The sequence below is a fragment of the Lynx canadensis genome, chromosome E1, assembly GCF_007474595.2.
Source record: "Lynx canadensis isolate LIC74 chromosome E1, mLynCan4.pri.v2, whole genome shotgun sequence".
NCBI lineage: Eukaryota > Metazoa > Chordata > Mammalia > Carnivora > Felidae > Lynx > Lynx canadensis.
Genome location: NC_044316.2, coordinates 4,444,851 through 4,515,914, shown reverse-complemented (window position 1 = coordinate 4,515,914; position 71,064 = coordinate 4,444,851). Strand labels below are relative to the sequence as shown.

General features: G+C 48.8%; 1 protein-coding gene across 1 annotated transcript; it reads left to right on the top strand.

The window, feature by feature from the left end:
- The first annotated feature begins 15,884 nt into the window (after positions 1-15,884).
- LOC115500653 (myosin-13) lies at positions 15,885-69,673 on the top strand. Its single transcript, XM_030295222.1, has 39 exons — positions 15,885-16,088; positions 17,670-17,813; positions 17,901-18,057; positions 20,140-20,167; positions 20,255-20,366; positions 21,522-21,614; positions 23,837-23,900; positions 23,992-24,090; positions 24,200-24,303; positions 27,643-27,781; positions 30,357-30,475; positions 31,700-31,849; positions 31,966-32,136; positions 33,579-33,888; positions 37,434-37,507; positions 37,603-37,690; positions 42,154-42,271; positions 43,347-43,470; positions 44,751-44,887; positions 45,603-45,858; positions 48,129-48,371; positions 50,855-51,031; positions 51,620-51,765; positions 51,854-51,944; positions 53,449-53,838; positions 56,586-56,712; positions 56,792-56,910; positions 58,346-58,542; positions 58,927-59,110; positions 59,492-59,657; positions 60,549-60,673; positions 61,687-61,995; positions 62,081-62,284; positions 63,630-63,755; positions 64,039-64,209; positions 67,113-67,217; positions 67,306-67,401; positions 69,058-69,192; positions 69,596-69,673. The coding sequence occupies exons 1-39, from the start codon at positions 15,885-15,887 to the stop codon at positions 69,608-69,610; spliced, it is 5,817 nt and encodes a 1,938-aa protein (XP_030151082.1). The 3' UTR covers positions 69,611-69,673.
- The last annotated feature ends 1,391 nt before the right edge of the window (positions 69,674-71,064 follow it).

The following is a 71,064-nucleotide window of genomic DNA, read 5'->3' as shown; positions in this document are numbered from 1 at the left end:
TAATTAAAAAAAAAATTTTTAATGTGTATTTACTTTTGACAGAGAGAGACAGAGACAGAGCACAAGCAGGGAGTGGGGGGCAGAGAGAGACAGAGACACAGAATCCGAAGCAGGCTCCAGGATCTGAGTTATCAGCACAGAGCCTGATGTGGGGCTCAAACTCACGAACCATGAGATCATGATCTGAGCCAAAGTCGGACACTCAACTGACTGAGCCACCCAGGTGCCCCCCAACAGTAGTAATTAAAAGTAATCGGTCATACTGTTCCTAGTTCTAATGGGGCTTTAAGCAACCAAAGTAACCAAACCACAACTAACAGACAAAAATGACACACAAATGACAGGAGACCCTACTGCTGGCAGGGTATCAGTCCGGATTATGAGGCCAAGCAGGGAAGTCTCCAGTTTACAGAGCAGACCTGGCCAGTAGGATTTCTTCTTTGAACACAGTGTTCCCAGACCATCCGCACAATCTCTCCATGTTGTTTCAGAGAGGGTTGCCTGGTTTGTGTGTAATTCTGAGAAGCGTGTATAATTCTGAGAGCATTAGTGTCTTACAGGATCTTGCAAAGCCAAAAGCAGCTGCCTTGAGCAAAAACACAAACCAGACTTGGAGTCAAAGATGTTTGTTCTAGTGCCCCTCTGCCACTTACTAGCTGTGTGACTAGCCGCTCAACCTTGCCAGGCCTCAGTTTTCCCACGTGTAAAGCTGATCGATCTATATCCTCATTGAGATTTAAGGAGAATCTATTTAAATGATTCTTTTGATAATCCCCTATCAACTGTGCTTTGCAAAATTCCTATGTATGAATGCCAGCAGTGAAGAAGGGTATGTGTTGCATTTGAACAAGTTCTGAATTAGGTCTCTTGGGTTTGAAAGTAGAACAGGAAGGGAGTCTGTTTCCACCTGTAGCATTAATTAGGTAATTTGTCTGGAACCTCAATTTCTGATTCTGTACGGTCAGAATCAGATTAGATAATATTCCAGTGCCCCCCCCCCCAACTCTGGTTCTGGGATCTAATATTCTCACCCAAATCTTTAATTAGGCAATGCAAATATGAATTAGTGTCACTCAGTAATGTACCTGTCCTGTGACTTTCACCCAGAAATTTCTGTCCCTGGCTAGGGAACTTCCTGCTGCTTGCTGAAATTTCAACTGTTACATAAGCTCTTACATGGCCGTGAGGGGTAAGGTATGATCCCGCTACCAGCACAATTAATTGCCCTTTCTTCTCAAGTAGCCCTCTGAGGAATGACCTTGGTCACACTTATTTCCTAGTCCTCTCTATTTGGCCCTGCTACTGCTTCTCTCTTTCTTGCACCATTCCAAATCTATGCTTCCTCTGAATGCATCTTGCATACTGATTGGTGGAGAGATTTGCTCCTAGGAAAATCAGGAAAACATTTCCCTCCTCCTTGACACCTGCTCACTCCTTAATCCTTAGCCATCAAAGCTTCCACCCCCACCATCCTGCTGACATTAATGTCAAGATCACCTCCCTGACCAATGCAATGCCCTTTTCGGTCTTCTTTTTCTCTGGCTTCTCTATAGTGGTCTCCATTAGACCCTCTCTCTTGAAAATATCACCGCCCTTGACTTGTTCTGACTCTTATAATAAAGTTCCCTTTGCTTTCGAGTTCACAAAACGATTTTGTCACAAGAATGGAGAAAGCCCTTGTTCACAGATCTCCTCTCAGGTCTGGGAGAGATCGGATGATGGTGTGGTTGTGTGAGCTATGGACTATGGCAGGCAGTAGCAGTGGGATAAAGATGAGACCCCCAAAAGGGCATATGAGTGTAAAAATAGGCGGTCACCCCACTTACTAAAGCCAAAAGTAGTCTTCTTTACCTGAGGACTTTTATTTTGTTGAGTAATCAGCTGAATAGGAATGGCAGAGCTGAAGGGCTCCCATAACAGAGCTGAGTACCAGTAAGAGTTGGGGGAGACACTCCGGGGAGGAAAGGAAATAAACCACCAGCATCCTTGTGAAGGAAAATGGAGTTTGTAGACCTGACATTTCTGATGCACACTTTGAATACTTAACTCTAGGGAGTGTAATATAACCCTCTTCCACGTCTCCCCCCCACAAAATCTTTAATAAAGTCCATGTTGCTCTCTTGGGTTTTTGGTGCTGACGGATTATTTGCTGTGGTCTATATCAAGGATGACGCAGATGGAAACATAGTGTTTGGCATGAGCTAGAAACAGGCTGCGTGCAGAGACACCCAGATCAAGATGGAAATGACGGTATTTTGTTTGATCCCCCACACCGTCCACATTGCTTGGGCAGAAACAGAATTATCCATATGCTTTTGCAGCTGAAGGGAAAACAGCACAGTTGGTAAAAGGGGTGATGTGACTTGCCACAGTCACTAACTGGCAGAAGTAAAATGCAAACCCATTGGTTCCCTTTGGCTCCAACGAAACCTCACTCAGGTATTTGCCCACCCGCAGAATGACCTTTCCTCCCCACTCTGCGTTCCCTCCTCTCACCTCCTAAACATGCAGCCTTCTTCTGAGAGAGCTTAACCTCCTTAATGAGTTCAAGTGTTGCCCCATACAGGTGACAGCTCCCCTCCCCCCAAAAAGTCCCCTTCCCCATAGACCTACGGTCTTCAGCCTTGACTTCTTTAAACTTTGAACACTCGTCCCTCCGTCCTGTCATCTCAAATTCAATATGTTGAAAATCTAAACTCATCTTTCTCTCCTATACTCCCTTGGGGCTGGGGTCATGCCCCTAGATTCCCAGGCTGAAATGAGGGCTAGATGAAAGGCGGTCAAACCTGGAAGCCATCTAAGTCCCATGGATGCTACCTTCAGGGTATCCCTTGGGTTTTCTCTTTCTATTTTATTTATTTATTTATTTATTTATTTATTTATTTATTTATTTTTAATGTTTATTTACTTTTCAGAGAGAGAGAGACAGAGACAGAGCATGAGCAGGGAAGGGGCAGAAAGAGACAGAGACACAGAATCTGAAGCAGGCTCCAGGCTCTGAGCTGTCAGCACGGAGCCCGATGCGTGGCTCAAACTCACAAACCGTGAGATCATGACCAGAGCCGAGGTCAGACGCTCAATCAAGTGAGCCTCCCAGGCGCCCCTCTCTCTCCCTTTAAATCTCATTCTATCTCACTTAATCAAGGCCCTCCTTATTTCACACCATGATTATTTTTGTATTCAACACAAGTAGATTTTAATGTACTGATACAATGCGGGGTTAGGACTCAAAACAATAAGCCTATGGCCCATAGAGTTCTTTTCATCTCCAAGGTTTAAACATTTTCTTTTCTCGCTATACCTAAATGGTACAGTGAGGCGGAAAAAAGCTTGATCCACATTAATCTTCTTCTTCTTGGATCTGCAGGATGGACTCAGAGACAGTAGGGCACGACCATTGTGAAGGCCAGCCTTCCAGGGCTGTGGAGAGTTTTCACACAGATCTGAGTTTGTAGGGCCATCCAGGGGATAATGCTAACTCTCTTACTGCCTGCCCGCAGGCTCTGGGTCTGTGTAATCATCTCAGCGAGTTTTGCAGCAAGGTTTTTTAAATAGTTGCTAAATGGTTCTGGGGTCCCCTGGGTTCTCCCCTCTCCATTATATCCTACCATCAGTTCTAGAAGCATCATCAAGTATCTTTACATATATATGTTCACTGTGCTGCTCAGAACATCAAAAGATCCCCCAGTGATCTCAGAACAATGTCCCAACTCCTTCACTGGGCCTTGGAAGCTCGTGGCTCAGTCGGTTAAGTGTCCGACTTCAACTCAGGTCATGATTTCATGGTTTGCGGGTTCAAGCCCCACGTCGGGCTCTGTGCTGACAGCTCAGAGCCTGGAGCCTGCTTCAGATTCTGTGTCTCCCTCTCTCTCTGCCCCTCCCCCACTCATGCTCTGTCTCTCTGTCTCTCAGAAATAAATAAATGTTTAAAAAATTAAACAACTAATAATAATATGAATATGAACAACATAAACCCCTCAGGCTGGTAGAGAAAATCAAACATAATATACGAAACTGCAAGATGAACTAGAAACTACTACAAAAAGTTCATTATTATCTCTGCAGCAACCCCACCCCCCCGCCGCCGCCGACTTCCTTCCAGATCTCTCTCTCCTCCAAAGCAGTATCACTATCACCAGTAACAATTCTGATGAGATTTTGCATATACAACATGCTTTAGGGGGTTCAAATGCCTTGTGCATACATCTAATCCGTGGCCCATCCCACTCATTCAGACGCTTAGCTGAACCTTGGAAAAGTGGCTTCTCCTTTCCCGTCCAGGGGCCCTGTCCCCACGTCTTTTTTTTTTTTTTTTTTTTTTTTTTTTTTTTTTTTTCAACGTTTATTTATTTTTGGGACAGAGCGAGACAGAGCATGAACGGGGGAGGGGCAGAGAGAGAGGGAGACACAGAATCGGAAACAGGCTCCAGGCTCCGAGCCATCAGCCCAGAGCCTGACGCGGGGCTCGAACTCACGGACCGCGAGATCGTGACCTGGCTGAAGTCGGACGCTTAACCGACTGCGCCACCCAGGCGCCCCCCCACGTCTTTTATCAGCTCTTTTGAGGCAATGACCCCATTTTGCATCCCCACTCCCCACTGCAAGCACAGAACCTCGTGCCGAACAGGCACCCAAAACTGACATGCTTGTGGAAGCAAAAGCTTACAGGCACAGGTTCTCGAGTCAGAGAAGGTTTGAATCTTGTTCCCACCACTTACTCTTCACATGGCCTGGGGCAGTTCCCTTCCACTGCCAGCGGCCCGATTTCCTTGCCTGTAAAAAGGTCACTAGAAAGATATTAGTGCTCCCCTCACAGAAGGAACTATCACAAAGCTTCAGTGAACCTATATGGACAAAGCCTGGCATGCGGTGAGTTCTTAATAAGGGTAAACTACGACTATTAAGTGAAACTGAGCCTGATTCCATTGTCTTTCCTACCACTCCACAGATTCCCCATGAATCCCCTGGATTCATTTATTCGCTGGAACGTCTACTCAACATCTGCTACACGCAGAAGGCTGTCCCTTGAATAAAAGCAGCTGCGTTTATGGCTGATGGCTCTCTGTGGCTTTCTCCTGGGCCAAATGCTGCTAAGGAACAGAGACAACCTCCATGTGGATTACAGCCTTCTGGTTCCCTTCTTGTTTTCTGGAACAGGGAGTAGGATGGGATTGCACCATCAGATCCACAGGTACGAAAGTTACTCCTGTTTACTGAAAAAGATGGCTCCGATCCCTTAATGTGCTAATATCTTCAGTGAATCTCTGATGGCTGGCAACAGTGTTTGCCATTCTTCCAGTTCGCCACTGGGCCATTTATTTTGCAGCTTCCCTCAGAAGCAGTATTCTGCCAAATCTACTTTGGAAAACACCACGTGGAAGTCTTATTCCTGTCTGTTCCTCCTCTACTCACAGTGTCATCTTGTTCCTGTTGCTCCTCTATGCACACGTCAACTTTCCTGTGGCAATGCCCCACCTGTACCAGACTACCCACTGGAGGACTGAATGAGACTCTTGAGTCACCATTGATCATATATGACTTAAACAAGTCATTCTGTGTTGCCATCAATGGCTCTAATTTTCTACACATTCAAATAGCACTTATGTTCTAGGAAGGGAGGGAGGGAGGGAGGGAGGGAGGGAGGAAGGAAGGAAGGAAGGAAGGAAGGAAGGAAGGAAGGAAGCCCAAGCAACCATAAGAGCTGTCACAAAGACCATGTATTGTCATCAGAACTCCAGAATTTCATGTGGAACTTACTGACTCTGAACTTCAGCACGATTCGAACTTTGTAATCTGCTTCCTGGTCTATACCAGATTAGAAAAAACAAACTCAGGCAGGTAGAGGCAAGCATACTAACCACAAAAAGAAATCACACCTGGGATGCCTGGGTGGCTCAGTCGGTTGAGCGCCCGACTTCGGCTCAGGTCATGAACTTGTGGTTCATGAGTCCGTGCCCCACATCAGGCTCTGTGCTGACAGCTCAGAGCCTGGAGCCTGCTTTGGATTCGGATTCTGTGTCTCCCTCTTTCTCTGCCCCTCTCCCGTTTGTACTCTCTCTGTCTCTGTCTCTGTCTCTCTCAGAAATAAACATTAAAAAAAAATTTTTTTTAAGGAAATCACACCTAAGAGGCTGGCCATGAAGTTGAAGGTGTAAAAACTAAAAAGCAAGGGGTGCCTGGGTGGCTCAGTCAGTTAAGCATCCAACCTGGGCTCAGGTCATGATCTCACAGTTTGTGAGTTCGAGCCCCACATCGGGCTCTGTGCAGACAGCTTAGAGCCTGGAGCCTGCTTCAGATTCTGTGTCTCCCTTTCTCTCTGCTCCTCCCCCGCTCATGCTCTGTCTCTCACTCCTTCAAAAATAAGTAAAAACATATTTAAAAAATTAAAAAAAAAAAAAAACTAAAAAACAAACACAAAAATTCTTCACAATCTAGGAACAATTAGCACAGGGAAAAACCCACTCTGAAAAACTAATTACTCTGATGACTGCTTTCCATCATCCTCCCAGATGCCTGGGTGAGCAAGAAAAAGTTAGATCCTCTTCCAGGTACGGATTAAATAACACAAGATAATACGAAGTTTTAGAAAGCTTTCCTTCATCACTGGATTTTTTTTAACAATAAATAAATAAATAAATAAATAAATAAATAACACTGGATGTGTTAAATGGTTGATCTTAAATTTTCCAGAAACTTCTGAGAAGAGGCACGCACCATTCCATATCAATGCTAGCTAGCTGAGATGGACTTACCGTCCGTGCTATTGATCGCCCATTGCTTGACAATTCATCCTGTGGTTCTGCCCTTCACTGACCTTCTTAGCACACCCTGCCCCAGTGCACTCAGCCCCTAGGACTCTCTAAGTCTCAAAGATCTGTGTCCAACGTCAAAATCCCTACGCAGCTGACTTGGCATTATGCAGCCTCCGCTGGTCATTTATCCAAGTAATTTAACAAGAGTGAGAGATCAGGGCTACGACGCATTTACATCTCACAAGTAAATGGTGATCCCCCAAATATAGCCAAGTTGGAGTGCTGGGCTGGCAGATTTGGGAGTATAAAGAGAGCTGGGGGGCCACACTCTCGAAACTGCTTCGCCGCAGCATCTCAAGGTAAGTGCTCACAAGTGCCCACTTGTTTGCTCCGTGTAGCTGTGATTAAACCTCATCAGGTTACAGGTCAAGGAGGTACGGCCACACGGTAGTCATTATTGAAGACCTACTAAGCGTAAGGTCTGGTGTTAAGGGTAAGACAGGTGACAATACGGGAAGGTAGATAATTACCTTTCAAAAAGCTCTTACAAGGAGAAAAAAGACAAGACTGTAAGCAATTAGGAGACCAAAAGATGTGTAACCTGCAAAATAAAACTGAATATGACGCATCATTCTGCCTCTCCTAATTGTTTAGGTATGTGTTACACCACACGGTTAGCAAATAAACATGTTAATTTGTGATATCTCTTCTGTGATTGCCGTGAACTATTATTTGAAATTTTTATGGTTATTTAAAAATTGTTTCCCATGTCAGGATTTCTGGGAGATGATTGCAGGAAGAAGCTCTCCCAAGCATTCTATCCATCCTAGGATGCCCCGTGGGCATGATTAGCTGGTGTCCAAGACTGGTCTTGCACAGCGTGCCTTGTGGACGGTGGGCTGGGTCACATCTGACACTGCATCCGTCAGAGGGGCCCCAGGCTTGGGAGACTCTGATTCCAGGCCATCGTCTCCACCTGAGTACCTCCTGTCATGCATTCACAGGGCTAAGAGAAATCCTGGAGATTATTCTGGTCCATCTGTCTCGTTTAGCAGAAGGAAACCAAAGTTCAAAGAAATTACAAGAGCTTCTTGATGGAACCAGTGTTAGAAAACAGATTCTGCCTCCACGTCTTACTTGTTTTAAACTAAGGACTCAGAATATAATATGTAATCACTGAATTTTTTTCCTGAAAATTTTGGTAAGAATTTCAGGGGATATAGCTGGAGATGATCAGAGACTCAAAAGAGAAAGAGATGGAAAGGGCAACAAAAATAAGAAGCCAAGTGTTGAAAGGTCTCTTCCTGCCCAAATGGTATTTCATGACAGGTCCCCTGGTTCCATAGAAGTACTGTGGAATAAATGGGAAGTTTGCTTAAATTAAATTGATGTCAAAAATGTTCAGACTCTCACGGCTCCTAGAGATCATCACGTAGGTTATAAACTCCTAGACTGGAGATGCTTTAGTCCTAGATGAATTTTCAGCTGCCCTCCCTAACCTTCATCCTCTCTAGAAGAATGTAGACTATTCAAGGGAGTGTTTTTCCTACACGCCTGAAAGAGGCTTTGCCTACAATTCACACCTTTCTCTTATTTCCAAATGAATTAACTACTGGCTTTAAGCATCCAGGTTAAATTTGGATCATTTCCTCTCCCTCCTTTCTTTTTTTTTTCCTGACCGCTCACAGCCCCCTACTCTCAGCCAGAAGCATCATCTCCCTAAGGCCCCATAGCATTTCATCAGGCTCTTTCAGAATTTATGTTACTTTTCCTTGGTTGACGATTTATTTGATCGTTTCTCTTTAACTCTTACTAAATTTTGCATTCACGTAGGGCAGAGACCATCTTTATTCTTCTTTGTACCTCATCCTAAAGAACTGACATGGTACTTTGCACACACAGAAGATACTTTTTAAAAAGATATAAACCGTATGTTGTAATTAACCAATTATTTAAAGAATAATCATTTAACCAAAGGGGGGGAGTGCCAAATTTAATTCCATCCCACATCTGCTGTGTACCTTTTTAAAAGCAGAACTTGCAGCAAACACAGTTTCTATATTTATTTAAACTGTTATATAAACATATATATTATATATTTATTTATTTATTTATTTAGAGTTCACTTTTTCTTTGTTTGTGTTTGGTTTTGGTTTCTGAAATGACCCCCAAGAAGACACATTGCTCCTGAAGGACACCGACCATCACTTTGGAAACCAAGAAGGTAAGAGTCAATTTCAACCAGATTTGAAATTAGCAAACTTTGTTTTACCTATTTTCATTCCGACTGCGCTCATAAGGAGCTGAAATTGAGGAAACTGAAACCAATTACTTAAGTATTCCTAAAGGCAGATTTCAAAATATGCAGGTTTTACCAAATGAAGAATAGTTCCCCAAATTTGCTCATTACCCTAATAGGCATAAAATACAGTGCAGAATTTTGACACACAAGCTCCAGGTCAATATAGTTAGTTGGCCCAGAAGGTAACGTTCAACGTTCATACTGTCATGATTCAGTCTTCACACACAGGCTAACCTTGCTGTTCCTTGAGCAGTCTACATCATTGAATCCACCCAACTATGCCTTTCCTCCGAGAGAACAGAGATCAATTCAAACCTATACTAATAAAAAGCCCTTTCCTTCCCACCTCCCTGCAAGATTTGCATTTACTAGAGACAATTCCAGATGACTTAGGACCAAGGACACCAAAGTGTAATTGAGTCATGACCCCACCATTGCCGACAAGATATGGTGGCTGAGGAACTCCCAGCCTGAAGGGGGATGAAAGAAATTCAAGAGCGACATCAGGTGCCCTGACGGTGAACAGATAAAGGGGGGTGGGGCACTCAGAAGGTGGCAATGGAGATTAAGTGGACCGGGGTGGCTGTCTCAGAAGACCCCCAAGGACAGGAACAGAGTTGGGGGATGAAGAGACAGGGCTGCATAGGCGTATAAGCCCAGATCCAGTTTTTGAAACAGAGAAGATGCTAATTAAGGGACTTGGGGAGGGCAGCGTCCAGGAGCACCATGAGTCACGCCTAGAGAGTTGGATCAGACCTAACAAGGCAAAGCTGATCAGCCAAGAATGAATGGTTTTATCCTTGGGTCGCAGAGCACAGTTGCATAACTATGACGAGAAGATCTGACTTAGCAACCGCACGCACGCAGAGGATTGAGGGGGTTTTGCTTGACAGTGAGCGGTGAGTCAGCAGGGGGACAGGGCTGCCAAAAGGCAGTCGCCACCTCGGGCGTTGCACCTGGGTCAAGAGAGGGGAGGGCACAAGGTGATGGAGGACGACATGTGGTTTGGATGTCATACTTTGAGAGATTAACAGCAGTGGGTTCGCCATGACAGTAGAGGAGAGTCAGAAGCACATCACGGAGGAAGCAGGTGAAGGTGGGACGGAGGCCATTCAGCATGGAGAAGAGAAAGCTAAGAAGAACCAGAGAAGCCACCACATGGGTTCAGAGTTGTCTTGTGGGCAGAAGGCTCGCACTCCCCCTGTTGTTACCAAGAGCCGGGATGCGGGTGGGTCGTCCAGCAGTTACAACAAGCCAGATTTTAGTCTCCAGCACGAAGAATCTTGAGCCCGTGAAAACTGTCCAAAACAAAGAGAGCTGTCCCTGACGGTGTTCAAGGAGGAGGGATAACTAACCCCTTTCCCAGAATGTTGCTGACACGACTCGTGCCTCATCCTGGTAGTAAAATTAGGAGATCCTGGGTTCCGAGTCACGGTTAGAGTAGTGGCTAAAAGGAAAGAATCTGCACTTTAAAACTGATCGTGACTTGAAACCCACAGGAAAGTCTTGTTTCCCTGAGATGCCTAAAAATAGTTTGTCCGTGGGCTATTGTGGTTGTCCCCATCTTCAGGCTCTATTCTTACCCACCGTCACACATTCTGTGATATATCCATTTAACACCAGTACTGTTAAGTCCCTTAATGATTTTATTTACATGGATTCCCTTTTTTTCTTCGATTTTTTTTTAATGTTTATTTATCTTTGAGAGAGAGAGCACGGGGGAGGGACAGAGAGACAGGATCCGAAGCAGGCTCTGCGCTAACACCAGAGACCCCACCGCAGGATTCGAATTCGTGAACCCTGAGATCATGACCTGAGCCGAAGTCAGATGCTTAACCCACTGAGCCACCCAGGCACCCCTTCTTCGATTCGTTTTTTTAGTCACCCTACCCTGGATGCTTGCTATGAAAGTGTGGACCACCAGCTGAGACATTTGTTAGCTCTTCAGAATTTCGATCCCACCCCAGACCTGCTGCATCAACACACGCATTTCAGCAACACACCCAGGTGGATTCATCCGCACGCCAACGTGTGAGAAAAACACTGCCTTATATCACATCACCAGCATCAACGGGAACAGCACACTCTCTAAATGGGAGGCACATATCAATCACCCTGTTTGACCCATTTTAATTTTCTTCACATTTTTCACAAAATATTATCTCTGAACATGAGAAGCATCTTACAATCAGTGAAATGAGGACTGTAGTGAGGTGCGGTTTTTTTTTTTCTGAAACATGAAATAATTTACCTCGCAATTGATGACAGTTAGGTTTTGATACGATAATAGATTTAACGAACACATGATTATTACAATTAAGAAATATTTGCCTAAGGTCATTTTGTGCAGGACCGATGGGACCATGCCATGGTTTTGGAAAGAGTGGTTTCAGGAAAGCAAAATAATGACCCAAGCTAGTAGTTCCCAAACATCGCTGGGTTTGAGGCCCTTGGGAAGAATTCAGGTTCCCCAGCCTCAGCCACAGAGATTCTGTTGCCAATGATTGACGTAGATCATTTTCCAACACTGGGTATCATGCTGAATGCTAACCCATGCTAAATCATGTAAGGTCATACACCTGTAACCTGACAAGATTCCCTCATTGTGCCAACAACTCTCAAGTGTAACCTGCAGATCTTCAGAGATTCGTAAGAACTTTTGAACTAATGATACAGTTGAGCTTTCTTTTTTTTTAATGCTTATTTATTTTTTGAGAGAGAGAGAGAGACAGAGCATGAGTGGGGGAGGGGCAGAGAGAGAGGGAGACACAGAATCCGAAGCAGGCTCCAGGCTCCGAGACATCAGCACAGAGCCCGATGCGGGGCTCGAACCTACAAACTGTAAGATCGTGACCTGAGCCGAAGTCAGACGCTTAACCGACTGAGCCACCCAGGTGGTCCTATATTTGAGCTTTCAAGCAAAAGTTAGAATTTTTGAATACTTGCATCTGCTACCACTAACTTGACAACTTCCTAATACTTGAAGAATTTTCTAATGAAGTCAGTGCAGACATTGATAATTGTGATTGTTTCATATCCTGTATCGAAACATGTTAACATTTGGAAGTTTCGTATAACTCAGGGAACCAGTATTTTCCAAGGGACTCACGTATGATGTTCACAGGTGGGAAAAGATCCATTCAAAGTTCAAATACAGGGGGCGCCTGGGTGGCTCAGTCAGCTAAGCGTCCAACTTAGCTCAGGTCATGGTCTCGCAGTTCATGGGTTTGAGCCCCACATTGTACAAAATATTCCTGGATACAGTTTCAGGTTTTATTCCACATTGCAATTAGCCTTTAAGGAACTACCACTTGTCATGTTTTGGTACAATATCTAAGAAGAATATTCACAATTATTTGAAAAGACAATGAAAATACTCTCTCCTTTTCCAAACTACGTAACTGTAGAAGGCCAGATTTTCTGTATTTACTTTAACCAAAATAAAACAAATAAGCAAGGCACGCCTGGGTAGCTCAGTCAGTTAAGCATCCGACCTCGGCTCAGGTCATGATTTCACGGTCATGGGTTCGAGCCCCGCATTGGGCTCTGTGCTGACAGCTCAGAGCCTTGAGCCTGCTTCGGATTCCGTGTCTCCTTCTCTCTCTGCTCCTAACCCACTCATGCTCTGTCTTGCTCTGTCTTTCAAAAATAAATAAATGTGAAAAAAAATTAACAACAAAAATAAACCTTCCAGTAACAGACTGAGTACAGAAGCAGGCATGAAAATCCAGCTGTCTTTTATTCAGCAGACATTAAAGAAAGTTGCAAAAATAAGAAACAATGCTACTCTTCACACTAATTCATTTTTGTTCTGGAAAATATAGTCATTTGCATAAAAATGTATTATTTACGCTAACAGGTAATGGATTTGATAGTAATTTTATTTTACTTATTTTTTAAGTTTATTTATTTTGGGGAGGGGAGGGGCAGAGAGAAAAGGAGAAAGAAGTCTAAGTAAGTGCCACACTGCCAGCACAGAGCCCAACATGGGACTCAAACCCACAAAGCGTGAAATCGTGACCTGAGCAGAGATTGAGAGTTGGATGCTTAGCCGACTGAGCCCCCTAGGTGTCCCTAATAGTAATTTTAAACGAATTAATGAATATTTTTAAATGCTCTCCACTTTAACTTCTAATGTCTAGTCTCTCCTCTGAAAAGCTAACCACCATGGTTCAGCGGAGGCACTGACCAAAGTAGATTTATGATGCAGCCTAGCCAAATAAGGCCCGGAGGGAAGCAAATGCTTCTCTGCCTGTAGGAATAAAACCCCGCAGTGGCACCAGAAGGAATAATAAAACAACTGTTACCCATGAAGAGCAATTTCATAACGGGTGAGCTGGGGGAGACTGACTTCCAAGAGAGAACCATAAACAGTTCAATCCTCCTACTTTTAATAGGAAACGTAAAAGGCCTTATTAGAAAAAGAGATGAACTTCTCTTAAGAGAGCTATGGGGATACACGTGTGTAACTTCACTCTATAATCAGTTACAGGAGAACAAGTAGGAGGGAAACAGGAGGGAAAGGGAAGGTGGGTAACTGGGGGAAAAGAAGTGGAGGGGCCCCAGGGTGGGAGGGGGGCGGTCAGAATCCAAAGGGGCGGGACAAGCAGGTGCAGAGGCAGAAAAGGAGTCTGAGAGTCACAGCATCTGCAGGGGCCTTAGAAATAAGCTAGACTTGCGACCTCATTTTAAGTGGAAATAGAGGGGCGCCTGGGTGGCTCAGTTGGTTGAGTGTCGACTTCGGCTCAGGTCATGATCTCACAGTTTGTGAGTTCGAGCCCCGCGTTGAGCTCTGTGCTGACAGCTAGGCTGGAGCCTGCTTCAAATTCTGTGTGTCTCTCTCTGCCCCTCCCCTGTTTGTGGCCTCTCTCTCTCTCTCAAAAATAAATAAACATTTTTTAAAAATTAAGTGAAAACAGAGGCCCAGTGAAGCTAAGTGGTTTGACCAAGTGCGGCACTGGGACGTTAAAGCCAGGTTTTCTGGCTTCTAAGCAGGGAAAATACATAGAAGGATCGATGAAGGGGGGGATGGTTTGGGGAGGGAGGGAGGGGGAGAGAGGGAGAGGCAGAGGCACGTGTACACATACTCACACACACACACCAGCCAGTGAGTTGTAAGGCAGGTGTTAATCTAATTAAACACCGCCTGTCACACCCTGACACTGTTACACACAAGTGAAATTTGGAGGACACTGCACGATGGCCAATACCTCTCAAGTCTGCTATGCCTAGAAATCACCTGGAGATCTCATTAAAATGCAGCTTCTGGGGGCACCAGGGCGGCTCAGTCAATTCAAGCCTCTGACTTCGGCTCAGGTCATGATCTCACCATTTGTGGGTTCGAGCCCCACATCGGGCTCTGTGCTGACAGCTCGGAGCCTGGAGCCTGCTTCGGATCCTCTGTCTCCCTCTCTCTCTGCCCCTCTCCCACTCACACCCTGTCTCTCTCTCTCTTAAAAATAAATAAACATTGGGGCGCCTGGGTGGCGCAGTTGGTTACGCGTCCGACTTCAGCCAGGTCACGATCTCGCGGTCCGTGAGTTCGAGCCCCGCGTCGGGCTCTGGGCTGATGGCTCAGAGCCTGGAGCCTGTTTCCGATTCTGTGTCTCCCTCTCTCTCTGCCCCTCCCCCGTTCATGCTCTGTCTCTCTCTGTCCCAAAAATAAATAAACGTTGAAAAATAAATAAATAAATAAATAAATAAACAAACATTAAAAAAATTTTTTTTTCAACGTTTTTTATTTATTTTTGGGACAGAGAGAGACAGAGCATGAACGGGGGAGGGGCAGAGAGAGAGGGAGACACAGAATCGGAAACAGGCTCCAGGCTCTGAGCCATCAGCCCAGAGCCCGACGCGGGGCTCGAACTCACGGACCGCGAGATCGTGACCTGGCTGAAGTCGGACGCGTAACCAACTGCGCCACCCAGGCGCCCCTAAAAAAATTTTTTTAATGCAGCTTCTGATTCTGTATCCGGCGTGGGTTCTGCATTTCCAGCACATCCCTGGATGGTGCAATTATAACAGGTTCAAGGACCACATTTATAAGAAGGTTTGAGGCCAGCAGTTCTCAGATGTGGTCCCTAGACCAGCAGCAGCAGCATCACCTCGGAACTTGCTAGAAATGCAAATTCTCAGGCCCTCCCCCAGACCTACTGAATCAAAACTCCAGGGTTGGGGCCCAGCCCTCTGTGTTTTAACAAGCCCTCCAGGTAAACTCTGGTGCACATTAAAATGTAGAACCACTGTATTTGGCCATAATGCTTCCCATCAGCTTGCTGCCTAGAATGTTCTAAGCGAGTGTGGCAAGAGTATTTATGTTCAAGTCATTACTTTCCATTGGGCTGTCTGAAATTTCTACTAGGAACTATCAACATCCCAATCACTGTTTTCAGACACCCTTAAGATTTGGGAATCTTAAGAGGATCTTAAGATTTGAGATCACAGGGCTCAAACAAGGTATGTCATTAAGGAAGTGCTTCCCAAGTCCTCTTTTGTTGGGCTCACCTTTGTTGGGCTCACTCTGGTTGGTTCAGACTTCCTTCCGAGCGTGGAGCTGAACTAAGAGATATCCCCCCAAATCAGCACCCAGGGATGAAAACCACCCCTCAACCATTTTTCTTAGGAGGCAGTCTCTCCCTTAGCTCATTGCTCCTTGCCCACTCTAAGCCCCTAGACATAGTCCTGGATTCATCCTGACCTAAATTAATCCCAGGAGCTTTTGATCCGACCCCCTGGATGGGTAGAAATAATAGGGTGGGACCCTTCAGATTCAGGAGTCACCAGGCTCCAGACTCAGCCATCTCCCTGGTCTTCCCAGTCCCCCTGCAGTCATGAGTTCTGATGCCGAGATGGCCATTTTTGGAGAGGCAGCTCCCTACCTGCGGAAGCCAGAGAAGGAGAGAATCGAGGCACAAAACCGCCCCTTTGATTCTAAGAAAGCCTGCTTTGCAGTAGATGATAAGGAAATGTACGTGAAAGGTATGATCCAGAGCAGGGAAAATGACAAAGTCACGGTCAAGACGCTGGATGACCGGGTAAGTGTTGATCTCAGATGTCCTTGAAAATGTGGGCATTCTCATGTACCTTTGGCGTGGAATATTGGAAATCATGTGCTAGTCCGTAGCAACGTGAAGACAGAACACAACTAACGTTGATCTATTCTGTAGTGAAGTGACATTTGCAAACGCCTTCATTCCTGTTTCTTTCGTTTTTCTGGGACTTGGGCTTTGAGAGTTTTTGTGATGTTTGCTTTGGAGAAAGGAGAAGGTTAGGGTGGCAGAGGTTGGACCATTTAAGGGAAAGATCGATGCTGGTTGCTGCTGGGTGGGCCAGGCAAATGTCATTCCCTAGGATGCAGAGTGACTTATAGAGAAAACACTAGAGGCAATTCCTAGCTTAATGTAGAGAATTACAGGGCACCATTCAATTCAATATTCACTGGACGCCCACCACGCCTGGCATCCATCACTTTGCAGACAGAAGCAAATCTCACAACCTGCCTTCCCAACATTTACCATCTTGTGTAGGAATCAAGATGTGACTGGCAGGTATGAGTCTCAGTTCACAAACTCAGGCATACAAGGCAGATCTTTATTTTATTTGTTGTTTGTTTATTGAACTTAACCTCTGATTTCAGCCTCTGTGCACTGAGCTGGAAATAAATTTTCTTCAGTCATTCTTGGGGGCCCCTCCCATAGTTGTGCCTCATTTTCGGAATCTTACACGGTCACACGCTGAGGATCTCACTGCTTCCCTGAATGATCTGAAAAGAAACAAGTCCCAATGTCTGAAGGTTCAGGATCCACAGAATTTTCCATCTCCCCTTATGCTATCTTGGGTATCTTACTCTAGTGCAGAGCAGCGGGGCAAATGAGTCTCCTTTCCTCAAGAGATTTGGCCCGTACCAACAAATCGCTGCCTTTTTGCCTTCTGAAGGGAAACCCACAGAAGGGAAATTAAGTAATAGTCTCAGAAATATACAGTTTGACCACGGACCAATACCTCTGCCCGGACCAAGCCCAAATGCTGTAAATGCAAAGAATGATGGAACCCCGGAAAAGATAGGGAGACAGGAAATAGGTCACAGGGGAGGTGTCGCCTGAGCTGAACTTTGAGGGGTTCTGAACATAATTTCGGTGAAGGTACTCGAGACAAAGGAACCCATGTGAGCAGAGGTATTGAGGTGGAAATGCACAGAAGACACTGGAATACTTCTTTCCAGCCTCTCGACCTTTGTCTCATATCAGCACTCACAGCAAATGGGTCGAACAGAGGCGGCCCGCCCTGCCCTGGCCTTGGCCATCCCGAGTCCCGCTTGGACCCCAAGGGCTAAAGGGCTCTATCGCCGTGCGTACCTGTGGCTCATTCCCCGCACACAGGATGGCATGCTGACAGGGGGCACCAGACCAGACCCGGTTATGCAGTTTGACCGGGATTAGGTTAATCAAGGATAGTTCTTTGTGGATCATCTCTGGGAACGGAGATGATCCATAAAGCTGCTCATGGTAATGGGGTGATCACACTGCAGTGTCTCACGACTTCCTCCGCACCAGGTAGAGTGGGGTACAGAGCATTGGCTCTCCTACTCATCATGTGCTTTTCCTCTCAATCCCCAGACACTCACCCTGAACAGTGACCAGGTGTTCCCCATGAACCCTCCCAAGTTTGACAAGATCGAGGACATGGCCATGATGACGCATCTGCACGAGCCCGCCGTGCTGTACAACCTCAAAGAGCGTTACACAGCCTGGATGATCTACGTGAGTGCCCTTTGGCATCTCCTTATTAAGCCGTCCCCCTCTCCAAGTAAAGCAAGATCCACATGCTGCATTTTCTGGTTTTCTCAGACCTACTCGGGCCTCTTCTGTGTCACCGTCAACCCCTACAAGTGGCTGCCGGTGTACAATCCCGAGGTGGTGGCCGCCTACCGAGGCAAGAAGCGCCAGGAGGCCCCGCCCCACATCTTCTCCATCTCCGACAACGCCTATCAGTTCATGCTGACGGGTGAGTCATTTCTCCAATCCGTATTTTTTGCGAATAGTTTTTAGTTCCTTATTCAAGCCCTTTAATTGGACTGCTTCTCAGCTAATTATTCAAGCCCTTCGATCATCTGGATGGGGCGATGAGCAAAGTGACCTTGGGAGACTCCGATGATTACATGATGATTTTGCAGTATCTTCCATTAGCAGCCATGGTTCATAGGCCAGTGCTGACGACTGATGCTGCGCTGCGCACATGCTTACTGGGGGGGGACCAGGAACGCAGAGAGATGCCCTGCCCTTACCTCCACAGAATCCCCCAACATGAGCATGCTTAGAAGGGAGCCTATTAGTGGCAGCTAAAAAGCAAAGTGGGAGAAATGCACATAGCAAAGTCCCTGCGCTGTCTTCCTGCCTAGACTCGGGTTCCTCTGTCTCTTCCCTAAATTTCCAGGAGGGCACAGGATGTAGAGATGTGATGATAGTGTTGTCTCTGAGACGACACCCTGTTTTCTGTCACTTTGACCTGCTACTTTCACCTGACTCGATTTGGTGCAGACTCAAGAAGCAGAAGCAAGCCTCTGAGATTTGACGACCCTGAAAGTCATCTCCTAAACCTCATGTTGTCCAGACCTCAGCCCTTCCTCTCTCACACTCAGTCCTAGACATTACTGTACATTTTGTATTTGTCTGCGAATCAACTAAAGTTACATCAATTTGAAAAGGAAGATCGATAGCACTATTTTTTTTTTGGTTGAGGAGGGTTTAATATTTTTTTAATGTTTATTCATCTTTGAGAGAGAGAGAGGCAGAGCATGAGCAAGGGAGGGACAGAGAGAGAGGGAGACCCAGAATCTGAAGCAGGCTCCAGGCTCTGAGCTGTCAGCACAGAGCCCGATGTGGGGCTCGAACCCACAAACCATGAGATCATAACCTGAGTCGAAGTCAGATGCTTAACTGACTGAGCCCCCAGATGCCCTGTGGAGGGGAGGTGGTTTTAAAGCTTATTTACTTATTTTAAGAGAAAGAGAGAGAGAGGCATGCACATGAGTTGGGGAGGGTCAGAGAGAGAGAGAATCTTACGCAGTTTCCACACTCAGAGTGGAGCCCAACGTGGGGCTTGATCCCACAAACCATGAGATCATGACCTGAGATGAAATCAAGAGTCAGATGTTTAACTGATGGAGCCACCCAAGCGCCCCCAATACCACTATTTGTATGAGTTTCTAGGGCTGCTGTGGCAAAATCCCATAAAGCAGGTGGCTTACACAACAGAAATTATTGTCTCAAAGTCTGGAGGTGGAAAGTCCAAGGCTGGGGTATCAGCGTGGTTGGGTCCTTCCAAGGGCAGAGAGGCAGAATCTGTCCCCTGCCCCTCTTGCAGTTTCTGGGGGTTTCCTGGCTATCTGTGGGGTTCCTTGGCTTGTAAAAACATCACTCTGCTTATACATTTGCCTTTACATGGTGTTCTCCCTGAGTGGATCTATCTCCAAACCTCTCCTTTTGATAAGGACCGAAATCATATTGGATTTGGGCCCCACCCACTCCAGGGCAACCTTATCTTCACCAATAGCACCTGCAAAGACCCTGTTTCCAAACAAGGTCACATTCTGAGGTCCTGGGGGTAAGGATCTCAACGTATGAATTTGTGGGGGACACCACTCAACTCATAAGCGACTGTAAATGGAAAACCACGGTCACTTTCCACGAGTACAGAGTAAAGGTAAAAGAAAATCTCAATGACAACCAATCAGTGCCCATAGATTCTAATTAGAAGCCGTGCCTTCCCACAAGCCCTGAGTCTGAGACTTGTTCTTTGTTGAGAAATGGCTGGCAAGGAGTTAAAGAGCCATGAACAAGAAAAACTTTCACACCGTGGGATTCACTGTTCACTCGCCACGCTGTCCGTGGTGCACATCCCACATTTGGGGAACCTGCACCAATGGTCGCGAGGAAGATTAGACACACCCCAGCCTCACACCGCTAGTTGAGGTCAGCGCCACATGGACCCCGACCACACCCGATGTTGCCCTGTTTTTTGTTTTTTGTTTTTTATTCCGTGTGTTTGCTGCTTCTTTATTCCGTTTTCTTCCCTCTGCATTTCCAGATCGAGACAATCAGTCCATCCTCATCACGTGAGTAACCTGTGTTTGCACCATGAGGACACGGAAGCCGGCACTGCCCCTTCCACCCTTTTATCTCCCTTACTTTTAAATCGGCAGCGGAGAATCCGGCGCGGGGAAGACCGTGAACACCAAGCGTGTCATCCAGTACTTTGCAACAATTGCGGTCACTGGGGACAAAAAGAAGGAACAGCAGCCAGGCAAGATGCAGGTAAGCAGCTCCCTCCATCGGGAGGTTTGCGGGCATAAGTCCAACTTAAAGAGTGGGTGAAAAAAAAAAAAAAAAAAGAGTGGGTGAGCACCAAGTGTAGGCGGTGCACCTCGTCGTGTCCTAAGGGTGCTTGCGGGGCAGGGCGGGAGGTGGTGGCGCCAGCTCCATCAGGAAAAGCCAGGGACAGGTGAGCAACTCACTATGCACTCCCCTCCAGGAGGGATGCTTCAGGCCAGGGGCTCTCAAAAAACAGGTGAGCGCACATAAGAATCACCAGGAGGGCTTTTGAACGACCGATCGCTAAGCCCCTGGCCCAGAATTTCTGACCGAAATGCCAATCTCACATTCACAACGCTGACGCTTTGCATTTTCATCACGTTCCCTCTGTTCACGCAACTGGTCCAGGGATCACACTTTGAGAACCAGCTGGGCAGGACAGGAGTTTGAAAACTGCCCTGGAGACAGAAGGATAAGCAGTCGTGGTAGGGGGGTGAGGGTAAAAGTTCTGCCTTCTTAAAAAAATTTTTTTAATGTTTATTTCTGAGACAGAGAGACAGAGCATGAGTGGGGGAGGGGCAGAGAGAGAGGGAGACACAGAATCCGAAGCGGGCTCCAGGCTCCGAGCTGCCAGCACAGAGCCCGACATCTTCTTTAAGCAGACTTCTGAGCAATAGTTCTCATGACATGTTTTTTGCTACTTAAAATTTTTTTGAGAACCACTATTTCTATAAGTGATCTCTTGGGTCACTTTAATTGCTCAATTCTATTTATACTTCTGAATCCAAATCTATTAGTTGGGTCCCGATGCATGCAGTAACGGGTGTATGTATTCTAAAAATCCATGCTTTATAATGAAGTGTTCTCAGAGAAGAAAGGCAGCCTGAAAAATCAAGATGAAGCCTGAAATCTGGTGTGACCAGAGTCACGTCAATGCTATACTAATCAGACCGTCTCCTGGATGGGACCTTGAAGCCTCCTCGGGAGGTGGGGGGTGAGGCTGTGGGTTCCTTCTCACATCTGCACTGGCCACCGGGCTGGACTGGTCAGCATCTCTCCTTGGACCCTGCCCAGAGCATACACACATTCGAGTCACCAGGGGGCTCCTTCAGGGGACAGTCCAAAGTCCTCCCTTTGTCTCTTCTTGTTTATTATTAGGGGACCCTGGAAGATCAAATCATCCAGGCCAATCCCCTGCTGGAGGCCTTTGGAAACGCCAAGACTGTGAGGAATGACAACTCCTCAAGATTTGTAAGACCCAGTCCAATTTTCCACACACCCCCCACCCCCACCCCAGAACCAAACCCTCTCCTCAAATGCTGGATATTAAAAAATGCCACATAAACCAGAATATAGCCAGCCCTATTCTACCCTCACGTGGTTCAGATCTATCTGCCCTGCTGGGATATTCTGATACACTGAAGAATGTGTTGTCTCATTCTTGGCAGAGGCAGAATTATCTGTCCCTTCCTAACTAGACAGCGACATCTCAGAGCATCGTGAAGTTACGGTGGTTCAGGTTCCACAAGTAGAGAGCAATTCTTTTATGCTAAAATTGGTCTCTTGAGGCAGAAACTTTTTTTTGGGGGGGGGGTTGCAGAGGGAGAGAGAAAATCTCAAGCAGGCTATAGGCTCAGCACAGAGCCTGATGAGGGGCTCGATCCCACGAACTGTGAGATCATGACCTGAGCCGATACCAAGAGTCAGATGCTTAATCTACTGAGCCATCCAGACGCCCCTTGAGGTAGCACATTTTAAAATGTTGAAGTCCGTTGAGCAATTTCATTGGCTTATTAGCCACATAAACCTTAGTGTGAATTAAGTGAGCAGCTTTAATTTCTCCAAGTCAGAGGCATTGGGAAAAGGAAAAGTCCTGTGAAGGCAGGAGAGCCCAAAACCTGGGAATAAGTTGATGTTGAAAATACTGAAGGATATGTTCCATCCCTCAATGTCTCACTTAAGTTTAGCTCAGCCAAAGAGGCATTGACTTCCTCCATCGGCAAATAAACAACCAGTCCTCTACCTAATCTCACTGTACCAGGAGGTGAGCAGATACCACGAGGTGAAGCCCTCATTTATGCCTGTAGTTGCAAACGTACATCAGGACTTCACACATCTCAGGAGGTGGATAATCTCAAGCTGTGTTTCATCGTTATTTCTCAAAGATAAAATGGTCACTGATGAGAGAGTAGATGTAGCCATCAAGGACTGTGACAATGAGCCCTGACCTTTCTTTCTTTCTTTCCCTCGGTCCTCTGTGCATTGCTCATTTGCACATCTGTCCTCCCTGTGCACAACTAAAATCTCTTGCTCGTAGGGGATCTGGGTGCATGTTACACAGCAGAGACATGGTACATACATTGGCATCAAGTCAGTTATTGAGCTAACCTGGTGCCAGGAGGAAGACGATGCCTTTAGACACCCCCTATAGTACTTAGGCCTCTCCTCTTGGCCCAGACCCAGAAGTCACGATCACCCTGGTTATTCTGTCTACCTTCCGCCCACCCACCAAACATCTGCAGGCTAAAACTTCCATCATTTCCCACTGAGCAGCTAACAATACCGAAGACCAACACTTAGAGTTCACTCATACCTCCACTGGCCCTACACCAACTCTTCTCAAGCTTCATTCAGAAAATACACCAGGGCATCTGGGTGGCTCAGTCATTCAAGCATCTGATCCTTGGTATTGGCTCAGGTCACGATCTCATGGTTCATGGGATTGAGCCTCCTGTTGGGCTCTGCACTGAGAGTGTGGAGCCTGCTTGGGATTCTCTCTCTCCCTATCTCTCTCAAAATAAATAAATAAGCTCAAAATAAAAGAAGAAAATATTGAGAATATTACTGAGTAACGACCACATTCCTGACTGTGGGTGAATAAGCAAGGCAACATTTTTGCCCTCAAATTTGCTCACAGTTTGGTAGAGACCAATCGCTCGTAAAATTTCACCTCTCGCCTCCCCTCCAAAGGGGAGAACTCAGACTCTGAATGTGTATTTGGGGAGCCAGAGAGCCTGGCCTGAGCCTGGGAGCTAGGTTTGCCTGTAGTAAGCAGTAAGGGAAACCAAAGGAAGAAATCTCAGAAGGAACAAAGGAGGTCAGCAAGACAATCCAATGAGACCCATCAAAGTTGTCATGAAGTGTTTGGGAATCCGGGTACCAGAGAGCAGGTTAAAAACCAAGGGGACAGTCTAGCGTGAGGTGGTCTCAAGGAAGTTGGTGAGGGAGGCTGTGGGCGTCCCCAGAGCTGGAGGAACAGGGCCAGATGCTTTGGGTAGAACTATCTGAGTCTTGATGGACCCAGAATGGGGACACCGGATGCCAGGCAGAGAAGAGGCAAGTCCTCTGCATCTGGTATCACTTTCTCCGTGACCCTACATTTCCCACTCATGGCTGGTAGTCCCTAGCAAAAGCCAGCCACACTACCATATACATGAAATAATGGTGATGTTTGTCTACCTGCCATTGGACAGGGGAAATTCATTCGGATTCATTTCGGAGCCACGGGAAAGCTGGCATCTGCAGACATCGAAACCTGTGAGTCAGGGCACCCCACTGGGCACCATGGGATTTGACCACAGAGGCATCTCCCAGGGACCTCAAATCACATTATTTTTTGTTCCCTTAGATCTCTTAGAAAAATCCAGAGTGACATTTCAGCTGTCCAGTGAGAGAAGCTATCACATTTTTTACCAAATCATGTCAAACAAGAAGCCAGAACTAATCGGTAAGGTCTTAGGGGTTATTGCTCTCATCTTCCAAATCAGTCACGTGGGAAAAACACCCCGCGTACAAGGTGCGCGAGGCGCTGACGGGACCTCCTTCGTGTTTCACAGACTTGCTCCTCATTTCAACCAATCCCTTTGACTTCCCCTTCGTGAGCCAAGGAGAGGTCACCGTGGCCAGCATCGATGACAGTAAAGAGCTACTGGCGACTGATGTAAGCATCTTTTCTCCTTCCTCCTTTCTTTCTGTGTGGAATCACTGAGCTTGTGAACGGAGAGGCATCCTAGCAATCTAATGAGAAACAGGGCCCCAGAGATGTTAGGTGATCAGACCCAAGATCTCAGAGATGGAGATGTCAAGACAATTCATCCAGATTGCACCCCTCCCAAGCACCCAGCACCACCTCAGCAGATCCCGTGGGGGATCCAGAACGTTCTCCCAAACAGGACTTCCCGTTCCCTTCTCCAGCACTTTAGATGTTCACACGTATAAGGTTTTGAAAGGTTTTGTTGGAACTTCTCAGGTTACAAAACCATCTGCACAGTTCTTTAAGAAAAAATTTAAAAAAAATTTTTTTAATGTTTATTTATTTCTGAGACAGAGAGAGACAGAGCGTGAGTGGGGGAGGGGCAGAGAGAGAAAGGGAGACACAGAATTGGAGGCAGGCTCCAGGCTCCGAGCTGTCAGCACAGAGCCGGACGCGGGGCTCGAACTCGAGAGATCATGACCCGAGCCTAAGTCAGACGCTTAACTGACTGAGCCACCCAAGCGCCCCAAGAAAAATTTTAAGACACAGCCAAGTATGAAGCAGGAAAGATAACCCACTCTGTAGCAGACGCTCCACTCCTCAGGCTACCTGCCCACTCAGGCTCACCTTCAGCTCCCACATCCTTAGGGCACCCATCAGCCCCCACCCCCCAGCCGTTAGCTTTGGGAAGCATTTCTAAGGTTAATAACTAGAATAATAATAACGAAGTGCATTGAGCACTTACATGAGCTAGGAACTAAGATAAGGGCTTTTGTCCATGTTATCTTGTTTAAGCCCCCCCCAAACCTGTGATAGAGGTAACGACTATGACTTCTGATTCACAAAGATGGAAGCGGAGTCTTAGAAAAAAAAAACACACAATTTGCTCAAAGACAGAGTTTGTAAATGTTAGAGCGTTTGAAGCCAGATCTGCCCAACCCCAGGACTTCCTTTTTTTTTTTTTTTTTTTTTTTAATTAATTGCATTTTTAATGGACAGACATCATCTCTGGGCAATTCATCTCCACTGCTGTTGGCTCTGCCCTCACAGGACCCATAAGAGCTGGTGGAAAGGGGTCTTGTCCAACAGGCTGGGGGCACTGTCCAGTGTCAGCTCCTTGGCTTTCATTTTGTGACATTTCCAGGTGACGCTAATTGTTTTAAGATAAGAGAATGTGGGGCGCCTGGGTGGCTCAGTCGGTTAAGTGTCCAACTTCAGCTCAGGTCATGATCTCGCGGTTCATGAGTTCAAGCCCCATGTCGGGCTCTGTGCTGATAGCTTGGAGCCTGGAGCCTGCTTCTGATTCTGTGTCTCCCTCTCTCTCTGCTCCTCCCCTGTTCTCTCTCACTCTCTCTCTCTCTCTCTCTCTCTCAAAAATAAATAAACATTAAAAACAAAAAAGACAAGAAGAGAATGTTCTTGGGCAAATAAACTTTAGTTAACTCAAACCTAGCTGTATATATTTTTACCAATTTTCCCCAGCCGTTACCAACTGATGAGGATGGAAAGATTGGGTTAATGACCGGGGCAAGGTCTCCATCCCCCAAGAAAGGGCCTCTTAGGTAATTTTTAAAATTTTTTGTGTGTTTTTTATTTATTTTTGAGGGGGAGGGAGGGGAAGAGAGAGAAGGAGACACAGACTCTGAAGCAGGCTCCAGGCTCTGAGCCATCAGCACAGAGCCCAACGCAGGGCTCGAATTCATGAACCGCGATATCATGACCCCAACTGAAGTCGGATGTTCAACCGACTGAGCCACCCAGGCGCCCCTTAGGTAATTCTTAAAGTCACCAAAGATGTCTCAGGTCCTCACCATAGGTCCCCAGCTGTCAGGGGCCGACACTGTTCATCCCTCTCCTGGAGCTTTTCCTGGGTGATGGTTTACAGCCGAGCAGAAAGGGATTTCTCCCTTCCAGGGACTGTGTTCTCCAGGAGGGTCCCCAGACAGTAATGCTTTCACCTGGTTCCTTTCAAAGTTTAACGAAAGGTTTTCTCTCTTAACCTACAATGACCCCTTCCTAAGACACAGATATGCATCTGATGGGGTGGGATATGGAGTCAAGGAGGCCACCACGGCCTCTCATCCTGCAGGTCGGCTCCTGGCATGGACTCTCCCTCTCCAAAAGGGGGCACGACCCCAAGAGTGCCATCCTGCTGACACTGACCAACCTGCTCACCAGCACGTCCATACATGTCAAATCCGCCAGTGGGGATTGCTTAGGCTCAGGCTGCAAGGCCTACTGCATAGTCAACACATACACCCCAGAGAAGGAGTCGCTAATTTAAGTCTTTGTGGTAGATGACGGGCCAAGGGCTGTCAGACCAAATCAGCAACCGCTGTAGGCTCTGAAGTGACCCAAGCACTTGCTCCGGCCCCAGTTTTATCCCATCCTGCCTGTGTGACTTGGGGCAGGTCACTTATCCTTTTAGAACCTCAGGTCTCACCTGTAACTTTGGAAACATCTGCACACCTAGAAGGTTCTCATAGCGACTTAACGGGGCGATATATGGGTGTGCCTAGCACAGGTAGGCTCTGCAAAAGTTTTCCCCTTCCTTATTTGAAAAGTGGTGGCATTCTCTTCCATGACCGTCCCCTGAGGCTCTAGTTGCCTGGGGCGCCTTACTGTCTCAATTCTGAGCAACACCAGAATTCCCGGCTTACCATGCCAGGTTTTCAAGCTGTTGGACACTTCCTCAGACACTCTCCATGACACTTCCTTCTCCTGCTATCACACAATGGTTCCCAACGGCCTCCTCCAGAAAACAGCCCCAAATCTATGTATAAAGGATTCAAATCAGTTCTTACAGACGATTCACATTTTCTTCCATAATCTCCCCCTCCCACATAAACATGTTAGAGAAATGGATTTTAAATCAAATATATATAGACATGTGTATATATATATATATATATATATATATATATATATATATATATATATTTTTTTTTTTTTTTTTTTGAGAGAGAGAGAGAGAGAGAGAGAGAGAGAGAACGAGCAGGGGAGGGGCAGAGAGAGAGGGAGACAGAATCCCAAGCAGGCCCCACACTGTCAGCACAGAGCACGACGGCTGGGCTCAAACTCACAAACCATGAGATCATGACCTGAGCTGAAATCAAGAGTCAGACGCTTAACCGACAGAGCCATCCAGGCGCCACAAAGAAATGGCTTTTAACCCCTATCTTAACACATCCCACCTGTCAACCACTCCTTTGGGCAAACGCCGTCTCCCGGGCTGTACAGAAAGGGTGAGGTCTTCACCAGGGAAAACAGAGTCTCTGTGACAACTGTCCTTTTTCTAACTCCCAGAACGCCATTGACATTCTGGGCTTCAGCTCAGAGGAGAAAGTCGGGATCTACAAGCTGACGGGCGCCGTAATGCACTACGGGAACATGAAGTTCAAGCAGAAGCAGCGAGAGGAGCAGGCCGAGCCTGACGGCACCGAAGGTAACCACGTCTGGGCATTCTCGTGAATGAATAATCACTGTCCACACCACTACTGCTCACTATCACAGCTCACCTGTTATTTGGGGGTAGACATTTCTAAGAGGATGTGGTTCCATGAACTTCACTTTCTCTCTGTGCACGCCGTGATTAGTGTCCAGAATACTGTGCTTAAGCACCTGAGCCTAAGACCAGGTGAGGAGTTCTCCTCCTGTCGTTGCCTTTAATTCTGGCATCTGTTGAAGTTGAACCCCGAACCATGGACTAGCGTATGCATCTCCGTGCGCCCCATGGCTCTCACCTGGATGATCTCCAGTCCCCCTCCTGGAAACAGAGCAGAGGGCAGTGGGAGGGGCTCACAGCAGCAGGACCCACCCCCCATACCCCCTGTTCTTCCCCTCATCTCTCTCCCGCCGTGTCTTCCAAGCTCTGTTAAGTAAAAGACTGGTTCATCAATAATCCTACCTGCTGTAACATCCCCACACTATGGGAAGCACTGTGTCTTGAACCCCAGATGATACAGGGGTGCAGTAGCCTTGAAAGAAAGACCAGGAAAATATGCGTGACTTTACCACTGCCCGTAAAGCCTCGCCTGATTAGGCTAGGGTTGCCCAGGATAATCTCTTTTCCTTAGTGACCCCTTCACAGGAGTGACAGGTCATATCACATTCACTGGTTCTACCCCCACACAAGTGGAGGGGATTATGCAGGGAATATATACCAGGGGCACCAATCCTGGAGGCCATCTTGGAATCCTGCCCCTGGCAATGGTGCCAGATAAGCAGCGGGAGAGAGGCTGTGTTCAGAACAGGAAGCACTTCTGATTGGGGGTAATCGAGGAGGGCTTCCTGGGGGAGGAGGGCACTGATGCAGAGTTTGAAGGGTGGGTAGATCCTGAAAGGTACGGTTGAAAGGAAAGACAGTCTGGGCAGAGGAAACATGATGATCAAGGGGGCAGGAGAAGGAATGTGATGGAAATAAACAGCAGAGTGGTCCACATTGGCTGCAGAAGAGGATGTGTGCGAGTGTAAGACATGGGAATTAAAGAGTGGTTATTTTGGCCTCAGTTTGAAAAGGCCTTGAATGACGGGCTAAACAGCTTAGAATGGATGTGATAGGCACCAGAAACCAGGGACGCTCCACATAGGAGGGGAGATTCGTGTGAGTTCATCTGTGACCAGTCAAGGTTGCCAAGAGTGTGGGGGTTTGAAAAGAAAATGTACCAGGCTCCTCGGCAAAGGGTGGACCTCATATCATAAATATCACGGTGGGGCCCCAGGCCCCCTTCCAGCCGTGGCAACCGTGTGCTCGGTGCTTAGGAGCAGAAAGAGCCCGAACAGGGGAAAGTGATCCAGGCCTGAGGTCCTCTGATGAGGATGCCAATCCCAGTAAACGTTTGCTGAGGGCTCACCACGCACCAGGCCTACTTCCCAACAACCGAACCGATGGGAAACCACCAAGAATCACCCTACCCCCAGTTTTAAAGAAATAAATAAATAAATAAATAAATAAACAAAAGCAAAACCATGAGTACGAGGAAGCAAAACCAAAATGGGAGCATCGGGCTGAGTCAAGAGCCCAAGCTCTCTGCCACTCTACGATTCCAAACAATGGAGATCCAAGCTATTTTGAAGGTGCAGTGAGCGGGACTTGATGCCTGTCTGACCACAGGCACATCAGGGATGTAAAGGAGGGATATGATCAACCCCAAGCATTCAAGTTTAAGTGACTAGAACAATAATTATACCACCCACCTAAGCGGGCAAAGCAGGAAAAGAGGATAGTTGGAGCAAAGAAGAAAGCATCCATTTGGCCTCTTATTCAATACTTAACACATACTGTCCTGGATTTTTATTAGCTCGTCTCCCGAGCCAGCAATAAGGTGATGGTCCCAGCCAAGAAGGAGCTGTCTCTAGGGGAACAACATTTCTTGACCTTCTCAATTAGTTCAGTGCAGGCAGCCAGGTCCGTCCCCAAGTCAACTGAACTCCCAGTGAACTGTGTGAAATTGCCAATACTCGACTGCTTTTGACCTCTTCCAACACAGGAAGGTTGGGGCAAAGTTTTGTACTTCTTTCTCAGCTGTGAGCTTGCATAAATCAAGAAGGTGCTTAGCTATATGTCCAAATGGTGCCTCCTTTACTCAGACACCATTTTGCTGCATTATCAGACTCCAAAATTACTATGTAACTGTATCTTTTCTTCAATTTTTTTTAACATTTATTATTTACTTTTGAGATAAAGAGAGAGTGTGAGAGAGGGAGGGACAGAGAGAGAGGGAGACGCAGAATCCGAAGCAGGCTCTAGACTCTGAGCCATCAGCACAGAGCCCGACGCGGGGCTCGAACCCACGAGCCGGGAGCACAGAGTCTGCTTGGGATTCTCTCTCCCTGTCTCTCTGCCCCTTCCCCACTGGCACTCTCTGTCTGTCTCTCTCAAAATAAAGAAACAAACATTTAAAAACAAACAAACAAAAACAAAAGGATTGTAGGAACCATTTCTGGGAGGCCCCTGGGGCCTGACTGGCCACATCAGCAGCTGCTGTTTTTGTGTGACACTATTTCCCCTCTTCCTCCAGTGGCTGACAAAGCTGGATACTTAATGGGTCTGAACTCTGCAGAAATGCTGAAGGGCCTGTGCTGTCCGAGGGTGAAGGTTGGGAACGAGTATGTCACTAAAGGCCAAAATGTCCAGCAGGTAATGGAGATGATCTGAGTTCAGCTGACTCAGTGATGTTGCTATTTTAACCATCGTTTAGGGGCACCTGCATGGCTCACTCGGTTGAGCCTCCAAATTTAGCTCAGGTCATGATCTCACGGTTCGTGGGTTCCAGCCCCACATTGGGCTCTGTGCTGACGGCTCAGAGCCTGGAGCCTGCCTCCGATTCTGTGTCTCCCTCTCTCTCTCTCTGCCCCTCTCCCTCTCGTGTTCTGTTTGTCTCTCACTCTCAAAGGTAAATAAACAGTAACCATCATTTTAGAGCTCTCTCAGTTGAAGATATCAGAAATACATATGTAACTGGCATCAGCATTAGGGGGTTTCATTCTTACGACCCTAGGTGTAGCTAGCTCAAGGAATGTAAATCAAGAGTACCATCGGGCATCCTAAGGGCCTGGAGCCAGAAACTGAAAGGTCCTCTGGAGCCAGGCTGCACCCCCTGTGCAGCTCCTTCCCGGGGGCTCCATGGGCTGTCTGCTCTCCTCTCCCGTGTCCTCACCAGGAAAAAAATCTCTCTCCATCTCTCCTGCTCACCCCATAGCTCCCAGCTTCACATCTCTGTAGTTCAGCCTCCTGCTGAGACTGAGACCAGTGTCTTTGATCCCAATTCCAAATTCGCAGGAGAGACACTTTGTACAACCCAACTTGGATCAAATGTCCCCTTGTGGTTCAATTACGTGCGGCCAGGGTCTAGAGTCACATGTCATAACCATGGTTGTTAGAAGGTTATCTTTGTACGTACAATGGTTCTCACAGAAAAGGGAATATTCTAAGGTAGCAAACATTTCAAGAAATTTTTAATGGGGGGGTGGGGGTGGGACGCCTGGGTGGCTCAGTCGGTTAAGCGGCTGACTCTTCATCTCGGCTCAGGTGATGATCTCACAGTTCGTGCAATTGAGCCCGGCATCAGCTAAGCGCTGATGGCACGGAGCTGGCTTAGGATTGTCTCTCATTCTCTCTAACCCACCCCCTCTTGTGCTCTCTCTCTCTCTCTCTCTCTCTGAAAAATAAATAAATAAATAAATAAATAAATAAATAAATAAATAAACAAACAAACAAACCTAAAAAAAAAGAAATATTTAATATTAGGTTGGACCCATCTCCAACAGCTTTGACCCTGAAGATGTCATCCGGTTCATGCTTCAACTTAATACCACCATATAAACATTAATTTGAGGGATGAGCGAGTGATCTTTCTTCAAGGTGACCAACGCGGTGGGCGCCCTGGCCAAGGCCGTCTACGAGAAGATGTTCCTGTGGATGGTCACCCGCATCAACCAGCAGCTGGACACCAAGCAGCCCAGACAGTACTTCATCGGGGTCCTGGACATCGCCGGCTTTGAGATCTTTGATGTGAGTTGTTGGAATAAGCGGCCCTGTTAAGGCCCCTCCGCTTCGTGTCTGCTCTGCCGAATTCCCCCCGGGTTTCCCAAACTCACTTGAGCTCTTTGGTGTTTGCAACGCCCTAGTTCAACAGTCTGGAGCAGCTGTGCATCAACTTCACCAACGAGAAGCTGCAACAGTTCTTCAACCACCACATGTTCGTGCTGGAGCAGGAGGAGTACAAGAAGGAGGGCATCGAGTGGGAGTTCATCGACTTTGGGATGGACCTGGCTGCCTGCATCGAGCTCATCGAGAAGGTAGAGAAACAGAGGTGCTCCCCAGGGACTTGGGACCACCACATCTTTGCTCTCACTCTTCCCTGCTAATCGAGTGGCGACCCTAACCCTACTCTCCCAGCCTTAAGAGAGCCGAATCCCCTTGAAGCTGAAGAGTAAGTGTTTGGAAAGCACGCGTAATTCAGACACCTTAAGGGGTACCTGGGTGGTTAAGATCCAAGGGCTCTGTTCTCCCCAAGAATGTGAGGAGTTCTTAGAACCATGTTATTATAAAAATAGCAGAGGACATTAACTTAAAAAAAGGGCACGGGGGTACTCCTGGGTGACTCAGTTGGTTGAGCTTCTGACTCTTGATTTTGGCTCAGGTTCATGAGTTTGAGCCCCGAATCAGGCTCTGCGCTGACAGTGCAGAGCCTGCTTGGGATTCTCTGTTTCCCTCTCTCTCTGCCCCTCCCCAACTTGCATTGTCTCTGTCTCTCTCAAAATAGGTAAATAAACTTTAAAAAGAGGGGGGGGGCGGCGCCTGGGTGGCTCAGTTGGTTGAGCATCTGACTTCAGCTCAGGTCATGATCTCATGTTTCATGGGTTCGAGCCCTGCATGGGGTTCTGTGCTGACAGCTCAGAGCCTGGAGCCTGCTTCCGATTCTGTGTCTCCCTCTCTCTCTGCCACTCTTCCGCTTGTGTTCTGTCTCTCTCTGTCTCTCAGAAATAAATAAATGCTAAAAAAAAATTTTTTTAATAAAAAATAAATTTAAAAAAAGGAATCCCCATAGCATTCTGGGCACTGTCACATTGGAATGAGTTTATCTTTCTGAAGTGGCTCCTGAGATGTCCAGACTTAACAGAAACCCATGGGGGAGGGGAAGGAAAAACAAAAAAACAAAAAAAAAAAGAGGTTAGAGTGGGAGAGAGCCAAAGCATAAGAGACTCTTAAAAACTGAGAACAAACTGAGGGCTGATGGGGGGTGGGAGGGAGGGGAGGGTGGGTGATGAGTATTGAGGAGGGCACCTTTTGGGATGAGCACTGGGTGTTGTATGGAAACCAATTTGACAATAAATTTCAAAAATAAATAAATAAATATATATATATGTATATATATATATGTTTATGTGTGTGTATATATATATATATATATATATATATATATATAAAACTCATAGTATTTTATGTCTAGGTATGTAACTTTACTTTCTGGGGGGTAAGCCGATCGCTAAAAGTGAGCTACGTTTATAATAAACACATACAATCTCTTTCCATGCTCTCTTGTTCAACAAGTGTTCATTAAGCACATACTACACGGCTAGTTCTGTTCTGTCATCACACCTTGCTCTCACAGCACTTACCTTGCAAGGCTCTTAGCCAGAAAGCAGTAGCACCGAAGAAGTTGTGTTTGGCTCCTGCAGTCAACGGAGTCATGGAAACATACTATTAAACGCTGAGACATGGTCTGTTCTCCTTTCAGCCTATGGGCATCTTCTCCATCCTGGAGGAGGAGTGCATGTTCCCCAAGGCCACGGACACCTCCTTCAAGAACAAGCTGTACGACCAGCACCTGGGCAAGTCCAACAACTTCCAGAAGCCCAAGCCTGCCAAAGGCAAGGCCGAGGCCCACTTCTCGCTGGTGCACTACGCCGGCACCGTGGACTACAACATTGCCGGCTGGCTGGACAAGAACAAGGACCCGCTGAACGAGACCGTGGTTGGGCTGTACCAGAAGTCTTCGCTGAAGCTGCTGTCTTTCCTTTTCTCCAACTATGCTGGTGCAGAAGCAGGTGAAATTCTCCCCACCCCCATGTGAAAAGCTCCGTGTAATTACTCATAACCCAAAGGTGTCCTTGAAAATCAAGTAGTCAACTGTGAGCTTCAGACTGAGCTGGATGTATTTTGTCTTTGGTCTCTCATTTTCTTCCTCTTCCTTAAGAGATTGAGTTCGGGGCGCCTGGGTGGCGCAGTCGGTTGGGCGTCCGACTTCAGCCAGGTCACGATCTCGCGGTCCGTGAGTTCGAGCCCCGCGTCGGGCTCTGGGCTGATGGCTCAGAGCCTGGAGCCTGTTTCCGATTCTGTGTCTCCCTCTCTCTCTGCCCCTCCCCCGTTCATGCTCTGTCTCTCTCTGTCCCAAAAATAAATAAACGTTGAAAAAAAAAAAAATTAAAAAAAATAAAAAAAAAAGAGATTGAGTTCTATGGAGGTAACAGGGCCTCTCAGGGAACAAAATAGCCAATACCACATTTTTAAAAATTGTTTATAATGTTTATTTATTTTTGAGAGAGAGAGAGAGAGAGAGAGAGGGCAAGGGCAGAGAGACAGGGAGACACAGAATCTGAAACAGGCTTCAGGCTCTGAGCTGTCAGCACAGAGCCCAACGTGGGGCTCGAACTCACAAACCACGAGATCGTGACTTGAGCTGAAGTCAGGTGTTTAACCAACTGAGCCACCCAGGAGCCTGCCAAAACCACATCTTTTAATAACTTCTCAAAATTGAGATGGGGTGGCTGGCTGATTCAGTTGGAGGAGCGTGCGACTCTTGATCGTGGGGTCGTGAGTTCAAGCCCCACGTTGGGTGTAGAGATTACTTAAACAAATAAAAACGTTTTAAAATATTGAGATATAATTCATGCACTATATAATCTACTCTTTGGAAAATTCAGTGGTTTTAGTATATTTAAAGGTGTGCAACCATCCATACCATCTAATTCGAGAACACTTTCATCACCCCGGTTACCGCGTCACCAGGTCCTGGCAACTACACATCTACTTTCTGTCTCTATGGATCAGCCTACTCTGGTCATTTCACGTAAATGGAATCATACCCTACATGGTCTTTGGTGACTGGCTTCTTCCATGTAGAATGGTTTCAGGATTTGTCTGTGTTATGGCATGTATCAGTACATCGCTTCTATTTATTTTTTTAAGTTTATTTATTTTGAGAGAGAGAGAGAGAGAGAGCAAGGAAGGGGCAGAGAGAGAGGGAGAGAGAATCCCAAGCAGGCTCTGCACTGTCAGCACAGCCTGTTGCAGGGCTTGAACCCACAAACTGTGAGATCATAACCTGAGCCAAAGTCAAGAGTTGGATACTTAAGGGACTGAGCCACCCAGGCACCCCCAGCTCACTTCTTTTTAAGATGAGTAATGTTCCAGTGGATGGAGAGTACACGTTTCCTCTATCCACTCATCAGTTGATGGACATAGGTTGTCTCCACGTTTAGCTACTGTGAACCCTTCTGTTATGAACATTTGTATACAAGTTTCTGTGTGGGTATATGTTGTCAGTTCTCTTGGGTACATACCTAGAAGTGGAATTGCTGAGTCATATGATAACTCTAGATTTAACTTCTCGAGGAACCTCCAGACTGTTTTCCAATATGGCTGCACAAGCCAGTATCACTCCTTAAGTTACCCATCTTCTATTTTTAAAATAATTGCCAAAATAGGTTTTTAAAATTATGAACTATCTTAAATGCATAAATTGTTAAAAATTACTGTTCATAACGTGAAGATGTAGGCAATACGTTCGTTCATTCTATAATTAGATCACTTTTAAATATTAACATCCTGTGTACTCTGGGATAGTAGAATGTAAAAACTGAGCACAAGTTTAAACTCAAATGATGAATATCATTTTCTTCAAATCTAGTGAGGGCATCTCTATGACTCTGTTGCCCAGCCGCACTCAGTGATATCACCAAGGCTCTACGGAGAAGGCCCTGTGTAGGTCTGGGTCTTAGGAAGTAGCTTTCTGGCCCACCCTGTCCTGCTACCCACATTTCATGCTAGCCCTTGAAGGCAAGGAAGATGGGTGGAGAATGAGGCATGACATTTATTTCCCCTAGACTAAATCTTGATCGCATGTGGGAGGCAAAATCTGAAATGGAGCCATTCACAAAAAGTAGACCCAATATCACCAACTCCTAGAGAAGCCAAAAAGCTAGGTTGTTCCTTTGAGACAAGAAGAGAAACTGACTTGAAGAAAATTCTTAAGATGCATCAGTTGTACTGGTTTCAGTTACTTCCTCATCGCAAGATAAACAGGGACGCAAGAAGGAGGTAGACTCGTGAAAGAAACTATAGTCCATCCAGAGGAATATCTCAATCTTTCCAACTATTGAGTTGACTTGTCTGGTTCCTACAGGAGAAGACTCAGCTTTGATACTGAGAGTCTAAGCTATACTCCTGGTCAAGTGCCACCCACATCCCACCCCACCCCATCTTTTAGTGATAAAGATGAGTTTTCCCTAATACGACTAGTTTGAGACACATTTTAAAAACAAACAAGAAATAAAAACCCTGCAGCTCTGTTACGTCAAAAGAAAACCCAAAGTTCCATTCCAGGGTTTGAAGGGTGTGGCCACCACTAAGAAAAAGGAACCCTTGTGCACTGGTGGTGGGAATGTAAATTGGTGCAGCCACTATGGAAAACAGGACGGAGGGTCCTCAAAAAGTTAAAAATAAAATTACCATATGATCCAGAAATCCCACTTCTGGGTCTGTATCTGAAGGAAACAATCACTGTCCTAAAGACATATCTGCACCCCGTGTTCATTGCGACATTATTTACAAGAGCCAAGACATGGAAATCACCTAAGTGGCCATTAGTGGATGAATGGATAAAGAAAATCTGGTGTACTATTCAGCCATAAAAAAAGACAAAACCTTGGATTTGTGATTACACGGGTAGATCTTTTTTTCAATGTTTATTTATTTATTTTGAGAGACGGACAGAGAGAGAGAGAGAGGGAGAGAGAGAGAGCGAGAGAAAGCGTACAGGCAAGGGAGGGGCAGAAAGAGGGGGAGAGAAAGAATCCCAAGCAGGCTCCTAGCTGTCAGCACAGAGCCCGACGTGGGGCTCGAACTCACGAACCGCAAGTTCACGACCTGAGCTGAAGTCGGATGCTCAACTAACTGAGCCACCCAGGCATCCCTGTATTACATATTTAAAAGTTGCTAAGAGGGGCACCTGGGTGGCTCAGTTAGTTGAGCGTCTGACTTTGGCTCAGGTCGTGAACTCTCGGTTCGTGAGTTCAAGCCCCACATCAGGCTCTGTGCTGACAGCTCAGAGCCTGGAGCCTGCTTTGGATTTTGTGTCTCCCTCTCTCTCTTCCCCTCCCCTGCTTGTTCTCTCTGTCTCTCTCTCTCTCAAAAATAAAGATTAAAAAAATTAAAATATATATATATATGTACATGTATCAAGTCATTATGTCCTACATCTGAAAGTCACACAATGTTATGTCAATTGTATGTCAATATAACTGGGGGCATGAGGAGAGACCACCACTGTGTCCTCAGGGACGGATCTGACACACCTTCTGTGTCCATCCAGGAGATTCCGGGGGAAGCAAGAAGGGCGGGAAGAAGAAGGGGTCCTCCTTCCAGACTGTGTCCGCAGTGTTCAGGGTTTGTATTCCGGCAAGTTCCACATTCTGTTGTTTTTCTGCCCGGCGAAATGGCATTTACCAAGTTAAACGTGCTTGTTCTGATTTGTGTCCCAGGAAAATTTAAACAAACTGATGACAAATTTAAGGAGCACCCACCCTCACTTTGTGCGATGCCTGATTCCCAATGAGACCAAGACTCCTGGTGAGTAAGAATCCATCAGAACAGGACTCTGCATGCATGCGTGCATGCATGTGTGTGTGTGTTTCCCCAAAGAAAGCGTTATATAGCCTTAATTACTCCTCAACATCGTCTACGAACCAAGATTGCCAGATTTCGCAAATAAAAATACCAGCTGCCCTGTCAAGTTCAAATTTCACATAAACAATGAAAAACTTCTTTGTGTAAGGATGACCCACGCAATATTTGGGATATACGCATACTAAAAACTGGTTCGCTGTATCTGAAATTCAAATTCAACTTGGCGTCCTATATTGTATCTGGCAATCCCTCCTCCGAGGTCAGATCCAAAGTAGTGTATGTACATACGTATGAAGGCCCATTGGATCCGTGACTTTCATTAAGGTTCTCCCAGGGCCCTGTGGCTCCCTTTCTCCCAAAGACAGTCACCGCGTCTGGGGTATTTTACAATTAAAGCAGCAGCAATAACACCTGTTTTCTGAGTCTATGTGGTATGCAGCTACTCTTTCTATTGCTAACAACCGTCTGCATTTTACAGATGGGAAAACTGAGAACTGTAGATCTAGAAAACTGTGCAGTACAATAGACCTTTAACCATCACTCAATCCCAGATCCACAAATATTCTTTTTTTTTTTTTACTAAATTTTTTTTTAACATTTATTTATTTTTGAGACAGAGAGAGAGCATGAACAGGGAGGGTCAGAGAAAGAGGGAGACACAGAATCCAAAACAGGCTCCAGGCTCTGAACTGTCAGCACAGAGCCCGACGTGGGGCTCGAACCCACGGACCGCGAGATCATGACCTGAGCCGAAGTCGGACGCCTGACCGACTGAGCCACCCAGGCGCCGCGATCCACAAATATTCTTAAGAGTATAGATGTGGCTTAGGGTCATTTGTCACAGAGAGAACACACGGTCACACAGAGCTGTGGCTCCGAGGCAGCCGAGTTATCTGTCCCAAACATGAGAGAGTGACCTGCCTTGGCAACGTGACAAGTGACCGGAGGTATCCGAAGGCTGGAGGAGAAAACCCCAGTTTCACCTGTCACCGCCCATGGGAACCTCAGCTGAGGACTTCTGCTTTCTGGGCTATAAAACGAGGATTAAAGTGGCATTTTATGCATGCCTTCACTTAGTTAGCTATTCATTTATTTAATGAGTGCTTGTAAACTTTGTAAATAGTAATTCGTTTAACCTGCCTTAGGGGCGCCTGGGTGGCTCAGTTGGTTAAGTGTCCAACTCTTGGTTTCGGCTCAGGTGATGATCTCACGGTTTGTGGGATTGAGCCCCACATCAGGCTGTGCACTGAAAGTAGGATTCTCTCTCTCTCCCTCTCTCTCTCTCTACCCCTCCCTTACTCACGTGCTCTCTCTCAAAATAAATAAATACAGTTTAAAAAAAAATAACCTGGGGCACCTGGGTGGCTCAGTCAGTTAAGCATCTGACTTCGTCTCAGGTCATGATCCCACGATTCGTGGGTTCCAGCCCTGCGTCGGGCTCTGTGCTGATTGCTCGGAGCTTGGATCCTGCTTCAGATTCTGGGTCTCCCTCGCTCCCTGCCCCTGCCCCACTCACACTCTGTCTCTCTCTCAAAAATAAATAAACATAAAAAATTTTATTAAGAAAGATAATAAACTGCCTTAGAGGATTGCAGTGAGGATTCGATGTCAAGCATTTTAACTGAGGCCAAGTGCATCGCGAACACTCAGATGTCAGCTCTCAATTATAATAGCAACAGTTGTTATTCGTATTATGAGAAGAATTATGATGATAACATTACGTATGATAATAATCATGAGAGCAATAACAACATTGTGGGGAAATAATTTTACTATTCTATTAATAACTATTATATTGATTATTATATTAATGGTTACATTACAATTATATTATTGTATTTATTATTATTGTTACTACTGAAAGCCAGACATTTTATTTTTTCACTTTTATATTTTCAGTGCTTACTTATTTATTTTGAGAGAGCATGGGTAGGGAGGGGCAGAGAGAGAGGGAGAGAGAGAATCCCAAGCAGGCTCCGCACTGTCAGCGTGGAACCCGACGTGGGGCTCCGTCCCACAAACCGTGAGACCACGACCTGAGCCAAAACCAAAAGTCAGACGCTTAGCCGCCTGAGCCACCCAGGCGCCCCAAGCCAGACATTTTAATTCTCCGAAGAAGCAAGTCTACTATGTGTGGTAGAATTCATCTTCCGTGAAAGTCTAAGTCAAAGGCAAAAATCAGCTGCCGCGCTGTTTGGGACAAGTGTTGTCTGGGCATGCTGCACCCCTCCCAGTGTGCCCAGCACACAGCCCGTTTCTCCCCCAGTGTTGGAACGGAGCTGTCCCCCTGGTTGAGCGTCGAACAAAATTATTGGCTTATGTGTGGATGTTGTATCATAAAGAAAATTGAGTTCCGTTATTGGTGTTTTATGGGCGTGTTTGCACAAATCAAACACGTATGGCATGACTTACCCATAGGGCGCATGCCTGCAAATATCAAGTGACAGGGGGTTACATCCTGCTGGCTGCAGCCTGTGCCTCTAGGGGCCCCCAGGGTGTCTGGCGGTCCACTGGTTTACTTTTTCTCTTGGAAGGTAAATTGTGGGGAAATCTCCGTGTCTTCCTCTCCATTTGGCTTCTCCTTCACTCTGGCACCTCTCTGTTTTCTTTCCCATTTCTGAGAATAGACTAAGACAATACCATAGACATACATACTGATAGGTTAATAGACTATTAGACTAATAGAATAAGACATGTAATGGAATACATATTATATGTATGTACATATGTATAATATATGTATTGTATGTATGCATATATGTAATATATATACTACATAATGAATAGACCCTAGACATACAGGAGCCTGGGTGACGCTTTGGAAGGCGCCTAGTGGGGCCTCTTCATTTTCTCTGTGAGGGGGGTGCTCACAGGGAGGGGGGCAGTTAGTCATCCTTGGAACTGACCAGCTCTGGGAAGGGCAGCCCCTTGGGGTCTGCAAGGCCCCAAGATGCCAAAGCCTCGTAAGACACAGGGTGTAAGAAACACGATTCACACGATTGCCCACAGAGCTGAGATGGCAGGGAAGGAGTGACGGAGGTGATGGATGAGGGGTAAAGAGCAAATTCTTTAGCAACGGTAACCCGAGAAAGATAAAGCAATAGCTCTGGGGACTTTTTAGAAGTCTTGCACGTGGGTCAGAGGGCAAAGAGGATTCCTTTTATGGGCTTTCCAGAGACCGTCTCCGCCTGGGTTGGGAGGGACACGGGAGAGCCCTGTGAGACGTCAACCCTCTTCTGAGCCTGCAGCAAAAGCAGGGGCCCCTGAGAGCTCTGCGACTACCCAGCAGGACCCTCACGTCTCCAGGAAGGGGGGGCGCAGAAAGTCCAAGTTCACACAGCTAGCAAACGGCACAGCCAGCATCTGAGCCCCTCAGAATCCTCATCCGGCAAATACTGGGAGCTGGACGGGGTGAGCCCTAAGCTTCGTTCACCCGAGAAGTCCTCTGAGTGTCTGATACAGTTCTCCTTGGTCTTAACCACTCCTTCCTCGAGAGAATCACTGTCCAGTAGAACCTTCGGGAATGACGGAAATGTTTACGTCTTGCTGTCCAGTATGGCGGCCACTGGGTACGAGACGTGAGGCGAGCACAACCGAGAAAATGAACTTGCCGTTTTATTGAATTTAAACAACCACACGCGGCCAGAAACTATTGTACCAGCCAGCACAGCTCTAGCAGAACCTTGAAAACTGCATAAATGAATAGTCCTCTCTCCACCCAGCAACCAGGAAAACGTGTGGGCCTTCTAGAAGTTTCCAGAAGTTTCATTAAAGACAGCTTTCGCCCTCCCCCAAACCTGCAACTTAGGGAACCCACAAGGAAAAGCCATTACACAGCCATGATACTGCTCCTAATCCCTCACCCAGCCCCAGTATAGAATTTTCCCAGTCCCCGTTTGGTGCCTGACCCAAGAGCACCCCCACTGGGGGGCTTGTTCCTATGGCTCCTCTCCTCCCACCCAGCTTTGGTGGTCCCCCTTCTTTCCCAGAGCTCAGGCTGCCCTCTCTTTCTCTGTCCCTCTAAAGGCACAGCCTTCAGAGCCTACATCCCTGTCCTTGAGTAGAGAAGGGCATCTCGAGTTCTCCAATGGGAAGTCCAAGGGGAACCCACACCCATTCTGCTCTCCCTTGGAGCCTAGCTACAGACTCAAGGCTAAAGATCAGTATTTGGTCTTTTATCCCATAGTAGTGGAGCGCTCGAGTGTCCCTAGGAGGTTGGGACTATTTCTTCTGTGACGCTGTAGGTAGGCTCCAGCCATTCCCAACCCCTCCATCTTAGAGCTGGCACTGACTCTTTCCACTCAAGTCTGGGTGTGCTGGCACGTCTCACGGCAGCCAGACCGTCAAAGACAATGGGAAAGCTGCTGACGTCCCCGCCCCCCCACCCTGGGGCTTTCTCTCCCCAGGCGTCATGGACCACTACTTGGTCATGCATCAACTGCGCTGTAATGGGGTCCTCGAGGGCATCCGGATTTGCAGGAAAGGATTCCCCAGCCGGATCCTCTATGCTGACTTTAAACAGCGGTAGGTCACGTGACTTTGCCTCTGTCTCCTTTTGAGGGCACTGTGTGCGTTTCCCGAAGGGGCCCCTCCGGCTGGGTGTTGGGTGAGCTCACAGCCTCCCAGGGTCTCCGTGAGCTGGAGGATGATCTAAGCTCAAAGCAAGTGCAGGGCCAGCCCCAAGTGGTCGCAAGGTCCAAGCCCCGACCCTCCAGACCAGGGCTTCTCAACTTCTGCCCTGTTGGCATCCGGGGCTAGATAATCCTCCACTGTTGGGGCTGCTCTGTGTTGTAGGATTTTAGCGGCATCCCTGGTCTCTACCTACAATGTTGGTAGCAAAGCACACCCCACCCAAACTGAGACCATCAAAAACGTCTCCAGACAGTCCCACGTGTCCCCTGGGCACGGGTGGGGGCGTAGAGGGGGGAATAAATCATCCCCATTTGAGCCCCACTGCTCCCGACCAGCACTCTCCTCCCAGCTGCCATCTGGGCCCACAAGTCAAGTCCAGGCCTTGTCGGGAACAGAGGAAGGGAGGGGACGCTCCAGAGGTAGGAAGCCCAGAGGTCTGCAAGTCCTAGTTGATGTCAAGGTTCTTTTATGTCAAATGAGAACCATTTCCTTTGAAAGCAAACAGCCCGGGGTCTTTCTCGGGGATTGAATCCATTCAGGAAATGTTGTCCCTCAACTGAAACTGCCCTCCGGCCTATCATCGCCATGCTGATGAGAGGGCCCAAGCAGGGAGTAGGCCTGACCCAGCTTCCAGTGCCGGACTTGACTGCCGGTGAGGGGTCTTTGCGTGTGCTTCCTGTGTGCTTGGCCAACTGCTGGCAGACTCTTGTCGCCTAAACCGCGGCGGCTCTCCGGAGTCCGTCTTTCCTCGGGGGAGGGCATGGCCTTCCTGACCCGGGTCGTCACAGAATGACTGGCCCGGGCCCTGGCAGGACTCTCAGGCGCCCGGGCCTGGACAGAGAGCAAAGTGCATGAAGGGAACACCTTCCCAGCTCTGTGTGGCCAGAGGCCCTTCTCCCCGGAGACTACCCCCCCCCCACACACCCAGCTGCCGGGAGGTATCTCATCAGCCTGTCTCCCCCCTCAGCTACCGGATTCTCAATGCCAACGCCATCCCCGAAGGGCAGTTTATTGACAGCAAAAACGCTTCTGAGAAGCTGCTGAGCTCCATCGACGTGGACCGTGAGCAGTATAGGTTTGGCCACACCAAGGTGAGAGCATGTGAAGCGGGGACACTCCCAACCCATGTAACCCACAGCCCCAGGCTGCTCGTCGGCCGGTTGGGGGAAAGGGCTCTTCACCCGTCCGGTCAGCCTGGAAACCCCTTTGCACAGGAGCCCAAGCAGAGGCAGCCTGGGTCTAGGCGTCGAGAGTTCTGTCTCTGTGTTGGTTTCTAAGTGGCTAGTGGCTTAATTTGGAAGCCAGGGCCTCCTCAGCAATGGAGGAAAGCAATAGAAAGTTCTAGTGTCCTGAGAGAGCACAGAAAAGCACTTTTTTTTTTTTTTAATGTTTATATATTTTTGAGACACAGGGAGAGAGACTGAGTGCGAGCAGGGGAGGGGCAGAGAGAGAGAGAGGGAGACACGGAATCCGAAGCAGGCTCCAGGCTCCGAGCTGTCAGCACAGAGCCCGACACGGGACTCGAACACATGAACCGTGAGATCAGGACCTGAGCCAAGGTCGGACACTTAACCACCTGAGCCACCCAGGTGTCCCAAGAAAAGGCACTCTTAAATGGGACAAGAGTCAAGGAGAGAGGAAAACACAGCAAGGATTCCAGGAACAGTGACAGTTTGGAGGGAATGATTACAACAGATAAAAATGGCTGCCATCTAGTGATCACATGTGGAGCCAGCCCTATGACCCCCCCCTCTGTGCACCTTGCACTGAGTCCTCCCAGTATCCCGAAGGTGATAAGGATGGTTCTGACCTCGTGGGGTTACAGGTCGGGCCAAGGATATAAAGGCTCCCAGAGGGCAAAACATTTGCTCGAGGTCCCAGGGACACTGAGGCACAAAGGCCAGCTTCAAATACTGGCCTGACTCCAGAACTCTCCCTCCTGGAAAGGGCCAAGCCGGGCCTGCTGGCCTCCAAGGGTTCCCTGCTTCCTTGGAACATTGGTGTGGGTCATGGGTGCATGGGCTCAGGGTGGGACTAGTCTCAGATGGGCAGACAGACAGGAGAATGGGGAGGCAGAACTGTCTGTGGATTTCTCCTAATCGGGGCACAGTTGAGTTCTGAGGTTACTTCTGGACTCATCCGCGCCTCCGATATGTAAGGTCTGTCCCAGTCGGTCCTTGTGCGTTGGTCGGGCCTGGAATGTACTTTGGAACAGGGCACGGGAGGGTCCACTGTGGAGCCCAGATGGCTGCCAGTCCCAAGCCAGGGTGCTGAAGGCCGGGGGCTGGTTTGGACACAAACAGGCTCCTGGGAGGGCCCAGGTTCCACACGTGCTGAGAACAAAGCCAGGCTCATGTCTCCCCTGGTTCAGGTGTTTTTCAAAGCCGGACTTCTTGGACTCCTGGAGGAGATGAGGGACGAGAAGCTGGCGACCCTAATGACACACACGCAGGCCATCTGCCGGGGGTACCTGATGCGGGTGGAGTTCAAGAAGATGATGGAGAGGAGGTGATGTGGACCCTCGTCCCAGCTCACACCGCCCTCCCTACCTAGCAGCTGACTGCTGCTTCCTGGTTTTAGTCTTGGGGCACTAACGTCCTCGTTCATTCACTTAACCGACACCTGCTGAGCGGCCATTCTGTGCTGGGGACCCCGCGTGGTGCTGGGGATGCAGAAAGGAGTCCTTCCCTCCAGGAGCTCAGAGACGGGCCGGGAGCAGACACTCGCATGGTCAACTGTAACGCCCGTGACAAGTGCAATGTCAGAGTCACGTTCAGGGCAATGGGGGGATGGTGAGGAAAGCCCTCCACATGGCTGGGAGTTCTTGCTGGCTGAAGGGGTCAGCAAGAGGAAAGAACTTTCCAAAGCAAGCTTTGCATGGCCTGAGAAAGGAGGGCTTGGAGGCCACCATGGTGGGAGCGAGGAGGGAGTGGCGCTCAACGCGGGCTCCCCTGCAACGAGTTAATGAGGCAAGGCTGGGTCATCGGGCTGGGGAGCCGTGGAAGGCACATGGCCCGTGTCCTCCCTCAGCTCCCAACCTCAACGAGTGCTGTTTCCTCTGAACCCTCAGAGAGCACTGCAGGGTTCACAGGAGCTGCACGGCTCAGCCATCCCTGCTTCCCACGTAGCGGGGAAGGGGGAAGGGTCTGGGCCCACGGGGCAGGTGGGGGTGGACACAAGCCCTTGCTGTGGTTCAGTAACCCCAGTCCTACTGGGCGAACAGGGAGTCCATCTTCTGCATCCAGTACAACATCCGCGCCTTCATGAACGTCAAGCACTGGCCCTGGATGAACCTGTTCTTCAAGATCAAGCCCCTCCTCAAGAGCGCGGAGGCCGAGAAGGAGATGGCCACCATGAAGGAGGACTTCGAGAGGGCCAAGGAAGAGCTGGCCAGATCCGAGGCTCGCCGGAAGGAGCTGGAGGAGAAGATGGTGACCCTGCTGCAGGAAAAAAATGACCTCCAGCTACAGGTCCAGTCTGTAAGTACCTTCCTGAGGAGGCTAGAAAAGGAGGAACAAAAGGGAGGCCCCTGCAGGTGCATCCATTCAAGGGGCAGTGGTGCCACCTAGTGGCACTACAGAGTATTGCAGCCAGTTGGAGGCAGGGATGAGGGGCTTGGTTTAGCCCAAGCACAGGTGCTTGCTGGGGGCAAGTCTGCAAAGTGAATTTCTGCTCGCCCTCATTTGTCTCTGTCTTCCAGAAGGGAATGTGTCTGTCATCATAATTAAAAACTGTCTGGAATGCACCGGAAACTCATGTAACTAAAATAAAAGTAAATCACTAAAATAATTCAAAGGAGAAAGAGTAATTGTATATATATGGTTTTGATAATAGGCTTCTACTAAAAAAAAAGCTTTGAAGGTATGCATTTTTTAAGTTTATTTATTTTGAGAGAGAGAGAGAGAGAGAGTGTGTGTGTGTGTGTGTGTGCGCGCGCACGCAAGCGGGAGAAGGGCAGAGAGAAAGGGAGAGAGAATCCCAAGCAGGCTCCGCACTGTCAGCACAGAGCCCAACGTGGGGTTAAATCTCACGAACGGTGAAATCATGACCTGAGCCGAAGTTGGACGCTCAACCAACTGAACCACCCAGCCGCCCTGATAAGCATTTTTATTATTTAAAAAAATTTTTTTTCTAATGTTTATTTTTGAGAAAGCGAGAGGCAGAGCCTGAGCGGGGGAGGGGCAGAGGGAGAGAGGGAGACACAGAATCCGAAGCGGGCTCCAGGCTCCAAGCTGTCGGCCCAGAGCAGGACGCAGGGCTCAAACTCACGAACAGTGAGATCATGACCTGAATCGAAGTCAACGCTTAATGGACTGAGCCACCCAGGTGCCTCGAAGCATTTTTAAAATCAAGGAAATTGGGAAACAAAACCATACCTAGTATGTGACATCCTGGTACAATAATTGTATCAATACACAAGTTAAGATGCTTATCATTTGCCCTTTTGAATGAACTCCTAAATGCCTGGCACTTGCAAAGCATTTTCTCCTCCATTGTTCACTTTCCAGTCAGTACAGGTGGTTATTAAGAGCATTTTCCCAAGCCGAGTGGGCAAGAGGACTAGTTTTGGAACCAGAGAGCTAGATTTATATCCCTGGCCCTCCACTTGATGGCTGTGCTGCCTCGGGCAAGTTTCTTAGCCTCTTTGTACCTCGGTTTCCTCATCTGTAAAATGGCCACAGTAATAGCACCCATGTCCTAGGGTTATGGGGAGGATCAGATGAGTCCCTGCATGCAAAATGCCTAGCACATAGCACATGTTCAGTTAACACACACACTTATTCTTATCCATAACCTTGGGATGTGTGTCCAGTTTTTACAACTCTTATATAAAAAGAAGTAGCCCAATTAAGTTTAAGAATATAATTAGCTAATCTTGGTCTGTCCAAGAGACTCATTACAGAGCCTTCTGGGATACATTTGTATGTTACCACTTCATTCCTGTCTGTTTTGAATTTTCTGCCCTGTGGCTCCAGGAGGCAGGGCTAACTAGGCATCGACAGGACTTTTCCATTGAAAGTGAAAAGGTAGTAATGTTTCAAAAATGCCACTTAGCTGGTGGTAGCATCGAGTAGATGAGTCGTTTTTCACCCCCTAGTAGATGGAAGCATGAAATGGCCAGTGCCCAAATCTGACAAATTTGCAGAAGCTTTATGAACTTCATGCACTCCTTTGTTTGCAATTATTTTAGGTGTATTTCTAGTAAGTGGATGTCCCTGGTGGTTTTTTTAAAAAGGTGTATACAAGGGCGCCTGAGTGGCTCAGTCGGTTTAAGCATCTGACTTCGGCTCAGGTCATGATCTCACGGCCCGTGAGTTTGAGCCCTGCGTCGGGCTCCCTGCCGACAGCTCAGAGCCTGGAGTCTGCTTTACATTCTGTGTCTCCCTCTCTCTCTGCCCCTCCCCTGCTCACGCTCTGTCTCTCTCTCTCTCTCTCAAAGATAAATAAAGATTTTTAAAAAGGTGTATACGAATGGTATATAAGTGGTGTGTGTGCATCTGTGCCAATGAGTGTGTGTGCACGTGTGCGTGTGTGCACATGAATGTGTGCGTGTGTGTTTGCATTTAGACATGGGAGTGTGTGTGTGTGTGTGTGTGTGTGCGCACGCAAGTGTGTGTGCAGGTGCATGTTTGTGTGTGTGACCTACTCCTTGGCTTAGGTCTAGATAGTGGGCTTTTGGAGGGCAGAGCCCTTCCCTTGTAAGGTTTGCCGAGAGTCTGACCAAAACACAATGACCTGGCTCTTTCAGGAAACAGAAAATCTGATGGACGCCGAGGAGCGGTGTGAGGGACTCATCAAAAGCAAGATTCAACTGGAAGCCAAAGTCAAGGAGCTGAGCGAGAGGCTGGAAGAGGAAGAAGAGATGAATTCGGAGCTGGTGGCCAAGAAGAGAAACCTGGAAGATAAATGCTCATCCCTCAAGAGAGACATCGACGATCTGGAGCTGACCCTGACAAAAGTGGAAAAGGAGAAACATGCCACTGAGAACAAGGTGGGCAACCCCAGGGGTCCCCAGAGTGTCTGGAGCTCCCTCTCTGTGAGGAGGAGACATTGCCTGAGGTCAGGGGTAGGAACGGACGGACAGTTAGTGAGGTCCCACCCAGTCCTCTCCTCTGCCTCATTCTGGAGCCTGGAGACTCTGCTCAACCCTCCTCCTGCCTGGCTGGCTGCACCCCAAACTTCCAGCCCCAACCCATCCTGCACAAAGGAAGTGATCCTGGAGAAGAAGGATGGCGTCTTATTCATCATCACTTACATCTGTCCCAGGAAGAGCAAACCCAAGTGCCTCCAGGGGCCAGGCAGACGATGAGGCAGGCAGGTGGGGACAGGGGCAGAAAGCTGGATCACACCAAGCGCTCGCAGGGACGTGGGGGCACAGGGACTCTTGTGTGTTACTGGCAGAGTATAGACTGATGCAGCTTTCAGGAAAGCATCTGGAAATACTTGGTCACATTAAGAATCCACATATCCTTTGACCCAATGATTCTGCTCTTGAGTGTCTAGACCAGGGAATTCTCCCACCAGCCCAAAAGGGGACACATTCAGTAGCATCGCTTGTGGTGGGGGAGAGCCAGAGGCAGTATCAGGGTCCACACTGGGGAGCGGACATTTGAGGAGTAGAAGATGCCCATCAGGGAGTTCTACAAAGCCAGCAGGAACACCAGGCTTGTACACACAGGGCACCAAGATAGATACGAAAGACCTAACGCTGAAAATAGGAAAATGAAAGGTACAATACGATACCATTCACGTGAACTAAAAATCACATGTACGCACAAGAATACACATTTTACAGAAACAAGTGAAAAATGCAACACCTGATTCACATCGTAATGGTTGCCAATGAGATAGAGCAAGGGATAGGGTTGACCTGGTGTGAGACGACCCAGAGTCAGTGTTGGTTAGACAACCAGGAGTAGGGGAAAGGGACAGTCGGGAGGGGTGGAGATTGTGGCAAACAGAAGGGCATTTGCCCTGTCCAAGATGGCAGCCATGACTTGGCTCTAGCCAACTGCCTCCCGGTGGGAATGGGAATCCATTGTCGCCAAAGCCTCTGATTTTCCATGAGAAGCCAGGAGTCCAGATCTTATGTGAAATTGCTTTTCCTTTTTCCACCCTGGTAACTTAACTCAAAAGTTGTAAACTGTTACATAGACTAAAGAAAACATGTCTTCGGCCAGATTCAGCCCACAAGTCAGGTGCTTAACAACCTCTGATCTGGAAGGGTGTCGTACGTGGAACAAAGTTTAATTTAAAATTTTTTTTTCGGGGCGCCTGGGTGGCGTAGTCGGTTAAGCGTCCGACTTCAGCCAGGTCACGATCTCGCGGTCCGTGAGCTTGAGCCCCGTGTCGGGCTTCTGGGCTGATGGCTCAGAGCCTGGAGCCTGTTTCCGATTCTGTGTCTCCCTCTCTCTCTGCCCTTCCCCCGTTCATGCTCTGTCTCTCTCTGTCCCCAAAATAAATAAACGTTGAAAAAAAATTAAAAAAAAAAAATAAAATAAAATAAAATAAAATTTTTTTTTCAACGTTTTTTATTTTGGGACAGAGAGAGACAGAGCATGAACGGGGAGGGGCAGAGAGAAAGGGAGACACAGAATCGGAAACAGGCTCCAGGCTCCGAGCCATCAGCCCAGAGCCCGACGCGGGGCTCGAACTCACGGACCGCGAGATCGTGACCTGGCTGAAGTTGGACGCTTAACCGACTGCGCCACCCAGGCGCCCCAACAAAGTTTAATTTAAATGCCTTGCAACTTCAGGGATGCCTGGGTGGCTCAGTCGGGTTAAGCATCTGACATCGGCTCAGGTCATGATCTCACGGTTCATGGGTTCGAGCCCTGCATCGGGCTCTGTGCTGATGTCTCAGAGCCCGGAGCCCGCTTCGGATTCTGTGTCTCCTTCTCTCTCTGCCCCTCCCCCATTCATGCCCTGTCTCTGTCTCAAAAATAAATAAACATTAAAAAAATAAAATAATAAATAAATAAATAAATAAATAAATGCCTTGCAACTTCACATTTGGTTCCCCGCCTTCTGCTTCTTGACACACTGCATCTCTTTCCTTATGCTTCCTACCTTATTGTAACCCCCAAATTCTCATTGACATATTATGATAAATACAGATTGATCGGTTGTCCTTCAGAGGCACCCTATCTGCATCTATCAATATGCTGCCCTGTGAGATCCCTAACCCTCTCTGAAGGAATGTTCCTAACGGGAGGATTTGAGGCTCTCTGTGCAGGCCAGTCAGGAAGATTAAGAATTCATAGACTGCCAGTTTCAGGATGATACAACCAACCACACACTAAGCACCTGCCAGGGAGGTAAAGGGGCAGTGGCAAAAAAAAAAAAAAAAAAAAAAAAAAAAAAAAAAAAAAAAAGAATGAGAAAGAGAAAGTAAAGAAAATGAACAATCTAGGTTCTGCTGGAAGCCCCTGACTTCATTGTTTGCACGATTCGATTGTGTTGATACTCTTCCAGGTAAAGAATCTTTCTGAGGAAATGACAGCACTAGAGGAAAACATTTCCAAATTGACCAAAGAGAAGAAGTCTCTGCAGGAGGCCCATCAGCAAACATTGGATGATCTCCAGGTTGAGGAGGATAAAGTCAACGGTCTAATCAAAATAAATGTCAAGCTGGAACAGCAAACGGATGATGTAAGGAGATTTTACCACTGCGTTCTAAGAGCTATTGCTTGCAGAAGCACGGGCAAGGGGGGGTGGGGGGGTGGGGTGGGGTCCAGCTTCTGATTCTGAATCAGAATCCCTGAGTCTGGACCTCAGCCCCCTCCACAGGAGCCTGGAATGTTGAGTGAGACCCTTAAACTCTTCAGCCTCCATTCCCACCTGTTGAAATGGATCCACCTCGGAGGGTTTCCGTGGAAAAAGCTCAGGAGGTGGAGAGTGTTCAGTAACCATGACAATGACCATTGTTCCCCATCGTGTTAACATTTTTTGTTCTCGGTGCAAGAACCGTGTCTGAGGTTTTTCAGGTTTCACTCACGGTTGTGGCTTGAACTTGTCTGGATGGCATCAGTTTTTCTGTTCCTCACACACCCTCGTGCACCCACACACGGGCACACTCACAGATTTGCACTCATCGCCCCCCCACCACCATGCATGTGAGCGAGGGAGGAGTGACGGTGTTCAGTCTAAGTCCTCAGAAGCCGTGAGCGGCCACACTGGCTCAAGGGGCGAGCTCATGTTCTCCCCGGGGTCTCAACTTTTGCACCCACGTCTCCCCAGCTTGAGGGCTCCTTGGAGCAGGAGAAGAAGCTCCGGGCGGACCTGGAGAGAATGAAGAGGAAGCTGGAAGGAGACCTGAAAATGTCCCAGGAATCCATCATGGATCTAGAAAATGATAAGCAGCAAGTAGAGGAAAAATTGAAAAAGTAGGTATTTCATGTTTGACCTCTGTGTTTGCGCCTGAAAGCCAGTCGACCCCCTTTAAAAGGCTTGTATTTCGTGTTATATTTGCAGGAAGGAGTTTGACATCAGTCAGTTACAAACCAAAATTGAGGACGAACAAGCACACGGTTTGCAATTACAAAAGAAGATCAAAGAACTACAGGTGGAAACATCAAAACCTTCCCCACCCTGAAAACCCTTTGCAAGGGTCCCTCCTGCCCTTCTCCCTTTGTTTCTTTGTTTCTTTAGCTGCTGGTTTTCCTCCTGTCCTCAGAGCCAGAATGTCCTGTCCTTCCCTTTATGTCTCTGAAATTAACACCTTAATTTTCTCAGTAGCACATAGGCAATCTCCTTGAGAATATTACAGTGTTGCCTAAATGGGATTGGTAAGGGTGCTTTGATCACCACCAGTGAGCTGGGTGCTCTCCACATCTTCTCAGAAGTCACTCCTGGGGCACCTGGGTGGCTCAGGCAGTTGAGCATCTGACTCTCGATTTCAGCTCAGGTCATGATGTCACGGCTTCGTGAGTTTGAGCCCCGCATTGGGCTCTGCACTGACAACATGGAGTCTGTTTGGGATTCTCTCTTTCCCCCTCTCCCTGTCCCTCCCCCACATGTTGTCTCTGCCTCTCCCAAAATAAATAAATGAGCTAAAAAAAAAAAAAAAAGAAGTCACTCCCACTCTCAGTGGGATGTGTATCCTCCAGGGTCTTTTGCTGTTGATTTATGTACATTGATCTAGGCATTGTGAGTTCAAACCCCACGTTGGGCATAGAGATTACATAAAAATAAAATCTTTTTTTAAGAAAAGACCCAAAGAAACTAATAGGATATATTAATGCATACATATGTATATGCACATATACATTAAACTATAAAGGAACAAGAACATTAAACTATATACATTTACATATATATTTATGCATGTAAATATATTCATTAAATATATGGATATTTTATATCTCTTAGTTTAAATATGATACCACAGAGGCTTTGGTTCTGCAACTTGCTCCTTTCTTTTTTTTTTTTAATTTTTTAAATCTTTGTTTATTTTTGAGAAAGAGAGAAAGAGAGAGTGAGAGCAGGGAAGGGACAGAGAGAGAGGCACACACACACAGAATCCGAAGCAGGCTCCAGGCTCTGAGCCGTCAGCACAGAGCCCTATGCGGGACTCGAACCCACGAACCGTGAGATCCTGACCTGAGCTGAAGTCGGATGCTTAACCAACTGAGCCACCCAGGCGCCCCACAACTTGCCCCTGCAGACCTGTCTGTGATAGACATGGGTCCAGTCTAACCCTTCACGAACTCCTGGAACACGGCCCCATCATGGTGGATTTGACAAGTCCCATATTTTTTTTTTTAATTTCTTTTAATGTTTTATTTATTTTTGAGACCGAGAGAGACAGAGCATGAGCAGGGGAGGGACAGAGAGAGAGGGAGACACAGAATCCGAAGCGGGCTCCAGGCTCTGAGCTGGCAGCACAGAGCCCGACAAGTCCCATATTGATGGACATTTAGACTGTTTCCAAGTTTGTTCCTCACTAATTTAATGTTCTAGCATATCCTTTTCTTTGTGATGCCTACCCTCAGTCCCTCACCACCCTGCCCCTTCCAAAGAGGGCTACTCCCCCCTCCCCAACATGCCTGATGCAGTGACTCTCTCAGGCCCGCACAGAAGAGCTGGAGGAGGAAATCGAGGCAGAGCGGGCCTCCCGGGCCAAAGCAGAGAAGCAGCGCTCCGACCTCTCCCGAGAACTGGAGGAGATCAGCGAGCGGCTGGAAGAAGCCGGCGGGGCCACTTCCGCCCAGATCGAGATGAACAAGAAGCGGGAGGCCGAGTTCCAGAAGATGCGCAGGGACCTGGAGGAGGCCACCCTGCAGCACGAAGCCACGGCGGCCACCCTGAGGAAGAAGCACGCAGACAGCGTGGCCGAGCTGGGGGAGCAGATAGACAACCTACAGAGGGTCAAGCAGAAGCTGGAGAAGGAGAAGAGCGAGTTGAAGATGGAGATCGACGACCTGGCCAGTAACATGGAGACCGTCTCCAAGGCCAAGGTACCTGACTCCCTGCTCGTAGCAAGTGTGAGGCAGTCACATCCACCTACCCAGGGGGCAGATGTAATTTGATGACCACGAATTCACTTCCCCTTCTAAACCGATTCTCCCCCAATTCTTCCTGCTCCTAACACCCGAAATCCATTCCAGTCATTCAAGCTTGACCCAATGATCTCCTTGCGATGCAAGGTCTCATCATCCTTCCCAGAGTCTCAGAAAGCTTTCAGAACCTTCCAACCCATCTGGCATTTTCTACAGCTAAATCGATTAATGGGTTGTACCAAAGGGCCTTGCTGGGCATGGTTTTCTACATGCCACTTCCTCCCTAGCCACCGTGTTAATCCTGGGTGGCATTACCAATGTGAAGTTATGCGTGAGAACAGGGGCGGATCCGAGTTTTGTGCCGCTCGAAGTAAAACTCAGGAGGGGAGGGGCCCTTTAAGAAAATGTACTCAAAATTAGGGGCACCCGGGCGGCTCAGTCACTTGAGCGTCCGACTTCAGCTCAGGTCATGATCTCGCAGTTTGTGAGTTCGAGCCCCGCGTCGGGCTCTGTGCTGACAGCTCAGAACCTGGAGCCTGCTTCGCATTCTGTGTCTCCCTCTCTCGCTGCCCCTCCCCCTCTCACACTCTGTCTCTTGCTCAAAAATAAATTTAAAAAAATTAAAAACAAAAAAGAAAATGTACCCAACATTATAAATACAAAGTTAAGCGCAAAAGTAAATACTCATTTAGAGTGAGAAAAACAAATCAGGTCCCCGTCTTCTGAGACCTCCTCGGGCCATTTGCCAGAAATGCCTCCCTAGAAATATATTCTTCTGCTTGCATGCAGCTTCCTTCCCCACCTGGAACCTTTTATAGCCACCTGCATGATCTAGGGCCCCTGGAAGTGAGGGTTGTGAAGCTCAAACCTCACCAGATTCATGGTAAAGCCGCTCCTGTGTGACTTCAAGGCAAACCTTCCTCACGGAGTGACTATGTGCTTCTAGATTCGTGGTGCCTCTTGCTGTCCTTGTTTAGGATCTGGATTCACAGCCGGGGCTTCGTCTTGATTGCTCCCTCACTGCCTGACTGCCACTCCTTTTTCTCTCTTGCTTGCCTCCCTGGTTTTCTGCCCTTCTTGGCTTTGTCCTCCCTCTCAGGAGTTATGTATTCTCTGTCTCCATCTCTGTCCCTCTCCCCCGTAACACACAGGCCAGGCCTCAGGGTTGCCTGGGTTAGGAGTGAGGATGGCAGCACCCACACGCAGCACCGCCTTGTCACCTCCCTTTCTCTGTCATGCTTCCCGCTCTCGGTTCTCAATTTTAAAATCCAGTGGTGGGGCGCCTGGGTGGCGCAGTCGGTTAAGCGTCCGACTTCAGCCAGGTCATGATCTCGCGGTCCGTGAGTTCGAGCCCCGCGTCGGGCTCTGGGCTGATGGCTCAGAGCCTGGAGCCTGTTTCCGATTCTGTGTCTCCCTCTCTCTCTGCCCCTCCCCCGCTCATGCTCTCTCTCTGTCTCAAAAATAAATAAACGTTAAAAAAAAAAAAAATTTTTAAATCCAGTGGAGGAAGTCTTTTATATTGCTTTATTTTTTTTAAGTTGTTGTATCCTTTGATTTTGTTTCTCCTTGTGAGTCTGCTGTCTCTTTTTCAACTACCCCAGATAAAATTATTTTATGTTCATATGTCATTTTCTCAAAGATATCCTAAGCACTTTGAGAACTTCCTTAGAATCTAATATCTCTGCCTCTTCTTTTTTTAAAATGTTTGTTTGTTTTTGAGAGAGAAAGAGAGAGCACAAGCAGGGGAGGAGCAGAGAGACAGAGGGAGACACAGAATCCAAAGCAGGCTCCTGGCTCTGAGCTATCAGCACAGAGCCAGAATCAGGGCTTGAACTCATGAACCATGAGATCATGACCTGAGTGGAAGTTGGACACTCAACTGACTGAGCCACCCAGGTGCCCCTACCCCTGACTCTTCTGCTGCCATCTTATACTTCACAGTCTAAGGAAAAATATGCACTCAGTACATTTATCTTGTGTTACATGAGGCGGGAGGAAGAAGTCGATAATATATGCAAGGTTTTGAAACAAATTTCACAAAAATACAGGCCAACTAGAGGCTACAGGAGTGACTCCCTTCCTGCTATCTCTACCATACAGAACCTTTTGTATAATCTAGTGAAATGTTCGACACTGTCACCTGAATATACTGCTTGCAAACAAATCAGAAGGTAATATTATTCCAATGGCAATCGAATTACTTACATTGCAAGAAGATTCTGGGGTTCCTTTGAGTAGCATCTCCTCAAAGGTGTCTTTTACAAACCAATCAATACTTAGCTACCAAAACCCTGTTGCTCCAACTTATTGGGGCGAAGCAGTATTCACAGACAGAAAAAAATAAAGCAAATCTGAAGGGATTGTAATTTTTTAAACTGACGTTCAGGGCGCCTCGGTAGCTCAGTCGGTTAGGCATCTGACTGTTGATTTCGGCTCAGGTCATGATCTCGGGGTTCATGAGTTCGAGCCCCATGTCGGGCTCTGTGCTGACAGCCCAGAGCCTGGAACCCGCTTTGGATTCTGTGTCTCCCTCTCTCTCTGCCCCTCCCCTGCTCACGCTCTGTCTCGCTTTCTCTCCCAAAAATAAACATGAGCAAATTTGTTTTATTTTACCTGACAAGAAGCCTAAGCCACCATACTTCCCAGTTCAGTCCTGGACACCGGAAACCCATTTTTCCCATTCGTGTTGACTTCTTTCTTAAAAGAGTAACATGGAGAGAACGTGCCGGACCGTGGAAGACCAGCTTAATGAGATCAAGGCCAAGGATGACCAACAGACACAGCTGATCCATGATCTGAACATGCAGAAGGCAAGACTGCAGACCCAAAATGGTAAGGATGGGCAGGGCCCTGGGGTGCAGCCAGGCCACGGGAGAGGACGGTGTGCAACACTCATGCATCTGTTCGGCAGGGGAGCTGAGCCATCAAGTGGAAGAGAAGGAGTCTCTGATTTCACAGCTAACCAAAGGCAAGCAGGCCCTCACCCAGCAGCTGGAGGAGCTTAAGAGGCAACTGGAAGAAGAAACCAAGGTAAGAATGCCTCTTTCTGGCACAGTCACAACCTGAGAAGCCACAAAAAATGGTTGGAGGCAGTGTGACCGCAGGAGGTAGAAAGCTTCTCCGCTGCTGCATAGGAACCTACAGGAACCTGTTCTCTGAGATTACAGGACTTTGACCTTGGATCTCCTTCCTCAGAGCCAGGATGCCCCATCCTCTGGGTTCCTCTGCTCCCCACGAGGTGGTCTGATAAACATGCCTCTCCAGCCAGGGCATCCCCGGCCCCATTCACTGCACCAGCTTGACTTTCTCTGCCTCTCTCTGTGTATCCTTTCCCCCTGCTCAGCCATTTATCCTGACCACCCGAAACGCCCTCCTCTTTCTTCCACATCACTCATGTATCACCTGCTACAACACCCGCTCTTAAGCTCTCCTCCTCCAAAAACACCGCATGGCATTAGGGACACATTTGGGACACGTACATAAATATGCACATCATCATCATGTTCTTGACTTCGATATCGAGATATTTATATCCATCATGCCCATTCCCTCCCCCGCACTGATCTATAAATGCCTAGGCAGGAACAATTTTTCCCTCGTGGTAAACAGTAGGTACAGTGCGTAGAACAGTGCACACAGCAGGTGCCTCATAAATGCTGCCGATGTGTGTTCAGGCGTTAGAATGGGAGTCCAGGAGTCCACAAAGCTGCATTCTGTGATTTTTGAGGTTGCCATGCACCGGCCAAGATTTACAAGGCAATCTTTCAGAATGCTCCCGAGCTCCGCATACCCTTAAAAAAAGAACGAGCACTTTTTGTCTGCCATCTTCCTGTCATGTGCTAAGGGTCTTCAGTGGGCTGGGGTGGGGGTTGTGGCAAGAAGCAGAGAACGAACGAGCAGCGAGAAGATCCACTACAGGAACGAGGCTGTCCTCAGGCCGGGATACAGTAGCAGCTGAGCTCAGGGAAAGCTTTCCCTAACATTGCATCAAACAAGGAGAACATTATTCCTTTCTCGTTCTGTTTCAATTCTTCTGATTACATAAGCAAAAGACCTCAAGTTGGACACCATCTCTCTTAGCAGGTGCTTATTTTCGTTATACAGAGAGGAGGCCTCAGCCACAGAGCCACGGCCGAAAGTACCTAGCTAGAAGGTGATGGATAACTCGGCTTTATCTCCGTGGCGTTTATTCTAACGGTTCCCTCCTGTTTATGGCAAATGCTAACGCTTTGCGATTTAATGCAGTGTAAAGGTTTACTTTTGAAATGCACGTATTTAAATATAATAAGGGAGTCAGCTTTAAAAAAATTTTAAATGAGACGGGATGTATGGAGGTGTGGCAAAGCTTTGTGAAGGCAGCTCGGGAATGGTTCACGTTGGGAAATGCTGGTTTAAAGTGGAAATACCTTAGCTTGGAAGATGGCCAGATAGACGTCTTTGCAGCCTCACCATCATACTGTCGCAGGCCAAGAACGCGCTGGCCCACGCCCTGCAGTCCTCCCGCCACGACTGTGACCTGCTGCGGGAACAGTACGAGGAGGAGCAGGAGGGCAAGGCCGAGCTGCAGAGGGCGCTGTCCAAGGCCAACAGCGAGGTGGCCCAGTGGAGGACCAAATACGAGACGGACGCCATCCAGCGCACAGAGGAGCTGGAGGAGGCCAAGTACGGGGTCCCGGGCTACGGCGGGAGAGGTGACCCCAAGACACAAGTGAAGAGACAGAGAGTTCTTCCTACTTTGAGAGACTCTCTCTTCCTTCCTCTCCAGACCCCTGAGTTTTCTTAAGCTTTCAGACGGGCCATCCCTGTCCCTCCCCTGGGACTGTCCACTCCACCTTGTTGCTTTGGTGGCTTCTCGCTGGCCTGCTCTGCCACCCAGCACTTAGCAATTCTTCAGGTGATACCTAGACCCTGTCCACTCATGACCTTCCAGGTCTTGGTCTTACCAAGTTCCAGTCCTGAACAGACTGTTCCTCCTCATCCGGTCTAACAGGTAGTTCTGAAATAGTCCACCTTTGCCGAGTGGGGGGGAAACTCTGGTTCTTTTAGGAAAAAGCTGGCTCAGAGGCTCCAGGAAGCAGAGGAAAACACAGAGGCAGTGAGTGCCAAGTGCGCCTCCTTGGAGAAAACCAAGCAGAGGCTTCAGGGGGAAGTGGATGATTTGATGCTGGACTTGGAACGCACCAACACAGCCCGTGCCATCCTGGACAGGAAGGAGAGAGACCTGGATAAGGTCTGCCCCCCGAGAGCCCCGGCTTCTCACGCTGGGATGTGTGAGATGCCCACACATCAGGGAGACCCTCTGAGCAGCAAATCACGGTGTGGGCGGTTGGGATTTACAACGCCTCTCTGCTTTTGTGACTGTCTCTCCAAAGTGAATTTTTAGAGCAAGCCGATTCAGGTTCCCTTGGAGAACCCAAACACCTATAGGAACCCAGCAGACGGCCTGTGGGAATAGCAGAGTCTGGGGCCCGTGATCTAGACCTGTTTCTTGGGGCCCCAGGACGGGAGGGTGAAACCCTGGCATTGCTGACACAAGCTTCCTTGTTTTCATGGGCTCTCCCGGGTCCCCTGGCCCTTTCTGCTGCTCACGTGTCCCTTGGTCATCTCCCAGGTCCTTGCAGAGTGGAAGCAAAAGCTGGACGAGAGTCAGGCTGAGTTGGAAGCCGCTCAGAAAGGATCCAGGTCACTTAGTACTGAAATCTTCAAGATGCAGAATGCCTACGAGGAGGTGGTGGACCAGCTGGAGACACTGAGGCGGGAGAATAAAAATCTGCAAGGTGATGGGGCGCTTGGGAGGCTCAGTCCGTTAAGTGTTCGACTCTTGGTTTCGGCTCAGGTCGTGATCTCACGGTTCGTGGGTTCGAGCCCCGTGTCGGGCTCTGTGCTGACAGCGTGGAGCCTGCTTGGGATTTTCTCTCTCTCTCTCTCTCTCTCTCTCTCTCTCTCTCTCTCTCTGTCCCTACCCATCTCATGCTGTCTCTGTCTCTCTCTAAATAAATAATTAATAAGCTTTAAAAAAATCTGCAAGGTGAGCTCTCTCTGCACCCCAGGTTTGGGGTGCCCCTTCTTGCCTCCTCCCTCTTTCTTCTTCCCGCTGTCCCTCAAAACCCTCCCATCTGTTCAGCTGACCCTGGAGCTCAGCCCTGCTCATGTACAGCCATCACACCAAGGTCTCATTCTGCAGCACAAAGGGCAAAATGAATTGCTAAGCTCACCTCTTCTTGGAGAACAAGTTCCCCCATGGATTTCGTCTCTACGTGGCATTGTGTCCTCCAGCATATCACTAAATCCCTTAGGACCTCAGACCCCTGATCTGCAGAATCAGACCAGATCCTACACCCCCTGAAACTCCTTTTGGCTCCGAAAGACGATGATCCTATATTCTATGCATCGTCTCCACAAATTTCCTTTTCTGGCCCTCACTGTGACCCTGTTACATACTTTGTGAAGTGTTAAGGGCCACAGGGTGTTGTTCTTACCCCTCCTCTCTGCAGAGTTCAGGTGAGGCAACAAACCTGTGTCCTGCTGACCCCTCACCTGAAGGGTCCCACTGTGTCCTGTCCTATATAAACGTGAATGCGTCACCCATCCCCAAAATCCCTGGCAAAATGCCTCGGCTGTCAACTGGAAGCAGATGAAATGATCTAAATCGAGCCCATCCTTTGCAGAAGAGATTTCCGACTTAACCGAGCAGATTGCAGAGACTGGCAAGAATCTGCAGGAAGTGGAAAAGACCAAGAAGCAGGTAGAACAAGAAAAGTCAGACCTCCAGGTGGCCCTGGAGGAGGTGGAGGTAAGTGTCTGGGGCAAGACAGGAGGAAGCTCAGGAGGGCGGGACCCTGAAGGAGGGGGCACTGACTAGACCATGACTTTGGGGCTGTCTCCTGCCAGGAGATGCCAAGGCTTCATGGGAATTAACATCCAGCCATCCCCGGGGAAACAGCTGTGCTGTGTTTCTCCTCCCGGGGCCCCTCCAGCTCAGCTCATCACATCTCCCCTTTTGAAAATAAATAAATGTGTTCATTATGCCCTCAGTGTCTTCCTCTCAGGAAGCAAGAATCCATCATCAAACATCCTGAGAGCTGTCTCAGAATTGCTCGGTTTTGACAGTCACACACAACCATCTTTGGCCACTGGGACTTCTGTAAAGGCAACATATAGGCTCAGTGTCCCGATGCCCTAATCAGTGTGGCCAGCACAGGGCGGGTGGACAGTCGAGCTGTGTCTAGGGAAATTTGCATAACACAGGACGACCGGAAAGCAATTACCCTGTCATTTTGTTTTGTTTTTTTTTAATTTTTTTTTTCAACGTTTATTTATTTTTGGGACAGAGAGAGACAGAGCATGAACGGGGGAGGGGCAGAGAGAGAGAGGGAGACACAGAATCGGAAACAGGCTCCAGGCTCTGAGCCATCAGCCCAGAGCCTGACGCGGGGCTCGAACTCCCGGACCGCGAGATCGTGACCTGGCTGAAGTCGGACGCTCAACCGACTGCGCCACCCAGGCGCCCCTACCCTGTCATTTTGGAGAATAAGTGGCCCCTGACTTACGGTCACTTAGAATAGACACACCCAATAAAGGTTTTACTAACTCAAAAAGATGCTCCGTCCTCCCCAAGACATAAAATTGTTAATAACAGATCCAAAGTTTTAGTTCCAGTTTCATTACTGGGAGGGTCATTTGGGGGCAAATTGCTTGACCTCTGGCTCTCTGTAAAACGGGTAGAGTAACACCCGTTTTCTCGTAACGGGAAACAGCCGTTTGAGAAGACAGCTGCCCACCCAGTCACCCGTCTCCTTTCATCAGGGTTCCCTGGAACACGAAGAGAGCAAGATCTTGCGCGTCCAGCTGGAGTTGAGCCAGGTGAAATCCGAGCTTGACCGCAGGGTCGCTGAGAAGGACGAAGAAATCGAGCAGCTGAAGAGAAACAGACAGCGGGCCGCAGAGGCCATGCAAAGCGTGCTGGACGCCGAGATCCGGAGCCGGAACGATGCCCTGAGGCTGAAGAAGAAGATGGAGGGAGACCTCGACGAGATGGAGATCCAGCTGGGCCATTCCAGCCGCCAGGTGGCAGAGACCCAGAAGCACCTGCACACCGTGCAGGGCCAGCTCAAGGTCAGCGCGCAGGCCCTGGCGGACCCGGTGGGGGGGGGGGGACTCTCGGCCTGGGCTCCGGCCTCACGCCGGGTTTTCCCCGAAGGCTTCCCAGCTGCACCTGGATGACGCCCGGAGGAGCAACGAGGACCTCAAGGAGCAGCTGGCCATTGTGGAGCGCAGGAATGGCCTCTTGCTGGAGGAGCTGGAGGAGCTGAAGGCGGCCCTGGAGCAGACCGAGCGGACCCGCAGGCTGTCGGAGCAGGAGCTTCTGGACGCCAGCGACCGCGTGCAGCTCCTGAACTCGCAGGTGCGTCCGTCCGGAGGGGCACGGGGGGCAGGCAGGCCACCCATACAGTGGAAGGCGGCACCCTCCCTTCCTCCCAGACCAGCGGTCAAGAGCAAGTCGCCTTAAGCTTTCGTTCTTGGAATAAGTACGCTCCAGATGCCAGATTTCTGAGCTGTCTTTAAGCCGAAGATACGAGGTGATGCACATTGTGGGGAAATCAGAGAAGGCAAGGATGAATTATTACATGACGAGACCGGAGGAGGAGACATCCAAGCCACAACCTTGGAAAATGAGAATTGTCTTTCAAAATAATTATGTTGTTACATTTGTAAAAGTTTCTTTAATTTCTTTGAGTTTACTTATTTATTTTTGAGAGACCGAGAGAGAGAGAGAGAGAGAGAGAGAGAGAGAGAATCCCAAGCAGGATCTGCACTGTCAGCACAGAGCCCGATGCAGGGCTCAAACACGCAAACTGTGAGATCATGACCTGAGCCAAAATCACCAGTCGGACGCTTACCCGACGGAGCCACCCAGGCACTCCAGGCACCCCTACCTTTATGAAAGTTTTTTTTTAATTATTTGTTGCAAAATATAGACAATACAAGCACATGAATAGAAGAAAAATACCAGGGCGTCTGGGTGGCTCAGCCAGTTAAGCGTCTGACTTTGGCTCAGGTCATGATCTCATGGTCATGAGTTCAAGCCCCACATTTGGCTCTGTGCTGACAGCTCAGATCCTGGAGCCTGCTTCTGATTCTGTGTCTCCTTCTCTCTCTGCCCCTCACCCACTCATTCATTCTCTCTCTCTCTCTCTCTCTCTCTCTCTCTCTCTCTCTCAAAAATAAAACATTAAAAAAATTTTTTGAAGAATTGTTTCACATTTTAGGGACACCTGGATGGCTTAATTGGTTCAGCATCCAACTCTTGATCTTGGCTCAGGTCATGATCTCACGGTTCATGAGTCTGAGCCCTGCAACAGGATTTTCTCTCTCTCTCTCTCTCTCTCTCTCTCTCTCTCTCTCTCTCTCTCCAGCCCCCTCAAAAAAAAAAAAACAAATTTCACATTTTATATACTTATGTCTACCCATCCTTTCTTTGCTCCAACACCTCTTACTGAATAATCTATTCTTCCTCATTTATGGGAAAATCTACTTGTATCATTTAACCAGTTATTTTACGTGCAGTTCTTGCGTCTGTTTCAGGACCTTGTGTTCCGTCAAGAATAAGAGGGCATCCAGCAAATCCCCGTGTGGGAAATAAGAAACACGATCGTGATGTGTTTCCTTCCCCACCCAGCTTTCTCCCTCTCGGTTGTTTCGAGCGTCCAAATACAACCTATACCTCTGGCATCTGATTCTTTTTATAGAACACGAGCCTGATAAATACCAAGAAAAAACTGGAAGCCGACATAGCTCAGTGCCAGGCGGAGGTGGAGAACTCGATGCAGGAGTCCAGAAACGCGGAGGAGAAGGCCAAGAAGGCCATCACGGATGTGAGCTCCGTTCCTTCTTTTCAGAGCAAGTGCTTGGCTTGGTGGGGAAGGGGCTTCTAAGCCGAGACCAGGCAAGTGGGTTTCGTCTCCGGCTGACCCGCCGTCGGCAGAGGGAATGAGATGAAGCCTCCGCAGAGACAACGTGGGGAGGAGGTGCCTCGTGGTGCAGACTGAATGAGGGAGGCGGGACCAACACGCTCAGCATTGACCTTGACGGCATCCTCCCCGTGCGCCGGGTAGGGATGCCAGGTGGCCCACTGATACTTTCCATGCGCTTAATCAGGCGGCCATGATGGCCGAGGAGCTGAAGAAGGAGCAGGACACGAGCGCCCACCTGGAGCGGATGAAGAAGAATCTGGAGCAGACGGTGAAGGACCTTCAGCACCGTCTGGACGAGGCTGAGCAGCTGGCCCTGAAGGGCGGGAAGAAGCAGATCCAGAAACTGGAGAACCGGGTAGGGCGGGTAGGGCGGCGGCGGCTGGGGAGGACTCTGGCTCTCCAAGTGATGTCGGATTTCGCCACCTGGGGCACAGCCGCGGTCCAGACATTCACTGCTTCCCACAGCCCAACACACAGCCCCACCCACTTTACAAGGCTTACGCCTCGGTAGCTTCGGGGTAATGACACTTGCAAGTGTTCACGTCCTGTTTTCCTGGGACCTGGGACCCACGGAAATAAGGGGGAATATACTTCACATTCTTAAAATCACATATTTGGTGGGAGCCCCATTTGGGGCCAGTGGCCCCACGACCTACCTAAAGTCTATAGTGTCTCTTTACCTCCGGCTCCCGTTCCTTTCCAGCTCTCCCAGTCCCAACGCAGTCCACAACACTGCGCTCCTTCCTAGACTGGCGCTCCCCCCCCCCCTCCTCCCCCTCCCCCCCCCCCCCCCCCCCCCCCCCGCCAATGCCCGCAGGAAAATTCACCGCCTTGCCCAAGGGATTCCTGCTCTTTCATTATCTGGGAACTTCTTTGTGTTTGTTTTCCTTTCTTTGCTAATTTCTCCCTTGGTTTCCTGTACCCATTGCTTCTCCCTTTAGACCTGTGAAGGTTCTTATTTCTTTTGTTTTGAAAATGGGTTCCACTACCAGTCGAAGTTCTGGAAAAGGGCCGGGGTTTGGGGGGAGTTTGTAGAAAGTCCCCGTTGTCCCAGAGGGAGGAAATGGAAACGTAGGTGGGGAAGGGCGTGAGGGGCTGGCAAAGGGAAGGAGATGACCTCTCCCAGCAGGGAAGGGCCTCAAATGAGGTCAGTCTTCGTGCCAGCCTCCCAAGGATGTGGTCACCAGCACATACACGCTGTAAAAAGGATCTTTTGGCTAAAAACGAGGCAGCTGTGGACATGTGAGTAACAATGACATGTGAGTCAACACCAGGGGGCGCCTAGGTGGCTCAGTCAGTTGAGCATTGGACTCTTGATTTCTGCTCAGGTTATGACCTCATGGTTTGTGAGTTCAAGCCCCGCATCAGGCTCTGCACTAAGCACTGTCCTCCAAAATTCTTTAAATGCTTCTTTTTAATTATTCCCAGTCATACAGTGTTAAGTGAATTTAGGTCTGTCCTTCTCACGGATCCCTCCACTGAGGGAGGGATTAGATCTCATGCCATCCTCCATGATTCTTTGATTCCTGGGTTGGCAGGGAGCCCTCCTCGGCCAGCCTCCCCTCACACACGAGGCATCTCGACTGGCCTCCAATATCAGCCACCCAGTTATCTTTAGTTCTGTAAACCTCGCAGAGGCCACAAGAGCACTGCCAGGAGCACTCGCGTTTTGTAGAACCTAATGGAAAGCAGCTTCCCAGAGCTTTGCGGGGTGGCCAGGAGTCCCAGGGATCTGTTTTGGGACAGTGCCCAGAGTTACCCCTTTCCACTGGTGGATTTCAAGGTTGACCTGGTGAGTCCACAAGGCCTGAGCTGCCCCCGTCTGTGGCCGCTGGGATTCCCGGGGGCTGGCCGCCACGGTCCCTAGACTGTGGAGTCGGGGCTAGTTAGTGACCTGTGTTCTCAGTGGCTGACCTATCCTCTCAAGACTTCAGGAAAGGCAGAGGCAGCTATGAAATGAACAACACCTATGTAGCGCTTTATCAAACATACTTGCACATACTTTGACATTTTTTTAAGTTTAATTGAGAGAGAGAGAGACTCAGAGAGCACAGTGGGGGAGGGGCAGAGAGAGACGAGAAAGACAGAATCCCAAGTAGGCTCCACACTGTTAGAACAGAGCCCGATGCGGGACTCGGTAAGATCATGACCCGAGCGGAAACCAAGAGTCGGACGCTTAACCAACTGAGCCACCCAGGCGCCCCTCGTTTGTCTAATTGATCCCCACATTTGAGGTAAGTGGGGAAGGAATTATAATGTCCATCCTAGACACGTAAGAACTCATTCTCAGGAGCAGCCCCTGACCTGCTCAGCATCAATCAGCTGTACCAGGCCCTTCAACACACCCAGACCGTTCCTGGCCCAGGCTCTCACCATGACCCGCACATTCTCATTAACCAGGAATCAGGGCCACCCCAGATGGTCGTTGCCGGCTTCGCCCGCGGGGACAAGTCGGGGCCAGAGCACAGGCCTCACCGGGCTGCTGGCCCCACAGAAAGAGGCGTCTTATGCAGAGCCCGGCTTGATAGCCCAGCCGTGTGCCCCTAAGAGCTGTCACTGCCCAAGGAGGGCATCTTGCTATCGTTTGCACAAAGCCACTGCACAGACCGTGGTGGCCTTGTGACCAAAGTGTGGTTCCTGAGCAGGGTGCCTGGGTGCCTCAGTCAGTTGATCCTCCGACTTCGGCTCAGGTCATGATCTCACGGTTCATGGGTTCGAGCCCCACTCGGGCTCTGTGCTGACAGCTCAGAGCCTGCAGCCTGCTTCGGATTCTGTGTCTCCCTCTCTCTTCTGCTCCTCCCCCGCTCATGCTCTGTTTCTCTCTCTCTCTCAAAAATAAACATTTTAAATTTTTTTTTTTCAACGTTTATTTTTATTTTTGGGACAGAGAGAGACAGAGCATGAACGGGGGAGGGTCAGAGAGAGGGAGACACAGAATCGGAAACAGGCTCCAGGCTCCGAGCCATCAGCCCGGAGCCCGACGCGGGGCTCGAACTCACGGACCGCGAGATCGCGACCTGGCTGAAGTCGGACGCTTAACCGACTGCGCCACCCAGGCGCCCCACAAAAATAAACATTTTAAAAAAATAACTAAAAATAAATTAAAAATGTGGTTCCTGAGCGTGAGGAGAAGACATTTTTACAAACTATCATCAGAGGATCCCGTGTTTGCCCGAAAATGCCCCCCACTCACGCGTGTGCGGGAGAAGCACAGGGGCTCCGACCCGGATGCTGTGCTCTCTCCCCGCCAAAACCCAGGTGCGGGAGCTGGAAAGTGAGCTGGACGCCGAGCAGAAGAGGGGGGCCGAAGCTCTGAAGGGGGCTCACAAATATGAGCGCAAAGTCAAGGAAATGACGTACCAGGTAAGGGGCTCCAAAGCCTCCGCGAGCGCCGGCCCCCTCGGGAGCAGAGGAGGGTCTGGGGGACCCTGGCACGGCGCTGTGTTCGCAGGCTGAGGAGGACCGCAAGAACATCCTTAGGCTCCAGGACCTGGTGGACAAGCTTCAGGCCAAAGTGAAGGCGTACAAGAGGCAGGCCGAGGAGGCTGTGAGTAGGGGGGCCCCAGCCCCCCCAGCCCTGGGCAACGGCCACGGAGCCAGAGGCCTGGGGTTTTATTTGTAGGTTGCCGACTCAGGGACACCTGCCCTTCCTCCCTCCCCTGGTTTGTGTCAAACAAGCCTGTCCCCCAAACCCCAGCTGCACCTCCTGGGTGCCTCCCGCCTCAGTCTCGTGGCCAGCCCCCTCATTTTATCCCCTATCCCCACCCTGCCGGCCTCACTTTGCCCTGACACCCCAGCCAGCTCAGCATACCCCACAGCCTCACCTTAAACCCCCCTACCCTGGTTCACGGCATCTCCCCTTGCCCCCATCCCTGGTCCCCAGGGCCTTATCCTTCCTGCCCTCTCTAATTGCCACCCACCACCCTGATCAGATAGACCTACGGGAAGTTACTAGCAGGAACCTTTGGGGGGGGGGCAGGGGGAGGGCAAGGGGAGGTACTTTTTATTTTACAGAAAAGAAATAGTTTTGGAAACTCTAGGTTAAACAGAGTTGAACTGGCTGCTTTCAAGGATTTCTCAGATTTTTTAGGTGACGTGAAATGCACCCTTCAAAGTGGACAGAATATTCTAGAACGTAGTGTGGCTCACCCTTAGTGGAACTCAGAACCTTTTTTTTTTTTTTTTTTTTTTTTTTATTTATTTTTGGGACAGAGAGAGACAGAGCATGAACGGGGGAGGGGCAGAGAGAGAGGGAGACACAGAATCGGAAACAGGCTCCAGGCTCCGAGCCATCAGCCCAGAGCCTGATGCGGGGCTCGAACTCACGGACCGCGAGATCGTGACCTGGCTGAAGTCGGACGCTTAACCGACTGCGCCACCCAGGCGCCCCCCTTTTTTTTTTTTTTAATGTTTATTTATTCTTGAGAGAAAGAGAGACAGAGCATGAGCTGGGGAGGCACAGAGGTGGGGGGCGGGGCACACAATCTGAAGCAGGCTCCAGGCTCTGAGCTGTCAGCACAGAGCCCGACGCGGGGCTTGAACCCACGAACTGCGAGATCCTGACCTGAGCCACCCAGTACCCCAGAACCTTTTATTATATGTAGAGCAGCCCACCAGACTGGTGTCCTGAGGAACAAAATTGGGGAGACCCTGCTGTCGACAAATGACTGAGCATATATGGTTTCTCTCCTTGTCCTGTTTTCCTCCGTGCCCAAGGGGCTGGCGGTTCCATCCTGACCACAAGGAAGCAGATCCGAACTGATTAAATGGGGGAGGGCTTTGTACCCATTGGATTAGCACAGTCGCAGCAGGACTTCCCAGGAGGCCACCTTCTTCAAGAACCCTCAGATCGCCCTTGACAGACATGCACGGTGGCCAGGCCACAGGCAGACAAGGGCTGGAGAAGGCCAGGGCAAGGAGTGGGGGGGGGGGGGGGGGGGTTGGGCTACTGGCCTCTGACCTTCCAGGTGCCTCAGGAGGACTCGGGACTGGGGTCCCCGCCAAAGAGCTCCAGTGGGGGTGTTAGCACAGAGTAGGGACGTGAGGGGACAGGCGGGGGTCCTAGGACAGCAGTACCCTCGAGGTGATCAGACAGCATCGGCTGTCAGGGGCTGGGAGTGTCCCCCAAGGCCCCGCAGGGACTCGGAGCCTCAGAGCCAGAGTGAAGGGCTTCCTCAGCCTCTAGCCCCTCTCTCTTCCACAGGAGGAGCAGGCCAACACACAGATGTCCAAGTGCCGGAGGGTCCAGCACGAGCTGGAGGAGGCGGAGGAGAGGGCCGACATCGCAGAGTCCCAGGTCAACAAGCTCCGGGCCAAGAGCCGAGATGTGGGGAGCCAGGTGAGAGCAGACGTCCCGAGACCAGGACCAGGGGAGCACCCCAGGGAGAGTGTGGAGGACGTAGGCTGCAGCCTCTTCCCCGCTGCTGGCCCTGAGCTCGCAGATGCCAAGCCTTGGCCAGGCCCCCGGTGGCTCCAGGCTCATGGGGCAGAGGGGGGACAAGGGGGCCAGACACTAATCATCCCCGTCCCTCTTTGTGGTAAGAGGCACTGCCCAGGAAGCCCCTACTTTCTCGGGGGGGCTCGCCCATCTTCAGGGGCTCCCGGCTTTGTTTTTATGACGTGCAAGGGGGAAACCATGCCACTCCGTAATCTTTTCCGTGCCTTTCCAGCTGTTCCACATGAAGGCAACAGTCCACCTTGCCTTTGGTTTGACTCGTTCCCTAATTGTTTTTTTCCCACAGAAGATGGAAGAATGAGGCCTTCCGGACGCCCATTGCCATGGGACGCCTCAGGAGATGGGCGGTGGCGGGAGGCACGATGTTGGGAGGAATAAAATCTCCTGACTCCTCGTCTCTCCGGCTCTGTGTGTTCATTATCTGTGTGTTCATCCATTCTGCTTGCTCGGGGTGGTTTAAGAGTCTGCTGTGCATATAAAGAAGTAAGGGCCCAACCTCCTCAATTCTGCAGACAAGGAAACTGAGGTCATTCTCAAGGCCCCCAGAAAGCAGCCCCAGTCCAGCCCTCCCAATAAGAGTAATGATAGCAATGCAAACACACAGAACGAGTTTGTTCGTCTCCAGCGTTCACATGTGCATGTTTGTTTTCCTTTCCATTCAAGCCACGAAACAAGCCAGCCAGATCAGGCCAATATTGATGCCCTCGTATCTAGAAGTGTTGCAGACAGGCTACGGCTTGTCCCGTGTTAAGAAGATAAGATCACAGTTCTTCAGACTCACCGCACGGCACACAGTCTCACACGGTGGGTTTTGCCTCCACGTAGGCACGTGATGTGGTGGTAAGAGCCACCCCAGGGTGCTGACCTGCGTGGGTCCCAGACCTGCCCCGTCGCTAACTAGCTTGGTGATTTGGGGCAAGTCACTTCATGACTTTAAGCCTCAGCTACCTGGCGTGTAAAATGGGGGTGTAACAATGCACTTTATAGGGTTATTTTGAGCAGTAAATAAGATAATGAAGAAGCACCCTTGATCTAGAGCCTGGCACACAGTTAGCATTCCAGGGACCCGTCATCACAGTGGGGAGGGGTAAGCCTCAGGACATGGGTGGAGTGTAAGACTTGGGACCAGATGGACAACAGTCTGGGGTTGGGCTGTGTCTCTAAGGGGCTTCTGCTGGTTTGAGGACTTAATTACACCATGCAGGCGTGGGGGAGGAGGGTCATCAAAAAAATTCCTCTAGAATTCCATTCCCTTCTGACATCCCAATAGGGGCCCCTGGGTAGTTCAGTCGGTTGAGTGTCCGACTTTGGCTCAGCTCGTGATCTCGCGTTCTGTGAGTTCGAGCCCCGCGTCGGGCTCTGTGCTGACAGCTCAGAGCCTGGAGCCTGCTTCCAATTCTGTGCCTCTCTCTCTCTCTGCCCCTCCCCCGCTCATGCTCTGTCTCTCTCTCTGTCAAAAATAAATAAACATTAAAAAATTAAAAAAAAAAAAAAAAAACAGAATCCCCATGGGCTCCAACATTCCCCAGTTTACTCGAGGCTCCCCCCAACGATGAGCCACCCCCACATGTCTGCACTTAGCTCCCCACATCCAAGCTCTGGGCCCCCAGATTTCTGAGTTAAAAGAAAGAACGTTCCTATACCCTTCCCAGTGCATTCCAATGTCTTACACTACATCAGAATCCTGGTCCTTGAATGAAGGGATGCATGAATGAATGAGAATCTTCCATACCCAGACACCAAGTATGTCCTGAT

Bases quoted from the DNA above. Each gene is read 5' to 3' on its own strand.
- LOC115500653 (XM_030295222.1), top strand. From the start codon at position 15,885: ATGAGTTCTGATGCCGAGATGGCCATTTTTGGAGAGGCAGCTCCCTAC. The intron at 45,859-48,128 runs GTAAGTACCTTC...TGGCTCTTTCAG, and splicing joins TCCAGCTACAGGTCCAGTCT to GAAACAGAAAATCTGATGGA. The intron at 56,911-58,345 runs GTAAGAATGCCT...ATACTGTCGCAG, and splicing joins AACTGGAAGAAGAAACCAAG to GCCAAGAACGCGCTGGCCCA.